At 46.4% G+C, this 72,089-nt stretch overlaps 2 protein-coding genes and 1 pseudogene across 2 annotated transcripts; 2 read left to right on the top strand and 1 right to left on the bottom strand.

Annotated features, from left to right (window-relative positions):
- The first annotated feature begins 20,793 nt into the window (after positions 1-20,793).
- Positions 20,794-21,807, top strand: waif2 (Wnt-activated inhibitory factor 2). Its single transcript, XM_056284323.1, has one exon. It carries the CDS (start codon positions 20,794-20,796, stop codon positions 21,805-21,807), a length of 1,014 nt encoding a protein of 337 aa, XP_056140298.1.
- Positions 21,808-22,363: 556 nt separating this feature from the next.
- On the top strand, positions 22,364-36,030 carry LOC130116412 (olfactory receptor 1A2-like). The gene is given in 5 exon segments (XM_056284324.1): positions 22,364-22,475; positions 32,614-32,681; positions 34,969-35,392; positions 35,395-35,503; positions 35,505-36,030. Coding segments are annotated over 5 exon segments (1,239 nt in total).
- A 29,608-nt stretch (positions 36,031-65,638) lies between these two features.
- On the bottom strand, positions 65,639-67,535 carry LOC130116413 (olfactory receptor 1F1-like; annotated as a pseudogene).
- Positions 67,536-72,089: the final 4,554 nt, after the last annotated feature.

Genomic DNA, 72,089 nt, shown 5'->3' on the forward strand with positions numbered 1-72,089 from the left:
GTGCAACCAGACTGGGGGTCAGAGTTACCAGCAGCACACAATCTGCCCATCAGGCTGACAACTCCTCTCTCCTAATAGTGGTGGGGGAAACATGCATACAGTTTAATAGAGATGGACACAATCGTTATTTTGAGGGCCTTGTAGTCGGATAATCTGGACTCTGATATCCTGGCTGGCATTCCATTCATGGAGAAGAACGATGTCCCTATTCGACCAGCAAAACACCAGGCATGTGTCCGGGAGGACATGTAGCGGTATGGCTCCTGTAAGATGCCCGTGGACGGCATGTTGTTTGACAGGCCCATGTCCTACCAGCCTCCACCAGAACCACAGTGTGGCCTGGTGAATATATAGAGCTTGAGCTTCCTACTGAGCTCCGTAATGTTGATGGTGAACTGGCTGTGTAACCACACATGGGGACACTACATGCAATAGACACTGGCCCCTGCTGGCCTGCTCCATCGTTGTTGGCTCGTGTATCAAGGAAGATTTGTGTTCCCAGTCTCACAAATGAACCCCAATATGTGAGAAAAAATTACATGTATACCACGTTTGCACAACCTTTGTCCCCGAGTCCTGCGACAATTCAAAGATGACCCAAGATCACCGAGATTGACACCCGATCTTCACCAAGATCGACACCCTTCTCCAAAGAAATTAGGCTAGACCCAGAAATATTATGCCATCTGACATAAGGAACAAATTTCAGATACTGCACAAAGACTTTGATGAGGTGTTTGACCCACACTTCAAGGGGTACAATGGTCCATTCCATGCAAAAGGAATATGGGTCCTGTTCAACCAACGTAGCGCAAGGGCAGAGTTCCCCAGTACTCAAGAGGCCAGTTGCAGGAGCTCCAGGCCAATTTAACATGATGGAACAGATGAGCATCTTTAAGCGGCCTGAGAATGCTGATGTGTGTGTGGAGTAAGTCAACCCATCGTTCCTTGTAAAAAAAAAAAACAAATGGGGATTTTCACCTTGTCACTGCCTTTGCAGGCGTGGGCAGGTATAGTAAGCCCCAGCTGTCACTCATGCCAAACGTCAACTCCACCCTGAAGAAGTTAGACCAGTGGAAATACATTGTTGCAACTGATCTCACCAAGGCATTCTACCATTATTCAAAGACTCAATGAAATACTGCGGGTTGGTAACACCTTTCAAGGGTGTTCGTGTATATGCTCGATGCGCCATGGGCATGCCTGGCTCAGAGACTGCCATAGAGGAGCTAACATGCCGGGTCTTTGGTGAACTCCTGTAACAGGGTAAAGTAACCAAAGTTGCAGATGATTTGTACTGTGGGCAATTATGCTTGAAGATCTGCTTAGTGTCTGGAAGGGAGTGTTGCCAGCACTGCGACGTTGCGGACTCAACTTATCAGCTGCAAAGACAGTTGTTGCCCCTCAGCAAACAAACATCCTGGGCTGGTTGTGACATCATAGGACCCTCCAGACCAGTTTCCACTGTGTTTCTGCATTAGCTGCATGCTCACTTCCTAAGAACGTGGCTGGCCTTCGATCACTCATTGAGTCAAAGGATATGATAACGTGTTCAGATGAACTTCTGTTCGCCTTCAACAATGCACGGAAAGCCCTGGCCACTAACCACTCAATCACATTGCCTCAACCAGAGGACCAGCTCTGGATCGTCACTGATGGCACAGTCAAGGAGCCTGGTCTAGGAGCCACACTTTTTTTCACTTGTCAAGATTCAGTGAATGTTGCAGGCTACATTAGCGCTAAACTCTGCAAAAACCAGTCAATTTGTCTACCATGCAAGGTAGAGGCCCTATCTATTGCTGCTGCACTGAAGCACTTTAGCCTGTACATAATCCAGTCCTCAAAGAAAGCCTGTGTGTTAACAGACAGCAAGCCTTGCATACAAGCCTTTGAAAAGCTATGCAGAGGAGAGATCTCAGCTAGCCCCCGTGTGACTACCTTTATGTCTACAGCCAGTAGGTTTCAAGTCTCCATTCGGCATGTGGCTGGTGCAGTGATACTGCCTTCTGATTTTGTCAGTTTCAATTCTCCCGACTGTGACAATACCACCTGCGAGATCTGCACTTTTGTCCGCACCTCTATGGAGTCTGTTGTACGCCAGGTTACGGTTGAGGGCATTCTTCAGGGTTCCCAAAAACTCCCCTTTACCAACAGATAAGCATGGCTGGCCATACAGGCTGAGTGCTCTGACCGCCGAAGGACATGTGCTCACCTCCGCCAAGGCACCTGCCCCTCAAAGAAGCTGACTAACATACGTGATGTTAAACGTTACCTGAATGTAGCCACATTATCCAACAATGGTCTTATGGTGGTGCGTGGCCATACCCCCCTTGCTTCCTCAGCTGACTGTATCATAATTCCCAGGTTGGTCCTGGATGGCTTCCTTGTGTCCCTTCATATAAAACTTGATCACCCTAACCCTACAGCTGGCCAGCTGAGATTGGTTGTGCAACACTATTTCTACACTCTGGACATGGATGCTGCCATCCAACATGTCACTGAGGGTTGTCACCAGTGTGCTGCACTTAAGAAAGTCCCTGCCTTTGTGGTGGACCAGTCAACATGTGATCTGCCAGTCAGCGCCGGTGCATCCTTTGCAGCCAATGTGTTCAAACGTGAGCACCAGCTCATCCTTATGGTCCATAAGTGTATCACCTCTTTCACAGCATCCACTCTCATTGAAGATGAATGGCACCAGACCCTTCGTGATGCTCGGATTCACTTGTGTATTGGGCTTGATGGTCCATGTGCTGTGTTCAGAACTGACCCGGCTCCTGGCTTCGTGGCATTGGGTGGCGACACGGCACTTGCCAGGCATAGGCTTACTGTTGAGGTTGGCAACACTAAGAACATCAACAAAAATCCTGTTGCTGAGAAAGCCATACCGGTGCTCCAGGGTGAAATACTGTGTCTTCAGCCAAATTGCAGAGCTGTCACCCCCCTACTTCTGTCAGTTGCCACTGCCCCCTTCAACAGCTGCATCAGATCCCGCAATTTGTCTACCCGTGAAATGCTATTACAGAGGGACTAGTTCTCCCACAATGACTTGCCTGTCAATGACCGGGACCTCATTATGCAGCAGTATGCACAACGGTTGAGCAATCATCCATATAGCATGAAAGCCAAAACTCCCGCTGGTCATGTTGCATCGTCTTCCATGGTCCATCCTGGCGACCTTGTATATCTCTATAGCGATCAAAATAAGTCTGAGACAGATACCTTGTGAAGGACTTAGTTGCTTTGTAGCGTTCTTGTTTATTCTTCCACGCCATTGTTGGACATTCCCATAATTCCTTCAGGGTCTGTGTGTTCTGCCTTTGCAGCATGTTTCAGTTTCTATTACTGTTGTATCCTATAGTGTCCTTATGTTCTGTGCCCTTTGTAATGTTTGTGCCCATAGCGATGTTTTTCTACACTGTTTTTGAGTTGCCTTATGGTTGTTATGGGTGGGTTTGTTTGTACTGGAAAAAAGGGTGGCGCCAGGAATGTATTGTGTACTTCCAGGTTACTTAGGTTGTTTACGTCTCTCTTGTCACCTTGACATCATTCTGTAAAATCATCTATGCACTTACCGGATCATGTCTGTGGCTTTGTGAGTGTCCTCACTTTATACTGGCACTGCTTGGCAATTTTTCCCCAGACACTTGTTTCCCACCGATACCACCTAACTGATAGTGGGTCAGGTAAAAATTAATTCCACTGTTTTTAACATTGACTTGGCTTAAGAAAAACTGACCTTGAATCTGTGTAATGTAAGCCACCTGCTCTCTATGCCCACCAACCTTGACCATTGGCCAATCTATACAGTGTAGTGCCACTTGCTCACCAGTCACCACTTGCCCAGCCATGTCACCAATATAATAATCAATCATGAGACTTAATTTTCTTGGAAACAATTTCATTCTGATTGGATAATTATCAATAGAATGGTTCAAGCTTTGTGTCATATATCTGTGGAGCCGGACATAAAAAAAAAACGTAGTTTTTTCTCCCATCGCGGAGGGCCCTTTTACTCTTAGGAGCCCCTGGGCACATACCCAGGTTGCCCTTAAGGTAGATCCGGTGTAGCTCCGAGGTGATTGTCACAAACAAGCATTGCCAACACCAGCTTCAGAACAGTAACAGAGTTCAGTTAAGCTCAGCAGGGACATTTAACCTTTTTTAACTTCTCTTTCATTATTTGTGTGCATGAGTGAATAAGGTGAGAATCTTCTCATGTTTCAGCTGTAGAGCAAGTTTATTTTCTTGTAATGTGAGCCAATCATCACTAGGTACTCTATAGACAGAATACCCTAAGAGGCGGTCTTAAAAAAAGGAAAGTGGGTGCTTGTTGAATTGTTCAGGGGAAGCACCGGGTTGGCGCTTGTAGCCATTTCTTTCAGAAGATACCTAATAAAGTTTGGATTGAAATACACAGGTTGCCTGAAGACTGCTTGTGTAAAGTTTACAAACTACATGACAGTTTTGTTGCCTTAGGGCACTTTACAAATTGGTTGCAGCGGTATCTTCACGTGGACTACCATAGGCCCTAGCTTGTGTAGGCAGTGAAGCTAACCAGCTAGCCATGTTTTAGTTTTGTTTTTTTTGGGGTTTTTTTTACCAGCTAGCCACGTGTGTCTTCAGGGAAGCTAGCTAACGACGTAACAGTATTGTAATGATCATGGCTGAATAGACTCGCTGGCCCTTGACCAGCGAGTCTAATGCACTTAAAACATTTCAGACACTATCTGTCAGGGAGGAAATTTTTACTGAGGACAGATCACAGCTCACGGAGTTGCTTCAGTATCTTCAAACAACCAGATGAGACGGTCAGCTAGCTAAGTGGTTAGAGCTGCTAGACCAATAGGGAAACTTCACAGTAATGCAGATGTTGTGTCGCGGCGCCACACACAGTCAGCAAGCGCAGGGTAAGATGACCACGAATGTGGTACAGTAACTCTGACAGCAGCCTCAGATAGGCCACATGAGGTCACTGTGGCACCTTTAGTGAGTGCTAACTCTCAGGCCTCAGCAAACATGGACTTCCTCCTGGAAGCACAGGATAGAGACTCTGTGATTTCCCAGTTGAAGGAATGGAAAAAGCAAAATAGGGTAGAGCCTCCTGCTGAATTATTTCAGGCCATTCAGACACGTGTGGGGTGTATTACAAGTAAGAAATGGAATAATATACCTTGAGAGTCAAAATTATGAGACAGGTGAAACTATATGGAGGGGGGGTGGCAGATGAACTGGTAAATGAGACACTAATCTTTATGCACAAGGACTAAACTGCTGGCCATTTAGGAATAGAAAAACTTGGGCAAAATCAGAGCAAGATTTTACTGGCCGGGCTGGCAGAGAGCCATGAAGAGGATGTGCACATCCTTGATAGGGAGGAATGATGGTTTCAACGGGGAGTCAGAGAGGCCATCTATGTTAAGAGCAGTGGCGGCTGGCCAGTATAGGGTATTGGGGTGTCACCCCCTTCAAACATCAAGAGATGAAAATCTCCTTGAACATGTTAAATATAATTTAGTTGTATAATGCAAATAATTATGAAATAAAAGTGTTTTTCAGTCTGTGAGCACCTGTCAGCAGCCATTAAATATTGGTTCCAAATGGTATTTGGTTGATTTCTGTCTGAATACATATACTTCCTGGGTGAGGGGCATCAGCCAAATGATACCTTATGTAAGCCCTCAAACTTTTGGCAAGCAGGTGACCTAAGGCTGCTGTCTAATTGGTTTCTTCAGATTTTCCAACTGCGCCCCAGACACTTCCACTTTTATTGGCAGCAAATTGGTATTGTTTTAATGGGTTTTTTTTTTATCTAATGTGATTGGACAATTCTCGTGGCTGTCAATCATGTTCACACCCACCACGACCCCTCGTCTCGACTGTCAATCATCCACCGTCTACGAACCCTGATAAAATCTATAGGCAACATTGTCCTCCTTAATAACTCTATGACTGTGTGGATATTAAAGCAGCTGTCAGGTGTGCTGTACCAAGGTAAATTGCACTCCTCCCCCCCAATTTTTTTTTAGCACCAGCCGTCACTGGTTGAGCGGAACGACCATTCATGAACATGGGGGGGGGGACTAAGAGTTCATCTGTCGCCATCTTTCAATGCTGTGATTGCAACTATTCCCCAGCCTTCTCTGTGAATAGTACACATGGCCATCGAAACCCAAGTTAATGGGCACACCCACATTTGATCATGAAACTTGTCATTGGTTTCGGTCGTTATACATCTATCGCCATTTTACAATCCCTCATCCTCTGTGAATAGTACACAGGACCAATGGTCACACCCATATTTGCATATGAAACTGGTCATTGGTTTCAGTCGTCAGGCACTTTGATTTTCTTACCTGGATTATTGAGCATGCATCAAGACACTCTATAATCCTCAATGGGATGGCTTAGTGGAGAGGATGAATAAAACCTTAATCAGCATGCTATCAGTTTTTGTGGACGATAATCAAAGCAACTGGGATGAAATGCTCCCCTGTGTAATGATGGCATACAGAAGCTGTGTCCAGTCCTCCATGGGGTTTAAACCCTACAAGGTGCTATTTGGAATTACCTTACCCGTCAATGTAGTCATGGGAACACAAAAAAAGGACACGCTATATATAATAACTTTTTATTGTCTACCCTGCTTTGTTTTGATTTTATGCCGTCTGATACAGAGCTTCTTCTTTTCTTCTTCTTTTTTAACTGTGTTCTGTAAGATGTCCTTGAGTGCTCGGAAAGGAGCCCACAAATAAAATGTATTATTATCAATATGTGAGTGAATATGTGCAGAACCTACAGGGATATTTAAGCACAGTGAGGGAGGCTGTAAAGAAAAATCACAAAAGGGCCACAGGTAAACGGAGAGAGTGTTTTGATCTGGGTATAACCCCTCAAAGATAAGAGGAAAATGAGTATGTGTGGCTTCGTGATTATCAGAAGGGTGTATCACCTGAACTAAGGGAGGAGTTCAAAGGTACTTTCAGGGTAGTGAGAAAACTGCCAGATGTCCTATATGAAGTAGAACAATGTAATGGCCCTCTGAAGCTGTTGTACACTATATAACAGACTGAAACCATACCTTGGGAATACAGAAAACCTAAAACCAGGGGACAATGACAGGGACCCTGATTTTGTTCTGATTAATGACCCATGGGGATCTAGGCGGGTGGGTCAGGCACCAGGCGGTAACAGCAGTCAAGTCGCTCAAAGGAAGCACACCAGGTTCCCGCTTTGGGGAAAGCCAGTGGTAAATGAGAGACATTTACCACCAGGAGATGAATGTGTGTACCCTGGGGAGCTGGGAACTGGAAACAGACTAACAGTGTGCAGAAAAAGACAATGGGAACACAGACTCTGATGAATCCCCCATCTTACTCGTAAGTCTTTGTTTTGTTTTTTTATATTTCCCCCCTTTTTTTCCTCCCCAATTGTATCCGGCCAATTACCCCTCTATTCCCGAGCCATCCCAGTCGCTACTCCACCCCCTCTGCTGATCCGGGGAGGGCTGGAGACTACCACACGCCTCCTCCGATACATGTGGAGTCACCAGCCGCTTCTTTTCACCTGACAGTGAGGAGTTTCGCCAGGGGGACGTAGCATGTGGAAGGATCCCGCTATTCCCCCCAGTCCCCCCCCCAAAACAGGCGCCCCGACCGACCAGAGGAGGTGCTAGTGCAGCGACCAGGACACATACCCACATCCAGCTTCCCACCCACAGACACGGCCAGTTGTGTCTGTGATGCCCGACCAAACCAGAGGTAACACGGGGATTCGAACCAGCGATCCCCGTGTTGGTAGGCAACGGAATAGACCGCTATGCTATCCAGATGCCTTGTCTTACTCGTAAGTGAAGATATTGGTGACTCTGCCAGGGGCCAGGTGGCTAGGCTACAGAGAACTGTCTGAAGGCCATTTTGGCAAGAAGATTTTATGATGTAACAAGTACTGTAAATGACATGGGTCTGTTGTCCACATATAAAGTTAGGGGTGGTAAAGAGATGTCACTTTGCCTTTCATTTTGTTTTCGCACTACAAGAATGTTGTACCAAAGATTTTTGTTTTTCGGAGTGTTTTATTTAAGTCTTAGAAGGGGGTAGTGTAATGTGAGCTGTTCAGCCAATCACATCACTATGACAAAATACCCTAAGAGGCGGTCTTAAAAGAGAAAGAGAAGTGTGTGCGGGTTGTTGAGTTGTTCAGGGGAAGCAACGGGACAGCACTTGTAGCCATTTCTTTGAGAAGATCCCTAACAAAGTTGGGACTGAAATGCACAGGTTGCATGAAGACTGCTTCTGTTAAGTCTACACACTAAGTGAGAGTTTTTATGGCCTTACATTACATTTCTGTTAACATGCATAACTTTGTTAGGGATAGCCAAGGCAAGGCTGCAGCCAACATCAAGAAACCAAGAAAGGCTGACGTTAACTATGCTCCTCCTAAAGAAAGGCAAAACCACAGGTAGCTTGGAGAACAAGAGAGTTGCTTCATCAGCATGACAACGAAGACATGACAACAAAGTGGTGATAAAAGTGAAAATGGAAAAAAACCCTCTCCCACAGACGACTGAAGATCATGGAGCAGAGGCCCATGATAGGAGAGTTCAAAAACAGATGGCCTGCCCTGTTCTAGCAGTGAATCTTATCTACGTATATACAGTGCATCCGGAAAGTATTCACACCCCTTCACTTTCCCCACATTTTGTTATGTTACAGCCTTATCCCAAAATGGATTAAATTTCTTTTTTTTTTCTCATCAATCTACACCCAATACCCCATAATGACAAAGTGAAAAAGGTTTTGTAGAAATTTTTGCAAATTTATTAAAAATCAAAAAACAGAAATATTGCATGTACATAAGTATTCACACCCTTTGCTATGACACTCAAAATTGAGCTCAGGTTCATCCTGTTTCCACCGATCATCCTTGAGATGTTTCTACATCTTGATTGGAGTCCACCTCTAGTAAATTCAATTGATCGGACATGATTTGGAAAGGCACACACCTGTCTATATAAGGTCCCACTGTTGACAGTGCATGTCAGAGCAGAAACCAAGCCAGGAAGTCAAAATAATTGTCTGTGGACCTCTGAGACAGGATTGTATTGAGGCACAGATCTGGGGAAGGGTAAAAAAAATGTTCTACAGCTTTGAAGGTCCCGAAGAGCACAGTGGTCTCCATCATTCGTAAATGGAAGAAGTTTGGATCCACCAGGACTCTTCCTAGAGCTGGTCGCCCAGCCAAACTATGCAATCAGGGGAGAAAGCCCTTGGTCAGGGAGGTGACCAAGAACCTGATGGTCACTCTGACAGAGCTCCAGCGTTCCTCTGTGGAGATGGGAAAACCTTCCAGAAGGACAACCATCTCTGCAGCACTCCACCAATCAGGCCTTTATGGTAGAGTGGCCAGACGGAAGCCTCTGCTCAGTAACAGGCACATGACAGCCCGCTTGGAGTTTGCCAGAAAGCACCTAAAGGACTCTCAGACCATGAGAAACAAGATTCTCTGGTCTGATGAAACCGAGATTGAACTCTTTGGCCTGAATGCGGAACGTCACGAGGAAACCAGGCACCTCTCATCACCTTGCTAATACCATCCCTACAGTGAAGCATGGTGGTGGCAGCATCATGCTGTGGGGATGTTTTTCAGCGGCAGGAACTGGGAGACTAGTCCGTATCAAGGGAAAGATGAATGGAGCAAAATACAGAGAGATCCTTGATGAAAACCTGCTCCAGAGTGCTCAGGACCTCAGGCTGGGGCGAAGGTTTACCTTTCAACACGACAATGACCCTAAGCACACAGCCAAGACAACGAAGGAGTGGCTTCAGGACAAGTCTGTCAATGTCCTTGAGTGGCCCACCCAGAGCCCAGGCTTGAACCCCATTGAACATCTCTGGAAAGACCTGAAAATAGCTGTGCAGCGACACTCCGCATCTAACCTTCCAGAGCTCGAGAGGATCTGCAGAGAAGAATGGGAGAAATACCCCAAACATAGGTGTGCCAAGCTTGTAGCTTCATACCCAAGAAGACTTGAGGCTGTAATCGCTGCCAAGGGTGCCTCAACCAAGTACTGAGTAAAGGGTGTGAATACTTACGTACATGCAATATTTCAGTTTTTTATTTTTAATAAATTTGCAAAAATTTCTACAAAACCTTTTTCGCTTTGTCATTATGGGGCATTGTGTGTAGATTGATGAGAAAAAAAGGAATTTAATCCATTTTGGAATAAGGCTGTAACATAACAAAATGTGGGGAAAGTGAAGGGGTGTGAATACTTTCCGGATGCACTGTATAAAGCAAGAGTTTATGTTTGTATGTTCGCTTAAAACTCCAGAAATACTCATTGTAGAACGAAAAGAAAGGTATCTTTAGAATCAGCACTTTCCAAGGATTGCACAGTTCGAAAAATATTTCAAAAACCAAATAAAAAAATTGATTTATTTGCGAAATTGAGTTTATTTTGTGGTGATTTGCAGCAGCGGCAGCAGCGGATTTGCGGCGATTAATAAACACATTGGCAAAGAAGCTTGATGAATGGATTGAAAATTATGACATTTGACAATTTTCGTTAATAAGATTTATTTATTCGACATTCGTTTATCACATGAATCATATCATAAATTATCCTGTATTTCATCATCGATTATATCGTAAAGATCAGATCATGTTGGTTGTTTTGGTGAGAACATTTTCCCCGGGCAATGCCAGGTACCTCTGCTAGTATGTAAATGTTTATGTTTTTACGTGTTGACCATTTTTATTATTGTCCATGATGATTAATGGCTGCACAATTGCAATTCGAATTTGCCAATAATCCTGCACCCCTATATGATAGTAATTATAATAAACAGGTAACAAATGGCTGTATTTTGTTTGTTAATAATATTTTTTAGGTGAATGCAGATGCAGTCAAAGTTCATGTCACAGCTTGACCACTTCTCAGACAAGCTGATACAGATCTTCAAGAGCAAAGGAGGAGTGGTGGAGCAAAGGATCAACGACGTCCTGGCTGCTCATTTAAACACATTTGATAAATGGTAAATCACCTGCTTATGTAGCGCTATACAGTGTTTGCATTTCATTCACCCACTCACACACCTACAGCTGTGTAAACCATGCAAGGCAGAGAACTACCAGCTCGTTTGGGGCATTTAGAGTTTAGCTGCCCTGCCCAGCCCAGGGACACCTCGGCAGATACGACCCTCTGGTCTTCAGACAACCTGCTGTCCACCCTGTGCCACCGTCGCACCCACATTTGGCTAAATGATGTCTTGATTTGTCGCCCCTGCTTTAGTGTGACAACATCAGCAGCAGGAGGGAGTGCATCCCGAGAAGCCTTGTCATCTACCTCAATGAAGACCCAGACTCTTTTTTCAAGGAATACCCACTAAGTTTATCACAATATGTTTCTCATGTGGCGTCGAACAGTGTTACCCACTGTTATTTTTCCTATGGCCCACTATTATGGAATCAGAAGAGTCTCGATATTAATGAACGCACGCAGAAAGGTTCGCACATGTATGTTGAGGATTCATATATAAATGACTCTCCGCAAATATATTTTTCAACGCACACAAAACATTTATCGTTGTATATGAATGTATAAAAAAATTCCATATATAAAATAAGCAGGTTCACAAATGTATATCTTCTCTCTCTCTCTCTCTCTTTTTCTCCCCAATTGTACATGGACAATCACCCCGCTCTCTGAGCCATCCTGGTTGCTGCTCCACCCCTTCTGCCTGTAAGAGTTGTTGCAGATCACCGCCAAGCCACCCCAATCAAAGTTCATGTCACAGCTGGACCACTTCTCAGACAAGCTGATACAGACCCCCCCCCCCAACACCTTTTTCTCCCCAATTGTACTTGGCCAATTACCCCACTCTTCTGAGCCATGCTGGTCACTGCTCCACCCTCTCTGCCGATCTGGGGAGGGCTGCAGACTACCACATGCCTCCTCCGATACATGTGGAGTCACCAGCTGCTTCTTTTCACCTGACAGTGAGGAGTTTCACCAGGGGGACGTAGCGCGTGGGAAGATCACACTATTCCCCCCCCCGACCAGGCGTCCCGACTGACCGAACAGAGGAGGTGCTAGTGCAGCAACCAGGACACATACCCACATCCAGCTTTCCACCCGCAGACACGGCCAATTGTGTCTGTAGGGACACCCGGCCCAACCGGAGTAACACGGGGATTCGAACTGGCGATCCCCGTGTTGGTAGGCATGGAATAGACCGCTATGCTACCCAGGCGCCCCGCAAATGTATTTCTGATACACAAATCTATCTTATTTTAAATATCTGTAATAGAAAGCCACAAATATATGTATTTTAAAGTATTTGCAGTTTTCATCAAAAACACATTTGGATGTTGTCGCATTACTATACAGACTGCTGAGCCAGCATTTACAAACTGCTTATCAGTTGTGAACTTGGCTGCATTTGTGTGTGGGTGTGTTTGAGACTCCCCTGCCACGGCTCGATTCACCAATGGATTTTTTTTCCCCCTGTAGCCTACATTCAAATATAACGATAAATATTTTATGCGCATTGACAAATATTTTTGTGGCGAGAGTCACGTCTATTTAAATCACGAAATACATTTGTGAACCCTTCTGTGCGCGTTGACTAATATTGAGACCTGCCAGATTTCATGCACTATTTCCAATGAGAAAATCCTATGGCACGCCAGCATCCCTACCCACGGCTAGATGTCTTGGGCCAAATGTTTCAGGCTACGGGACAGGCCGTGTCTGTTTAGGAGTTGCACCAAAATGTGATTTGGCAGCAACTGGCATCTGATTTTGATGATCTAAGGATGTGTATTTATATATTTTTGTACATAGTTTTCTGTTTTTTTGGGTGTTCAGCATTTTATTTAACCTGAGTGTTGGTGTTGTTGTTCAGGCCTCCGCTGCTGAGGATGCAGAGAGGGACACCGCAATCACAGTCATGGGGATTTACACGATCCGGAGAGATGGGGACGGTGATCGAAGGCATTAAAGTCCTGAACAACATCAGCAGTGTCATCATGGGGTTCATCACACTGTTTGGGCTCATTTACGCCCTTGTGTTGCTGTAAAGCCCCCTGAGGCAAATTTGTAATTTGTGATATTGGGCTTTACAAATAGAATTGACTTGGGGGCACCCCGTTGGCTCACCTGGTAGAGCACGTAACACATTAGGCTGAGTCCTTACCGCAGCAGCCTGGGTTTGAATCCGGCCTGGACCCCTTGCTGCATGTCATCCCCTGCCTTTACTGTCTCTCTCTACTGTCACTGTTAAAATAAGGCTGAAAAAATCATCTTAAAAGAACAAAATAAAATTGACTTGACTTGATCTAAGCTTTCCAGAAAACCTCAAGTACACCTGTGAGTTTTTTGTGCCCATCCAAATTCATTGGATGGGCACAAGCTGAATGCGGCAGCATGGTGGCACAGTGGTTAGCATGGTCACCTCACAGCAAGAAGGTCCTGGGTTCGAGCCCTGGGGTAGTCCAACCTTGGGGGTCCTCCCAGGTCGTCCTCTGTGTGGAATTTGCATGTTCTCCCTGTGTCTGTGTGGGTTTCCTCCGGGTGCTCCGGTTTCCTTCCACAGTCCAAAGACGTGTAGGTCAGGTGAATAGGCCGCACTAAATTGCCCCTAGGTGTGAGTGTGAGTGTGAGTGTGTGTGCGTGTGTGTGTGTGTGTGTGTGTCGGCCCTGTGATGGCCTGGCGGCCTGTCCAGGGTGTCTCCCCGCCTGCCGCCCAATGACTGCTGGGATAGGCTCCAGCATCCCCGCGACCCTGGTAGCAGGATAAGCATTTGGATGGTACATTGTCATGTTTCCTTATCAGATGTTTTGGGAAGTTTTATTTTTTCACTTTCATCTTCCACCCAGTCAACGACCAACAGCTATCGATGACCATGTGGAGGATAAAAGAAAGGAGACGAGACCACTTCTCCTTTTGACCACATAGCCGTGGGGTCGTTTATTTCCTCCAACAAACTCTTCAGTCAACAGTTTATTCTCTAAAACCTCAGCCTCGTGTCTACCCACAATACCCCTTGCTAACCCCCGCCCACTGTCTTAAAGGGACCGTCTCTGGCCCGCATGGTGAATATCTAACCTGCAAGTAGGTCACTACAAACGCCCCCCAGAATTCACTACAAAAAGGAAAAAAAAAATCAGCATGGCGGGGGACGAATAATGCGGCCAAAACAGCTCCTCTTGACAGGTGTAGGGACAGGTGGGCGTCCACGCCGAGGGGGCTGGGCCAGTTGAACCAGCCTGTCCAAGTCCAGGTGAGCCGGTTTGAGGCGGTCCACCGAAACCCACTCCTGCTTTTCACCGACATCCACAACAAAGTTCTTAGCCCCCGCCGCCAGGACACGGAAGGGGCCATCGTAGGAGGGCCGCAGGGGGGTACGGTGGGCTTCCTGTCGGATGAAGACGTATCCAGCTGACTGCAGGTCCTTGGGAATGTAAGACTGAGGGAGGCCGTGCCGCGAAGTTGGGACTGGAGTGAAAACACCGGCAGCATCCTGGAACACAGCCCGTTGGCAGGCAGCAGACCAGGGTGCCGCGCCCCCTGGGAGAAATTCCCCCGGGACCCGCAGTGGCTGGCCGTAAACCAGCTCGGCCGACGAGGACTGGAAGTCTTCCTTAGGGGCAGTCCGCAGGCCAAGCATGACCCATGGGAGCCGGTCAACCCAGCTACTGTCTGTGAGGCTGGCCCAAAGAGCGGCCTTCATAGAACGATGAAACCGCTCACATAAACCGTTGCCCTGCAGGTTGTATGCCGTGGTGCGGTGCAGCTTCACCCCTAGGCTTTCAGCGACTGCAGTCCAGAGCTCAGATGTGAACTGCGGGCCCCGGTCAGAAGTGAGGTCAGATGGCGTGCCAAACCGGGCTACCCAGGACCCGATGAACGCCCGGTCCAGCTCAGCAGACGTGGTGGTTGACAACGGAATAGCCTCTGGCGACCTAGTGGCCCTGTCCACCATGGTAAGGAGATGAGTGAAACAGCGGGAGGAGAGAAGGGGTCCTACTAGGTCCACATTTACATGGTCGAACGCCTCCCAGGCACTGGGAACAGCGCAAGGGGTGCCTTGGTGTGGAGGTGAACCTTGGAGCGCCGACATGCCACGCAGGTGCCTGCCCAGTCCTTGACGTCCTTCCTGAGGCCATGCCACACGAACTTGGCCCCCATCAACTTCGTTGACGCCTTCACGCCTGGGTGTAAAAGGCCATGGATGGCGTCAAAAACCCATCACATGGTGCTGACCCGTAGAGATGTCACAGAGAAGTGTGGCCCCGGCGTTGTCGAACACCACATCCTTCAACTGCAGCCTGGTGTCAGCAGTCTGGTAAGGCCTGCACTTCTGCGTCAGGCTGCGTAGTCGAGTCCCAGGTGGACGGCCCGCAACATCGCCCAGGAGAGGCAGTCGGTGACGAAGTTGTCCTTGCCGGCGACGTGCCGGATGTCAGTGGTGAACTCTGAGATGTAAGAGAGCTGGCACTGCTGGCGCCCAGACCATGGCTCAGTGGCTTTGGCCATGGCGAATGTCAGCGGCTTGTGGTCCATAAACACAGAGAACCGGCGGCCTTCCAGCGGGAACTGGAAGCAGCGGATGGTGAGAAACAGGCCAAGAAGCTCCCGGTCGAAGGTACTGTATTTCCTCTCACTGCTGTGCAGCTGGCGGCTGAAAAAAGCAAGCAGCTGCCAGGCTCCGCCCACCCACTGCTCATACACTGCCCCAACGGTGTAATCTGAGGCATCCGTGGTGAGTGCTACTGGGACAGTTGGTGATGGGTGCGCCAACAAGGCGGCATCAGCCAGCGCAGCCTTAGCGTCCTCGAACGGCCGGTTTCTCTCTTCCAACCAGTCCACTGGGCCCTTGGGGTCCTTACCCTTCAGAGCCTCATACAGGGGACACATGAGATGAGCCGCCCGGGGAATGAACCGGTTGTAAAAGTTCACCATGCCCAAGAACTCCTGCAGGGACTTCACCGTGTTCGGGCGTGGGAACCTGGTGACAGCGTCCACCTTGTCAGGGAGGGGGGTTGCTCTGTCCTTTGTAACCTGGTGCCCGAGGAAATCAATGGCTGGCAGGCCTAACTGGCACTTTGCTGGGTTGACGATGAGCCCATGCTGGCTGAGCCGTTCGAACAGCTGCCGGAGGTGGACCAGGTGCTCCGCTGCAGACGTACTGGACACAAGAATGTCTTCCAGGTAAACAAACAGGAACGGCATACCTGGCAGCACAGAGTCCATGAGCCGCTGAAAGGTCTGTGCAGCCCCCTTGAGACCAAACGGCATCCTCAGGAACTCGAACAGGCCGAACGGCGTGATTACTGCCATCTTCGGCACATCCTGAAGGCGGACCGGCACCTGGTGGTATCCGCGCACGAGATCCACCTTGGAGAAGATGACCGCCCCTGCCAAGTGCATGGAGAAGTCCTGGATGTGCGGGACAGGGTAGCGGTCTGGGGTCGTGGCATTGTTGAGGCGGCGGTAATCACCACATGGGCGCCAGCCACCATTAGCCTTCGTGACCATATGCAGGGGGGAGGCCCATGGACTGTCGGAGCGGCGCACGATGCCGAGGCGCTCCATGTTGGCAAACCCCTCCTTGGCGATGGCGAGCTTGGCTGGGTCAAGGCGCCGTGCAAGGGCGTAGACTGGGGGACCCGTGGTGGTGACGTAGTGTTCCACTCCATGCTTGGTGACTGCTGATGAGAAGATGGGCGTTGTGAGGTCCGGAAACTCAGCGAGCAGACGCTGAAATTCACCCCCGGTGGCAATCATGTTGGACAAGCCGATGGGACCCGCCTCCCCCAGTGTACATGGGTAGGAGCAGAAGGAGACGGCATCAATCAAGCGGCGGTTTTTAATGTCTACCAACAGTCCATAAGCGCACAGGAGATCCGCACCCAGGAGGGCAATGACACCTTCACCATTATAAAGTCCCAGCCGAACCGCCGACCTCAAAAAACCACCTCCACATACCTCGTGCCATAGGTGCGTACGGGGGTGCGTTAGCAGCATCCATAGGGGTGCCGAATCCGTCCACTGGTGTCGCAGGCAGGATGCTCCGCTGCGTGCCCGAATCAACTAGCAACTGCCGGCTGGAGGTGGTGTCCTGAATAAACAGCAGCCTGCCTTCCTGGCCAACGCTCAGGGCTACTACTGAGCACCGGCCCTGGCTTTTCCCTCCCTGCTGAAAGTGTATGGTGCACGGCATTGCTTAGCTTTGGTTCCAAACCTAGTATGGTAGAAGCACAGTCCCCCTGAGTCCTGCTGGTGATGAGAAACTGCTGCCACGGCAGCCTCAACCGGCGGTGGTGGAAGAGCGTGAGCAAGCAGCAGAACGGCCGCACACTGCTGTCGGCTGGCGAGAAAAATCTTGTCAGCCTCCGCAGCCAACTCCCAAAAGTTGCTGGTGGTGGACAACTTGGAGCTGGCCAAGGCAGCATGGATGTGCAAGGGGAGCTGACGGAGGAACAGCTGGTCGAAAAGGAAGGCGGGGTCGCATGAACCCAGGATACTCAGCATCTTGTCCATTAGCTCCGATGACTTGCCGTCTCCCAGGCCTTGCAGCGAAAACAACCAGTCCGCCCACTCCACCTCTGCTAGCTCAAAAGCCAGCAGCAAGTGTCTCTTAATTGTGCCTTACTTATCCAGGAGGCCCAATATCTGTGATGCCGTAGATGTTCCGAGTGCCGCCACAACGTAGTAGTAATTGGTCTCATCCACGGTGATGTTCCTAATAGCGAACTGGGCTTCGATGTGAGCAAACCATGCTGCAGCAGCCGTTTGCCAGGAGTCGGATAGTTTGAGCAAGACGGTGTTAGCCACTGCCGCTGCACTGGGAGCTTCGTTCTCCATGGCTCACATCGGGGTCACCAATGAGGAGGATGAAAGAAAGGAGACGAGACAACTTCTCCTTTTGACCACATAGCCATGGGGTCCTTTATTTCCTCCAACAAACTTTTCAGTGAACAGTTCATTCTCTAAAAACCTCAGCCTCGTGTCTACCCACAATACCCCTTGCTAACCCCCGCCCGCTGTCTTAAAGGGACCGTCTCTGGCCCGCATGGTGAATATCTAACCTGCAAGTAGGTCACTACAACCTCATGGATGTTTTCCTTGTTCTGACATTTACCAAGAATTGTCTAGGCTGCACAGAGGCAGGCCGGGGGCTGTAATTTACTGAACCTTTACGTATGACTGCAGGCTGCTGTTTAAATATAATGATGAATATGATGTGCAGCCATGGGGAGTGGAGCGACCTACTGCAATTGCTCCTCCTGAATGAACTAATGGTTGATGGGGGTTTAAGATCGGATTTTCATGGGCTCGGACGGGCGTTTACACATAGAAAGTTTGCCCACTTCACCTCCCCATCCCAACTCCTTGTGTGACTCTACCTCCACCCTTCTCACCCTTATCTCTGGTGTCATGAACGGACCATGCTGAACTCATCGCTGAGCATTTTCAATAAAAACACCTCAACCAGGTTTGGTCTCATGTGTTTCTTAATGGGGGATCAAATGAAAGAGTTTTACCTTTTTTCATTTCCAATTAATTGGACAAAAGTATAGCAATTTCACATAGTTAATATATTTTAGTTTAGCCGCCTGATAAAAATGAGTTGGACTAATTCAGATCATATTGCTTACGTTAGATTATATTGATTAATTAGATTATATTGCTTATTGCTTATTTATGTTTTGCTTATTTATGGCTTCTGGCCATACCACCCTGATAATGCCCAATCTCGGAAGCTAAGCAGGATCGGGCCTGGTTAGTACTTGGATGGGAGAATGCCTGGGAATACGAGGTGATGTAAGCTTGGGTGGCATGGTGACGCAGTGGTTAGCACGGTTGCCTCACAGCAAGAAGGTCCTGGGTTTGAACCCCGGGGTTGTCCAACCTTGAGGGTCATCCCGGGTTGTCCTCTGGGTGGAGTTTGCATGTTCACGCCCTGTCTGCGTGGGTTTCCTCCGGGTGCTCTGGTTTCCTCCCAGAGTCCAAAAGACATGTAGGTCACATGAGTTGGCCATACTAAACTGTCCCTAGGTATGAATGTGTCAGCCCTGTGATGGACTAACGGCCTGTCCAGGGTGTCTCCCCGCCTGCCGCTCAATAATTGATGGGATAGGCTCCAGCATCCCGCGACCCCAATTAGGATAAGCGGCTTGGATAATGGATGGATGGATGGATTATATTGCATATATGTACTTAGTTTGAGTTGGGGCAAGGATGGAAATCCTGCCCACAATTTGAGTTCATCCAATGAGGTATTTTTTTGCGTGTTCTGATCAATAGTCAAGTGGATCAGTTTAACAACACGGCTATGCAACTTGGCCCACTTGGAGATAAAATTAGCCCTTTGTTGTTAATGTTAACTTCTATTAATCAATTGGTTTATGTGTCCGTCTCATATTTGTCCATTAAAAGTGTTCTCTCTCTGTCTTTCTCTCGCTCTCTCTCCCTCCCTCCCTCCCTCACTCACTCTCTCTCATTCTCTCTCTCCCTCTCTCTTGCTCTCCCTCCCTCACTCCCTCAGTCCATCTATTTCTGTCTCTCTCTCTCTCGCTCGCTGTCTCTCTCTCTCTCTGTGTCGCTATGTGAATCGGTGCTGTGATGGGAGATGAAGTCTTTATTGGACAGGTTAATGAGAAGGAGTGACTTTGTTTATATTGTTAAAAAGATGCCATGTTAAAGTCCGTTTCTTGTTAAATAATACTTGTTTTAAAATTCAGAAAATTCTCTCTCTCTCTCCCTCTCTCACTCACTCACTCACTCACTCCATCTCTCTCTCTCGCCCTCTCGCTCCCTCCCTCCCTCCCTCACGCTATCTCTCTCCCCCCTCCTCTCTCTCTGCCCCTCCTCTCTCTCTCTCGCTCCCTCCCTCACTCACCCACTCTCTCTCTCCCTCCCTCCGTCACTCACTCTCTCGCTCGCTGTCTCCCTCTCTCTCTCTCTCTCTGTAGATATGTGAATCGGTGCTGTGATTGGAAAGTAAGTCTTTATTGGACAGATTAATGAGGAGTGACTTCGTTTATATTGTTAAAAAGATGCCATGTTAAAGTCAGTTTCTTGTTAAATAAAACTTGTTTTAAAATTCAGAAAATTCTCTCTCGCGCGCGCGCTCTCTCCCTCCCTCCCTCACTCGCTCTCTCTCTCTCTCTCGCTCGCTCTCTGTGTCGATATGTGAATCGGTGCTGTGATGGAAAATTAAATATTTATTGGCCAGGTTAATGAGGAGTGACTTCGTTTATATTGTTAAAAAGATGCCATGTTAAAGTCGGTTTCTTTGTTAAATAAGACTTGTTTTAAAATTCAGAAAATTCTCTCTCTCTTTCGCTCTCTCTCTCCCTCTCTCTCTCTCTCTCTCTCTCGCTCTCTCTCGCGCGCCCTGTGACAGGCGTCAAAAAAAAAAATATCAGCAGAGAGCGCGAGTCAGCAGCCGTCCAGCCGCCGTGCTCCCGAGCCGCAGCCTCCCAGAACTCCGGGCCACGGGCGGCTCTTTCTCCTCCGCTCCGATGCCGACAGCACGCCGCGGAGACCCACCTGCCGCCGCCGGGGAGCGGCGAAGAGACGCGGCGTGAGGGGACGTCGTTAGGAAGAGTTTCTCTACGCTGGCGGCCCGTGCTTGCAAATGACCAAAAGCGCTGTTCTCGACTCGCGCCGCGGAGGACTGTGACCGGTCACCTTCGGATCAGACATGTCGACTTCTTCGGATAAAATGGGAGGGGGGACATGGAGATTTTGCGTCTTCTACAGTCCCACATGCCTCGCCGTTATGAGCCGGCGGCGTTTCTACCTGGCGGCCGCGGTGTGTTTGTTTTTCTCGCCCGTCAGACCGGATGAGGATTGCCCGCCCTCCTGCATGTGCGCCAGAGACTCGGGGACCGTCACCTGTCGTGACGGGGGGGAGAGCGAGGTGCCGGCCGGCATACCGGACTGGACGTCCACTCTGATACTCAGGGGCAACAACATCTCAACTTTACCGCCGGCTGTGTTCTCGGCCAACGGGACGGAGCTGGGGCTGACCACCCTCTCGCTGTCCTACAACGGAATACAAGCCATCGAGCCGTACGCCTTCCTCGGACTGCCCCGCTTGCATCTGCTGGATCTGAGCCACAACCGCCTGGTGTCGGTCTCGCCCAGGGCTTTCCACGGTCTGCTGCAGCTGCGCTCGCTCTACCTGAACTGCTCCCTGGCGCCCGCGGGAGCCGCGCAACTTTCCGACGCGCTTGGCGCCCAAAGTTTGTACAGCCTCCACCGACTGGAGCTGGCGGGCAACCGGCTCACGTCGATACCCCTGCTGGCGCTCGACAGCTACAACCTGCACACTTTGGTGCTGACGAATAACTCCATAGAGACCGTCGGGGAAGAGAACGTCTCCGGTTTGTACCTGCAGAGCCGCATGCGCGTTTACCTGTCTCTGAACCCTTTCCGGTGTACCTGTGAACTGGAGGCCTTTTATTACTGGCTCAAGAACTCCAGCCAGTGCCCGGACGCCAGCCGGCTCCTGTGCAGCGAGCCCGAGTCCAAGAGAGGCGTGCCCTTGGAGAAGCTTCGAGGAGAGGACCTGGACTGTACGAACGAGAACCTGGAGGCGGTTTCCTACGTCTTCCTGGGAATAGTCTTGGCCCTCATCGGGGTGGTGTTTCTCATGGTGTTGTACCTCAACCGGGAGGGCATCAAGCGATGGCTCAACAACATCCGAGAGGCGTGCCGTGACCAGATGGAGGTGTATCACTACCGCTACGAGCAGGACTCGGACCCCAGACTGGCCAACGTGGCTGTTTAGGTCGCTCGAAGTCATCACATTAAGGACAACGTTGCTGTTAATACGGAAAAGAGGAGATTGGGGGTGGAGGGGGTTGAGGGGGAGAGCCCCCCCTTAAAAGTGTTCCCTTCTTGTCAGGGAGCCTAGGGAGAGTTTCTTACAGCTTCCCTGACTCTACCCATCATAAATAGTTTTGTTTTTTTTTGAAAGATCAGTTTTATTATTTCAGCATGTGGCCTACTGTATAAACCGACAACGACTCCAGTCACCTTGCTCCGTCCGGCAGGGTGCGTTACGGCAAACGCCAAGCCATTTAAAAATAGCAAGCTTACTTGTCGAGTAGTCAACCAACGATCCGTTTGCCGGACGGATACTTCAACACTAACCGTGTCGTACATACTGTATGTAAATACAATCTCACATGAGGGATGCTTTGTCTTGTATCATAACCCATTAACCTGTGAACACAATATAGCCTACACACCTAGTTTAGCGTAATTTACCTAATCCAATGAATGTGTGATGAACATAGATATGTGGAGGTCCAAATGTGTGTCCTCAAATGCAAGGCGGTGAGATGGCGATGCCTTCGGATATGATGCAGATCTGCCTAGTGGAGGACACAACAGGGTATGTCTTTAAGCAGGACCTGTTTTGGTTACCGCCCATTGACAAGAGTTCATATTTCAGTGAGTGAGCCGGGCAGCGCGAGAGTGGACCAGAAAGCACCGAGGCCAGGCCGGACGACCGAGGTGTTCTTACAGTGCCATGTTCGTGTAAGCGGGCGCCTCTAAAGAGAGCCGTCCTACCCCCCGTCGCCCATCGCGGTAGAGGGATTGTGTATCGATGCTTGTCCAGTGATCAAAAGCCCATGACCGTAACAGCCCCGATCAATAACACATGGGTGTCTTGTGAACTTGTTAACTTACCATTTGACACCAGCTTCCTGCGGGGGCCAGCGAGGAGCGAAAAAAGGGGACAGGCCTAATTTAACAATGCATGTGATTGTTTTAGCTTTAGAAAACAAAATGAAAATAAAGGTCAAACGAAAACGATGAGCGGTGTTCTCTTTGTCGTTACCTCTTCTCTTTTTTTTTTGGTCACTGCCGGGACATTTTCACTTCATACAGGCCCGCCCCAGGGTCCGTCTTGAAGGATGGGGAAGGTTTTCTGCTTTTTTTGTTGGTGACTCAACCAATGTGAGTGAAAAAGGCACAAACAGACACAACCTTTTTTTTTCGACGTCCGTCCCTGGGTCCTTTAAGATCACGGCGGCTGTTGTAGATGCCTGTTACAGATGTTGATATCCAGATGTGTGCGTAACCTGCTGAACGGTGCGTCTGAACCGCTGTACGAGACGTATCAACGTTACCTCATCGTCGGCCACTGGCCTCAATGGCAGAGACCCCAAAGCCGTTCCCTCTCATAAAAGAGCGCCGGGGACTCGGCGGGTGGCAGAGGACTGCTTGCAGATAGGATTATGGCAGAACGGCAAGGCGGCACTAATCTCATCAGCGCTGTGACTAAAAAGCCATAGAGAATGAAGATCAGCATAAAAAATCACCATTGGTCTTGCCCAAAGCTCATCTCATCTCCAAGGATTATTTTAATTAGAGGACTAGGACCAACGGAGCGTGTTCACAAGGTCGAACAGGCCGCGCCGGAGCGAGGGGAAGGGCAGGGGTGGATGACGGCGGGAGGTGGAAGGAAGTGAAGACATTCGCAGGCATTCGAGGCATTCCCAAGAGAGATTGGCCAAGAAAGGCCAGCGGCCAGAACCGGCGCCATATGGATATCAGCCTCATTTGCTCTGCAAACATAGCTGAGTTGGGTATGACTGCCCCCCCTCCCCACCACCACCACCTCATCCACCCCACCAGCTGCAATCAAACCACGAGTCCACAAATCAAACAGGCTATTCTGGCCACCGGGACACCAGGGCAAAAATTAATCCAAGTGTCACATCTGGATATAATTTGCAGTGGCTCAGCAGCATCATCGAAAAACTGAAAGAGGAACACAAAAAGACATTTCTTTCAGTTTGGCTTTTTTGACAGACAAGAGTATGAAAAACCAGTAGCTGGACTACAGACTCAGAGAAATAATAAGCATTTTCACACAGCTAGATAGACAGATAGATAGATAGATAGATAGATAGATAGATAGATAGATAGATAGATAGATAGATAGATAGATAGACAGACAGACAGACAGACAGACAGACAGACAGACAGACAGACAGACAGACAGACAGACAGACAGACAGACAGACAGACAGACAGACAGACAGACAGACAGAGAGAGAGAGAGAGAGAGACAGACAGACAGACAGACAGACAGACAGACAGACAGACAGACAGACAGACAGACAGACAGACAGATAGATAGATAGATAGACAGACAGACAGATAGATAGGGATCTGTCTTTACATATAAATGACATTAAAAAGTGAGACAATGTCATTTACTTTGACATTTGTGCATGTTGCACATCCAGTGTGTATGCTATACACGATCATACGACTTCAAATGATGTTGTGTAGGCTTTCAGAATGGGTTTGGACAGATATGGACTTGCTAAAACATCCAGTGCTTAACAAACAATAAACTAACAGTAAACATGTCGACTCCCCTGAATGACGCGGTGACCTCCTGGCTAAATCTGTGAGCATAAAGAGGGAGTTTTAACCTGCCTCTCATCCCCCCCCCCGCCCCGAGTTCTCATACTGACCACGGAGGACAAGCGATGCATGGCACACATGCAGTTTCTGGAGACTTGCCGGTGCGAGTCTCGGAGGGAAGTGGTGGTACGCCTGTTCACCTTTGCGAGGGATCGGAACGTGTTTCACTCTTACTGTCCTGTGAGGGGTGTCGTGACGAAATGCTATTTTTGTTGAAAACAGTAGAAGTGTGGCCCACATTTGAGAAACGTGCACCTCGTGGGTGTCGGGATAATGGCACTGGAATGTGCCATGAATATTATGTAAATGGGCGGAAAGTATAAGCGGTCATAGCTTACTGCTCCAGGAGGCGAAAATGTTCAGACAAGGGAAAATGCACGTGCGCAAAATGTCAAGCCTCTGCGTAGCTGCACTGCTGTGCATCTGGGGGATTTTTTTTATTTTTGGCCTACAGGAGGCGTCACGTTGGGCCAATCAGCATTACTTTACAAATGCCAGATCACGGTTCGGTGGAAGGATGCGCCGTAATCACCCTAAATTTCATCAGACTCAGACCGGTAGTCTCTGGGATACCTTAAGCCATCATCCTGATCTGTGGTGACAAAACATGTGAACGAAAAAAGCTCACGTACACTGTCTGTGTGTGCGAGTGTATGCATGTCTGTGTGTGTGTGTGTGTGTGGGGGGGGGGTTGCATATGAGTGCATGTATTTGCATAGATGATGTAGTATATGTGAGGCACAGTGAAAAGACGAAAAGAAAAGCAATTTAAAATGCCATCTGCAGAAAAGCCAACAGCTCAACCAGCTGCGATAAGTGGCTGGCTAGGACAGTAAGATACGGAGTGTAGATATTGCATGTGATGGGCAATTTGGGCAATTGTAAATCCTGCCCCACTGAAATTCATCTTGAAGCCCTCCTGTGCTCTGCGCAGATGCTTCTACTTCTGTGTGTGTCTGTGTGCATCCTAAGAAAAGGAAGAGCTATGCTATCGAGGCAAATGGGAGAGAAAATGCAAGAACGTGTGTGCGTTTGCAACACACATAAACACATTTATAGTTGAAAGCTATTGTTTTCTTGTGAAGCCGAATGATTAAAGTGAGATTAAACATTAGCCTGAGAGCATCAAGACGACAACAACGCAGGAACCACGTGTTTCCCTTCTGGCCTGGAATCAAATTTCCCCGAGTTATTCTCTCCAGAGCACACACAGCTCTGAAAATGAATCATAATTCCTTTAGTAAAAGACGCCATGCTCTAATCTCTCTGATTGTGATACTCTATCGACCCGCTTAGCTCTTACTCACTATTTCTGGAAGAATTAGGAGAATTTGTCTCAGGTCTTGATACTCACTCTGATGACATTCTAATTCTTGGTGATTTCAATATTCACCTGAATACAGCTGCTGCCTTTCTGGCACTAGTTGTTACTTTGGGGTTTGCTCAGCTTGCACAAGAGTCGACTCATTGCAGTGGTAATACCCTTAATTTGGTTTTATCTCAAGGGGTGGCTGTTTCTGATCTGACTGTCTTGCCAACCACACCTGCTGTGTCATACCATTTCCTCATTAAATTTGAAGGATTATTGGCCTGTCCTGTTAATGTCGGCACAGATGTAACGGCCACTCGCCACATTGGTCCGTCCACTGTAGCTGCATTTGGCCAGCAGCTGCCTGAAGTCTTGGCTCCTTTCACTGTAGAGACAGACTCTGTTGAAAATTTCACTAGTGACTTAAATGTGGCCCTCTCTAAGTCTCCTGGATTCAGTTGCACCTCTCACTACTAGAGCTAGGCGACTAAAGAGGCCTACACCCTGGTTTAATGATGAGACACGTGCACTTAACCAGGCCTGCAGGAGACTGGAACGTAAATGACAAAAATCAAAATTGGAAGTTTTTTACCTATCGTGGCATGAGTGTTTATTGAAATACAAGCATACTTTAGCTGCTGTGAAAGCAGCATATCCCTCTCGCTTAATCATTATTAATAAACATAACCCCACATTTCTCTTTGACACTGCAGCTAAATTTACTAAAAAGCAGCCGTCTATTAGCTGCTCACCATTCACGGCCCATGAGTTTCAAGACTTGTTCTGCAAAAGATGATGTGATCATAAACAAAGTTGGTTCATCAACTCCAGCTACTCCTGCAGATCCTGTCTTGCCAAGTTTATATCTATACAATGGTCACTGATGGTCCCTGTTATTGCAGCTTTTGAGACTCTCTCTCTTTATACTTTCACTAAGCTCATGTCAGCTTCTAAACCAACTACTTTCTTACTTGACCCTTTACCAGCAAAACCTTTTAGAGACCTCTGGCCTTTTTGGGACCTAAATGCTAGACATTGTTGTTAATTTACCACTTACCACTTATCACCTATCACATTAATTTATCACTTACTACTGGCACTGTTCCCAGCAGTTTTAAGACAGGTGTGGTCAAACCTCTACTTAAGTAACTATACCTCGGTCCAGGGTCTCTTAATAACTATCGACCAGTCTCTAATCTTCCATTCTTTTCTAAAGTACGAGAGAGAGCTGTGTCTCAACAATTTTTGACCCATATGGAAGAAAACTATCTATATGAACCTTTTCAATCTGCTTTCAGGGCCTGTCACTCCACTGAAACTGCTCTGACCAAAGTGGTGAATGATCTTCCTCTAGCTATGGACTCTGATTCCACCTCTGTGCTTCTACTACCGGACCTCAATGCAGCCTTTGACACCACTGATGACTGTATACTATTAGACAGAATAAATTGTAATTTTGGTGTCTCTGGCTTAGCTCTCTCTTGGATTAAGTCCTACCTATCTAGAAGAACACGTGTCTGCTATAATAATATTACATCGAAATTCTCTGACATTAAATATGGTGTACCTCAGGGCTCGGTTATTGGCCTTCTACTTTTCTCTGTTTATATTTCACCTCTTGGCCAAATCATAAGCAGTCATGGAATACATTTCAATTGCTATGCAGATGATACTCAGATGTATGTGCTCATAAAGGCTGATGATTAGACTCAAATGACTAATTTAGAAGCCTGCTTGGCTGCTGTGAAAAATTGGATGTCACTAAATTTCCTGCTTTTAAATTCAGATAAAACCAAGATGCTGGTCATTGGCCTTGCTAGACACAGACATGAATTTGATCAAGTAACATTAACAATTGACAACACTGTGATTTCACAAAGTGTGGCAGCAGCCAAAAATCTTGGTGTTATATTTGATCCCAGCCTTTCCTTTGATAAGCAAATTAAAGAAATCCCCAAGACTGCCTTTGCTCACTTACATAACATGGCTAAAATTAGGTCTTTCTTGTCGATGACTGATGCAGAGACTCTAATACATGCATTTGTTCCATCCAGACTTGATTAGTGAAATGCTCTGTTTTCTGGGGTCTCATTTATAAACCAATGCGTCGTAGGATCCTAAATGAAAGTGTACGTGCGCATAAAACCCAAAAATTGCATGCGTCAAAAAAAATTGATTTTTTTTTTGTACACGTACAGGTACAAACAAGGTACAGCAACAAACATACAGGTGCAAGCAAAGGTCCAGCAACGTACAGGTGTGCACATTCTCCCATCACGTTTGTTTTTATAGATCACAAATTTTGCGTGGGAAGTAGCGCACACCTCTTTCAAATCAAATCAAAATCAAATCAATTTTATTTGTATAGCCCAATATCACAAATTACAAATTTACCTCAGTGGGCTTAACAGCAACACAACATCCTGTCCTTAGACTCTCACATTGGATAAGGAACAACTCCCTAAAAAAAACCTTTAACAGGGAGAAAAAATAGGAAGAAACCTCAGGGAGAGCAACAGAGGAGGGCTCTCTCTCCCAAGACGGACAGCGTGCAATGGATGTTGTGTTCAATTAATTTACATAATACAACATTGAAAGAGGATAACAGAATTATAATGGACATAAAATTTATGAAGAACATGATGCACAGGATGCCAAGCAGTGTCCAGATGCCAACGGAACAGTCCAGGACCCAAGCCACGCGACCAGAATCATCAGTTAAAATAAAAAAAGAATAAAAACTTATGTGAGGGGAGGAAGGGCAGGCAGCATCCAAATGGCGACCACCATCACCACGGAGACCTGGGAGGAGAACCGACTGCACGTGCATGCAAGAGAGACTCACATGACACCATTCAAACACAGAAAAAGAGAAAGGAGAAGACATCATTCAGAGAGAGAAAAGACATGTTAGAGATGAGAAAAGTTTGCAATAGTCATTAGTCATAATCCATTAAGTCATCAACTAGTCATAATCTATACTATGTAATCTATACTCGATTATCTCATCGGCAGAACAGTGGTTGGTAAATTCGTTGAGACAGAAAACCAACCCGCCATCCAGTACAGGTTGTGAAGCACTCAACTTAAAGGCAACTAATTGTAAGCTAAGGCAAAAAGATGAGTTTTACGTTTGGATTTAAAGGACTCAACAGACTCAGGCTCCGTTCTGTGTGTACGCAGTGGTTATAAATGAGACCTCAGGTCTACCACATGCTAGTACTAAAAGTCTTTTGATGGTTCAAAATGCTGTAGCTAGAATCCTAACTAAAACTAGAAAATTTGACCATATTACACCAATTCTTACCTCCCTTCATTGGCTTCCTATCCGTGTTACGAGTCGGCTTCAATGTGCTTCTGCTGACTTATAAAATCCTAAATGGGCTTGCCCCATCACACCTGTCTGATCTTCTTAAACCGTACATTCTATCTCAAACTCTCTGGTCTCAAAGTACAGGCCTCCTGTGTGTACCCAAAGTTCAAAAGAAGTCAACTGGTAGCAGGGCCTTTTCCTATCAGGCCCCGTTCTTGTGGAATAACCCGCCTGCTGCCGTCAGACAATCACAGTCTGTTGAATCTTTCAATCCAAACTTAAAACTCATCTTTTTGCCTTAACCTACAATTAGTTGCCTTTATGTTGAGGGCTTTGAAACCTGTACTGCATAGCTGGTTGGTTTCTGTCTCAATGAATTTACCAAGCACTGTTCTGCCAACGAGATTATAGAGTATAGATTATTGACTATTGCAAACTGTTCTCTCTCTCTCTCACGTGTCTTTTCTCTGTCTCTGAATGATGTTTTCTCCTTTCTCTCCTCCTGTGTATGTGTATGTGAATGGTGTGATGTGAGTCTCCCCTGTATGCCCATGTAGTCTGTCCTCCTCCCAGGTCTCCATGGCGACGGTGGTCGCCACCTGGACACTGCTTGGTACCCTCCTCATCACCTTTTTATTTATTTATTTATTTAATCTTATAAATCCATATAATTGTTTTTATCCTGTTTCAACGTTATATCCTTGTCTCACTCCAGTTTTTGACTAGTGTTTTTTCTTGTCTCTTCTCCGGTGTGTATGAATGGTGTGATGTGAGCCTCCCCTGTGTGCATGTGTATGTAGTCTGTCCTCCTGTCAGGTCTACATGGTGATGGTGGTCACGTGGCTCAGGTCCTGGGGCTGTTCCAGTGGCGTCTGGACACTGCTTGGCATCCTCCTCATCATATTCTTCATATATTTTATAATTCCATTATAATTCTGTTTATCCTCTTTCAGTGCTGTATTCTATAAATTGTGTAAACACAACATCCATTGCACGTTGTCTGTCTTGGGAGAGAGATCCCTCCTTTGTTACTCTCCCTGAGGTTTCTTCCTAGTTTTTCTCCCTGATAAGGGTTTTTTTTTTTAGGGAGTTGTTCCTTATCTGATGAGAGGGTCTAAGGACAGGATGTTGTGTTGCTATAAACCCCATTGAGGCACATTTGTAATTTGTGACTCTACCAACTACATATTATTTAGACTGGACAAAAGATCCATAACGCTCCGTGGGCTTATTCTCATTTTATCCGATTTCTTCACATTTTCCTCACACCCTCCCCTTACTTTCTTTGATTGTTGTAATCTCAATCCTCTTCTTCCCTCTATTTGTTGCTTGTTCAGTCACATGCTTTTTCATCCTCTTTTTTGAAGGCAGGAATCGAGTTGTTAAAACAAATCAAATAAACTATTTCCATACCTGGGGCAGGTATGGAAATTAATAATTTGTTTGTTTCTTTCACGTATCTTGAAATTCAGGTCCGCATTTCTTCGAGTCCTCTTCACCTACCTTCCCAAACACACGTCCTCGTTCCTATTTTCCCTCTGTCATTACCCCTTGTTCGCCTTACAAATATTTCAAAGACTTTGCCTCCTTAAATAATTTCTTTCTTTCCCTCCCATCCCTCCCCCCTGCTCTCTCTCTCTGTCTATCCCCCTGCCCCTCTCTCCCCTTCATCCAGGTAAATGAATTTTATCCAGTTGAATGACTTTCTAAGGACGCAGGGGCAAGGTTTAAGCTGAGCCCAGCAAAAAATAAAAAAAATAAAGAGGTTAAAAAAAAGAAAGATAAAGAATGGAGGGACACCGAAAAAGATTCATTAGTTTTCTGTAGTCCGGGCACCAAGTGTTCCTGCTTTATGCAAAGCTTTGAGTCCTCTTAATCCCTCAATAATGTCTGTCTCTCTGGCAGGCAGGCATAAGGCAGACTTCTGCTGAGGGTTGAAGTGCAAAGTATCCTGTTTGGCAACATACTAACACTGCCACATTGCAGGTACTATACGGCAACTAGTTGTATTGTAAAAGGCTAAAACTCAAATACAGCCCCCCTTCTGGATAATGTAACTATTTGTTTCCATTTGCAGGAATATTTTCAGCTTCATAAGTGAAGTGGGAACCTATAGAGATATGAATTGTCCTGTTGACCAATTGCAAAATTGTTTCCTCTCCCTCTACTTGTCCTTCTCAATTTTGTTATTTTTTCTTTCTTCTTTCTTTCTTTCTTGGGTTTGCTTGTTGTTTCATTTGCTTGTTTACTGGCATTCAAACGATTCTTGAATGTGTCATTTTTTAAATCTCCTCTTACATTTAAAGACCCGCATGAATATGCAAAATGATTGACAGCAAGAAGAGACCAATGGAGACACCAGCTTGCTAATAGCGCTCCTGATTGGCTGATACAGAGTGGGTACAGAGAACATTTTCCGTCTCCGTTTACAGCGCCTAGGACGGCCAGAGACTTGTTCTCTCTCTCTCTCTCTCTCTCTCTCTCTCTCTCTCTCTCTCTCTCTCTCTCTCTCTCTCTCAGTACATCTATTTACTTGATAGCTGTCAAATATATAATATGTTCTAAATCAAAACCACTGATAGCCATTTTAATAACATGGCACTCGTGATTAACAACCCAAAAACCATCTGGATTTCAAAAGAGACCTGAATGAGTGCAAACGTGGTCCAATCCAGAATGCTAGCTGATGCTGAAGAGACCTGTGAGACAGAGGGAGCATGGCCCTCACAGGACCACCAAACTGTGGATTATTTCCATCCGGCACAATGAGGCTTGACCAGCCTAATGTCAGAGTAACATTGTTGCTGTTATACATCAGGCACCACTGGCATCTCGGATTTGTTTCACTGTAATTAGAGGTAAAACAGGCTTCGTTATTTCCAAGATCATACCAAGGGTTTCGAAGAGGAGGGGTTGGCGGAAGCTCGTTGATGCTGTACTAAAGGCAAGAAGCGAATGAGCTTTTTCGGGGGACGTAATTTCAGTGGATCTCTGATGAACCCATGCGAGATTTCCCTCTATATTAAATGTGAGACAGTAATCCTTCTTATTGGAAGCAATTAAGATTAATTATAGGCTAAAGTTTGAATGCTGATATGTTTCTTTTTTTGTTTTTGTTTGTTTTTGACAAGGTCATTAACCAGCACTCTCTAGTGATGACATTGCAAACTTGGCTCATTAGAAAGCCTCCCAGGACTGAATGAAACAGAGGAGACTCCTTTTGTCTGTGGGGGGGGGGGGGGTCACAGTGCCCTGTTTAATAACAGCTCTCTAGGGGATTGCTATGCATTAGACAAATCCTTAACTCTACTCATCCAGCAGTAAAACAAAATCACAAGACAAGACAATGAGATGATAATAAAACGATGACTGGAATTTCTGTAGGCGTCCTAGCTTTCCTATAATCCTTAAGTAAATCAATACCTCCCCGTGGGAGGTCGGGGCTACAGTGCAATGAAATGAACCCTGGGTACCAACTTGTTTAAATCTGATGATGTGAGTCTCTGTCTACCCTTTGGTCGCAGGAAATCCCGTGGGTCATGACCAGGACTACCTCAGGTTTCCCACCAGACTGACTACAAACCCGGACCGGGTTTGTTATTCAGCCCAGACCAACAAAGTTGAATGGTCGATAGGCCTTTGGCCGATCGAAAGGTCTCTGTCTTTTACAAGCTTCTCAGGTCTAATTAAGTCCTCAGTCAATTAATTAGGGGAGACACTTAAAAGTTAGATGAAATGAGCTAATGAGGAGTGCAACGCCTGTGTGTGTGTGTGTGTGTGTGTGTGTGTGTGTGTGTGTGTGTGTGTGTGTTTAGAGAGGGGGGCAGAAGGGGGTTGGGGCTTTGACTTTTCAAAGTAACTCTGACTTTTCCTCCTTGCTGAGGGGTCAAGCAATAATTCTTCTGATTTCACACTTTAATTTCAATTAGGAGCTCTGGAGCAAGGGCACAGGTGCTCATTTTGGAGTGCATAATTCTGAGTGACAGAATTAATAAATATCCTTCCTAGTCAAAGGACGACACCTAGCTAAAATGTGAGGTGTGGGGGTCAGACAAGGCTAATGGCTAATGCACCTAGAGTTAATGCACTTAAACCCTCTGCATCAAAACAATTAACAAAATAAGATTGTAGAACTTGAAGATTAGAACTACACCAAAGCTCTTTTGTGCTCTTCCTGTTTCTCTGCTGTCTATTGTGAGTTTCACCTATGGCTGGATTAAGCCACCAGGAGGCCCTGTGGCAAAAATTTACTGTGGGCCCCTTACAACTCAATGACTGTCCACTCTATACATTTTGCATGTTCAAAGAGTGGATATAGGGCCATCTTGAGGCGCCTATCGTTTCAGTTGATATTGTGTTTAAAACATGCATGCTACCACACTCCTCTTCTTCTTCATCTTCTTCTTTCGGCTTGTTCCCTGATTCCCTGGGGTCGCCACCACGGATTTGATAGTTTCCACCGGTACCATGTGAGGGCACAGCATAGATGGTGGTCGTTGTTAACCCGGGCCTTGACCAGTCCAGTATGGTCTTGTCAATCCGCATACTGATTTGGCAAAATTTTACATCGATGCCCTTCCTGACACAACCACAAACCCTACAGACCCTATGTATGCTACCACACCATTTTGCATTAATTCAAATTGTGAAAAACCAATTTACATATATGGTGAGCCTGGAGCCTCTGGGGCCATCAGAAGGTCCGAGGCCTTCAGGCAGTTGCCAACTTTGCCTATTGGCTAGTCAGGCTACTATTTAAAGAAGGCATAAGAGGCCTTTGCAAGTCACTGTGCAGAACCTTAACTTAATCTCATCCTCTGAAAGGCAATTCGAGGGGGTGAGAGGTCCAACAACATCTGAAACATTATGTAGAGGAATAATTAGATGTTTGGGCAATTGCACTGTGCTCCCTGGTGAGTGAATAATTGGGCGGTGCTTTCTTTCAAAACACTTTTTTTTTTTCTTTTTCCTAATTAGGAACTCGTAACCTCAGGAGATCAATATTGGGTATATATTAGCCCACACTTTACAATTGCCGGAGATGTAGCCTTTGCGTTGGTGCTGTTGGAAACAGCATCCTTGTGAATCAATTCGCAACACAGCATCTAGTTGCTGAGCCATGTTCAGCTGTTTAACATAGCTGAGACTTGATGTTGTTAATAGCTACAATTAATGATTTATATAATGATCCAGAAGGGCTGGTATTCTAACATACTACCTATTAGTTGCTTCAACTGCTATTGTGCAAGCAATTAATTAGAGTTCAGGTTTGGGTTATGGTTAACAGGACAAATCAGAACACAGGCCAATACATCGCATATCTTCTCCTGGATCGCCACCTTGTCAGGGTGGAGAAGCTTGCATGTACCAATGATCCCAAGAGCTATGCCGTCGAGAACTTGGCTCCTGGTAGGGTCCCCCAAGGCAGACAGGTCAAGGGGGAGGTTCCAGACGAAGCGCGATCCAACAAAGACCTCAACAGCGGAACTGGCAGAAGCTGTATCCTGGTCTCAACGGCAGTGAAGGCGGATGAAGGCTGCAACAGAGGATGGTCCCCAATCGTCTCGGTTCTCCATGCCATTGGACTCTGGCCATCCCCTGCCGAGGACCATGTGGTGGCTGCTGGCACATCAGCCTCTCTACGTAAAAAGCTGTCACGTGCAGGCGTCTTCCCATTATGTGGCTCCAGGATCGGACTCTACACCCACCTGAGGACCCAGAGGGACCCAGAGGGATGACGGTCATACTCGACCCTGAGTGACCGCTGATGATGATATAAAACGTTCTCAAACCAAGTGTTGTGTTTGACGTTGGCTACATCGCAGATTGTCACTTATAAGTGCAATTCATGTGCAACCTTCTTTTTGATCTCTTCATAGATTTTTTCATGCATTGTGGGACAGACGGCTCTTACCAGGAAGTGTTCAGGTCAGCAGTGCCCTCTTGCTTGGCCCATTGTCAACGCTTCCCTTTTAATTCACCCACCAGGCTCCTACATCACAGGATTTGAGACGCCACCCTTCATCAATCTCTACTTCATCTTCCTGGACTGTGTTTATGTGGTTACGGTGCTGTTCAGTATGTTTGCAATCTGCATTATTGCCGTCAACCGCTGTTTACTCACTCCTACGTTTTTGGCTATTGGCAACCTTGCAGTGATTGACTTGATAATTAACACAAGTCTTATTCCCAGCATGCTAAAGACATTTCTCGTTAGGGACAATTTTGTGCTGTTCAACTCATGATTGATAATAATGTTTGTCTATCATGCTTTTTTGCCACTAGATTCATACACACTTGCCTATGGCTGTTTCTATGCTTCCTGCTGCACCAGCATACGCCCAACATGATGCAGAGCATGTCCTGCATAGTGGGAATGACTTGGTCTTACTGTCTGACAACATCAGCGTATAGTGACCAGGCTGTACTTCTGCAACTCTGTTGAACGGCTGAGCTATTTCTGTGACTGTGCATCCATGTTCAGACTGACATGTAATGATTACTCAATGCACGTGACCTTGTCCTTTGTTTTCAATCTGGTGAATGTCCTTGGCCCTTTGGTTGTCGTTATTCTGTCATACTCTATTATTATGTGGACCGATTTCAGGATGAAATCAGTGGGGAGCCTTGTGAAAGTTCTGGAAACTTGCATCAAGCATTTAATATTTGTGGCTATGTTTTACATTTCTATCCTCGCCATTTCCATGCTGGGCCTCTACTCACAATTGGAGGACCAGGACATGTGTGTACTGAGCTTATTACTGTCCTCCTGCCTTCCACCCTGCTTCAGCTACATCATAAACCCCCTGAAAACCAAGGAGCTCAGAGCCTGGACCCTGGTCATGTTCAGCAAAGACCAAGTGAATGCCTCATGGCTGCTATTGACAACAAGTCAATGTAAAAATAAAGCTGGGATTTCCAAAAATGATAGCGGAGGATAGTTTATAGCAAGGTGGGAGAGTGCACTGGAGAGGAAGATACCCCGGGCAGATATCTAGCAAGCAGAACCGCATCAGATATACCAGGGGTCAGGAACCTTTTTGACTGGGAGAGCCATAAAAGCCAAATTTTTCTAAATATATTTCATTGAGAGCCATATAGTATTTTTAACGTATAATAAATCAAATATGTCTTACTTTTAATGCGACTTCTGGTGCTGCATGGTTTTGCTGATGGCCTTGTAGTCTGGTTCATACGTGGTGAGGTTGAGCTTCATGCAGGCGTTGAGGCTTCCATCAGTTAAACGTGAGCGTAGGTTGGTCTTAATGTTCCTCATATGCGAGAATGACTGCTCACATGCATATATAGAGCCAAACATGATCAATACGGCAATACTCACACGCTGCATTGTGTGGTATGTCACAGGAAGCTCGTTCCAAGTTTTAAGAATCAGCTGGTCTTCAGGTTGAAGATTTTTCATTTCTGTCCACTTGTGTTCCCTTGCCAGCTCTGCTTGCTGTTGTGCAAGACTTTCCAACTCTCCATTAAGTGACTTGAACTTACTCATCCACATGTCTGATGCCTTCAGGTCAGCAACTTCCAGCTCAAAGTCTCCGATAGAGACCCCAGGGATGCATGTCAGGTCGATTTTGTCCACTGCACACTCATGTGGATGAGTGATGAACTTGAAAAGACCAGTGCGCGCACGAAATTCTCCAAAACGTGCTTTGAATGACTGCAGGAGATTGGACGTAAAGCCAGCTAGCTGCTGGAGATCCAGATGTTGAGTGGAGTCACTTGCTAAGCATGCATCTCTAAATTGTTGCAGTCTTTCAAAGTGCAGAAGACGACCTGTTTCAATGTCCCTGAGAAAGACTACCAGCTTGCTTTCAATGCAAACACTGCTTGTTGAAGGGATGAGATTGTATTTCTAATGCCTTGCATTTTCACATTGAGCTGGTTCAGAAGGCCAGTTATGTCCACGAGATAGTGAAACTGCAGGAGCCAGTCAGTGTTGTCCAGCTCAGGATGCTTGACGCCTTTAATTTCAAGAAAAGTCCGGATTTCACTCAGGCAAGCTGCAAAACGGCTGAGCACCTTCCCCCTTGACAACCAACGCACGTTGCTGTGTAAAAGCAGACCGGGATAATGATTCCCAACTTCTTCTAACAGAGTTTTAAACTGGCGATCATTTAAAACTCGGGCAACAATAAAGTTGACCACTCGAATGACCAACGACATCACCTCACCAAGCTCCTGGCCACACGTCTGAGCGCAAAGCGCCTCCTGGTGCAGGATGCAATGAAAACTTAGGATGGCTCTCTTTTCATGTTCACGGAGAAGCGCTACAAATCCTTCTTCCTCAACATACAGGGTGCACCGTCAGTACAGACAGAAATAAGTTTATCCATCGGTAGTTTTTTTTTCTTTAGCAAACTCCATGAAAGACGTGAATAAATCCTCTCCTCTTGTTGTCCCTTTCATTGGCAAAACAGCCAAGCTTTCCTCACGCAGTGTGTCACCTGCAGCATACCTGGCAATTATACTGCACTGAGATAGATGGCTAACGTCTGTTGACTCATCTAACGCAAGAGAAACTTATGTCCCGGCGTTTATGTCCTTAATTTGTGTTTCCTCGACTTGATTTGCCATCATGATGCTACGATCGTGCACAGTTCTTGCTGACAGGGGCATGTCTTTTATTCGTTTGATTATCTTGTCTTTATTTGGGAAGTCATCAAACAGTTCATTGGCCACATCAAGCATGAATGTTTTGGCATACTCGCCATCTGTGAATGGCTTTCCATTCCTTACTATTGCCAAAGCCCCCGCAAAGCTAGCGGAATTCCCGTCCCCTTGCTTGGTCCACACACGTAGTTGCTGCTGACTCGTCTGCACTCTCCGCTGTAGCTCCTCGCATGCCCTTTTCCTGCCGTCCCCCGCTGGAGATTTCCATGCAAATGAAGCATGGTGCGTATCGAAGTGCTGCTTTATATTTGACCGTTTCATCGATGAAATTTTATCATTGCATATTAGACATACCGCAGATCCTGCTCTCTCCACAAACGCAAATTCCTCTGTGCACGCAGCCTGGAATGCACGGTAATCATCGTCTTTTTTTCTTTTCGCCATCTTTTCCGTTACAAGGGTTGAAGCGGATAAACTAGTTGGCTATCTGATAAAATTGATTTCTTCACTTTACAATGACCCGGACATGCTTGCGAGCCATTGGTTCCCGACCCGACCCACGGGTGACCCGTGACCCGTGAAATTTATCTTCAAAACTAATTTCTGTTTACTTTAAAATGACACAGTATTATTAAGAAATATCACAAGTATTTTAAAATCAGTTCCAAACTGATTTTTTAAAAAAAAAAATTTTTTCAACTCAAAATTGTCTGGGAGCCATATGCCGTCACCGGAAGAGCCATATATGGCTCGCGAGCCATAGGTTCCCGACCGCTGAGATATACGTTCATGGTACAAGCCATGTATGATGTTCTGCCTAGCCCAGCAAATCTCCATCCTGAGGCAAGATTGATTCTCCATCATGTCCTCTGTGCCCTGGAAAAGGTTCACTCGAGCACATCCTCAGCAGCTGCCCATCAGCCCTGGGGGAGGGCTGTTACGGCTGGTGACATGACCAGGTGCTGAATACAGTCGCAGAGGCCATCTCCAAAGCTGTGGCCAACAACAAGCAAGCCTGCGGACACAGGAAGACTGCCTTTGTCAGGGCTGGTGAGCAGCCTCCGTCCCAGCCCAGATCAGCAGCCAGTCCCCTCACCTCCGCGTCACACTGGGAGCTGCTAGTCGACCTGGTGGGTGGGGGCAGCTCAGGTTTCCAGACCATGTTGTGACAACTTCGTTGAGGCCAGACATGGTGCTATCATCAGCCTCTTCAAAGCAGGTGCTCCATATAGAGTTGACGGTTCCCTGGGAGGACCGGATGGAGGAGGCAAGTCACGGTCACTTGACTCAACAGTAATGAGGAATGAAGCAGCCTATTTGTTACATGAAAGCAAGGCCTCATCAATAAAATAAAATATACACTACCGTTCAAAAGTTTGGGATCACCCAAACAATTTTGTGTTTTCCATGAAAAGTCACACTTATTCACCACCATATGTTGTGAAATGAATAGAAAATAGAGTCAAGACATTGACAAGGTTAGAAATAATGATTTGTATTTGAAATAAGATTTTTTTTACATCAAACTTTGCTTTCGTCAAAGAATCCTCCATTTGCAGCAATTACAGCATTGCAGACCTTTGGCATTCTAGCTGTTAATTTGTTGAGGTAATCTGGAGAAATTGCACCCCACGCTTCCAGAAGCAGCTCCCACAAGATGGATTGGTTGGATGGGCACTTCTTTGAGCAGATTGAGTTTCTGGAGCATCACATTTGTGGGGTCAACTAAACGCTCAAAATGGCCAGAAAAAGAGAACTTTCATCTGAAACTCGACAGTCTATTCTTGTTCTTAGAAATGAAGGCTATTCCATGCGAGAAATTGCTAAGAAATTGAAGATTTCCTACACCGGTGTGTACTACTCCCTTCAGAGGACAGCACAAACAGGCTCTAACCAGAGTAGAAAAAGAAGTGGGAGGCCGCGTTGCACAACTGAGCAAGAAGATAAGTACATTAGAGTCTCTAGTTTGAGAAACAGACGCCTCACAGGTCCCCAACTGGCATCTTCATTAAATAGTACCTGTTAGAGCCTGTTTGTGCTGTCCTCTGAAGGGAGTAGTACACACCGGTGTAGGAAATCTTCAATTTCTTAGCAATTTCTCGCATGGAATAGCCTTCATTTCTAAGAACAAGAATAGACTGTCGAGTTTCAGATGAAAGTTCTCTTTTTCTGGCCATTTTGAGCGTTTAATTGACCCCACAAATGTGATGCTCCAGAAACTCAATCTGCTCAAAGAAGTGCCCATCCAACCAATCCATCTTGTGGGAGCTGCTTCTGGAAGCGTGGGGTGCAATTTCTCCAGATTACCTCAACAAATTAACAGCTAGAATGCCAAAGGTCTGCAATGCTGTAATTGCTGCAAATGGAGGATTCTTTGACGAAAGCAAAGTTTGATGTAAAAAAAATCTTATTTCAAATACAAATCATTATTTCTAACCTTGTCAATGTCTTGACTCTATTTTCTATTCATTTCACAACATATGGTGGTGAATAAGTGTGACTTTTCATGGAAAACACAAAATTGTTTGGGTGATCCCAAACTTTTGAACGGTAGTGTACATTATTACTTTTCTAGTAGCAATACTTTTTATTTACACTGGTGACTGCTGCTTGATCATTATCAGTTAAGTTTACATTTTAATTTAATCACACATTACTGTTGCTTCTGCTTTTTCCATTTTTTTAATTATGTTTATGATGAGCCCACTGCAGGTTCATTTGTACCAACCGTTTAATCTAGTTCCCCCTATGCAACATTTATTACCAGACGAACTGTGAGCACCACGGGAGACAAAACAACTGTCTTATGAACTGTGACCATAAAGTACCATAAATATAAAAAAAATCCATCCTTGTAGTAAAGCTTCTTTAACTGCTAAGAATAATGGAAGACCTCATTAATTTCTGCAGCTATTTTCTCTTTCTTGCTTATCCCTTCCAAAGAGGTCAACACACCGGGCCAACTACAAAGCCACACACACACACACACACACAGAGCTCATAGTGATTCAGCTCCTTGCTCGAGGACACTTCATCAGTCCCTTGCTTGCTGACACGAGGGTTTGACCCCCTTGTCATCCGGTCCAAGGACGTTCTTGCTCTATTTACTCAGACCGCTCCGCCTCCCCGATGTGACGCGTCGGTTGGCTTTTATATATATATACATCTCTCCTTGGGCTGGTTCCTCTTCATCTGTGTACATACATGCGTAAAAACCAAAATAAACACGGCCTGCACGCTCGTGATGTTCTCGAGATGTTGGTCCACAGAGGGAGAACAGAATTAGGCAAAAAAGGCTTTTAAATATGCCGCGCCTTCGTCCTGGAGTAATGCACAGAAGGACCTGAAACTGTCAGAGCTGATTCCAGTGTCAATTATAGAGGATCGAGAAAACAGTGCTCTTGGTCAATGAGACCGCTCCTAAATGTTTCACTGAAATTGTTCAAGAACTTTGTGCTTTATGCATCATAACTGCATTTTTTGGATATTGTGTTCATTCATTTGTAGTGTGTGACAGTTTGTATTGTTTGTGTGTTGCGTTGTAACAATGTTTATGCTGCTATCTTGGCCAGGTCACTTTTGAAAAAGATAGTTTAATCTCAATGAGACTTTCGCCTGGTTAAATAAAGGCTATAGATATATATAACTCCCAGACCTCTCTCTCTGGTAGAGGCCTGGGAGTTATATATATATCTATATATATAACTTAAGGAAGACACACATCACCCAGAAAAGGGTGAGAGGCAAATTTTATATATTTTGGCAGCGAACCGTGGGGTCTGGCAGTGGGCCTTCAACGGCGCAATGATAGTGTAATCAGCCAAATTTTGGGGGTATTTTTTTAATATGTGAACAGCTCCAACACACACACACACACACACACACACACACCGCCAGTAACTCGGTGCCTCAAGAGCCACCAAAATCAAATCCATTGGATATCAAATAGCCTTTGTCTCTCTCCATACCTGGAAAACAATGACAAGTCCCATGACATGGCCTCCGCTTCTGGCCTACAACACCACCACGGACGGCGCTAGCATGCAGCATCACAAAACCTCTTCTTTACAAACTGACCAGACCAAGTCAAAGCAATTCATGAGCAAAGAATAGAAATAACAATAAAATCAACCTTCACATGCATAATATGCCATGAGCGAAGTCGCAACACAATCATATGCAAAATATGCCAAACCTTACGCCATAATATTGAGTATAGTAGACCTAACATTACATGAGCAAAGTGTGGCATTAACCAGCTATGAAGTGCCATCACAATATGTAAACTGAATAAGCCAGCTTTGATTTGGAGTAAAATAGAATTAGGCAGCTGACCTTATTAGGCTACTTGAATATAAAGTCCAACCGTGGGTCCTTCTTTGTGAAGTGGGTAATGGCAGCATCATGTTTGTCCTTGGATTTAAGTCCCATCAGAAGGCCTTTTTCTATGGACATCAGTACCAAAGCTCCCAGTCGATCCTATCCCCTTGCGGTGTGCGTCTTGATGAGCTTTAGGGCCGAGAAAGACCGCTGAACTGAAGTTGTGGATATGGGGATGGTCAACACCAGACAGGTGAGGTGATGTAGTATGGGCGAGACGAGGGCGGGAGTTGGCCTTCCATTTCCAATCACTTGCTGCTTTTCCCCAAAAGCACGTCTTGAGAAGGGTAACGCTAACAAGCTAGCTACAATGTCAGTCTCGTCTCCTCCTGCAGCCACGCTCATGGCCGGATTAACCCAGCAGAGGGCCCCGGGGCACGCACATCCATTGCCCCCCGCCCCGTCAGGTAGGCTACGCAAACAATACTAAACACTGTTAAATGTAAAACTAATGCAAATACCCAACATGGTAGTCGACGCTATGCCAATGTGCATGGGATTTGGATGGCGACCACAAAGTACAACACAATGTTGAATCGCAAAACAAACAGGTGAGAATAGCAGCTGACAGCATCGCAACGTATTGCGAAGCCTTCTTCCCCCTTACAATGGCTTACCAACAGGAAATAAATGTTTGTTTCAGAGCAAATAATTTAGTGAAATATGGGCATATTTTAGTAAAACTATCTGTTTAATTATTTTTCAGTATGGGCATTCTAGCTAGCACATTTGTTTAACTATACACAATGAATTTGATCATAAGCATCGAGTTTGCGCTATGTCAGACTTTGTACATTGGGGCCCTGCATCAGTAGAGACTGTAGCTTGGGGCCCCGCATCAATAGAGACTTTGTAGCTTGGAGCTGCATCAATAGAGATTATATAGCTTGGGGCCCCTGCATCAATAGAGACTAGATTGGGCCCTGCATCGCGATGCAGGGTTGGAACACGTCCCTTGTAAGGTATGACTGGGGATCCCTACTATACGGGAACACAATACTCCTGACCTTTTGGGGCCCCTCGTGGTCCAGGGCCCCGTGGCACTTGTCCGGCATGCCCAGTCCGTATTCCAGCCTTGGTCATGCCGCATAAACTTCGCCGCACTCGTCTGATACACAGACTAACGTTAGTGATGTGCGGTTTGATTGGTTTAAGTGAACTAATGGATTTGGATCGCCAATGTGGAAGAATCGGTCAATCACAACTAATGACTCCTCAGGAACCGCACATCATTCTTTTATATGAATGAGCCCGCGCCTGGACAGGTCTGGACTTCTAGAAGTCCTAGGGTGACGTTTTTTTTGTCCCACCCACTACAACAGCAAACTATGATTGGCTGATTCACCTGTCACTTTCTTAACAAACAGACAAGCACAGGACTTCTAGCAGTCCTAACCAGTGAGGGAGCCAGCCAGCTAACCCTTTCTCTTGTCAAGAGACAACAGCAACAAAATCTGATTGGATAACTCGATTTTCATGGTTTCGGGGCAGTACCCCTTTCATTACTGAAGCAAACTTGATAGAAACTAGGGCTAAAATTAGAATTAGAAGAGAGAATTGTTATTAAATGAAAGATTTTAAATATAGCATTTAAAATGCTGCTATGTTGGGCCTTCTCTGAAGTCCTAGAAGTCCCTAAGGGTTCCCCTCCGATATATATATGCATACATATATATATAGAGAGAGAGAGAGAGAGAGAGAGAGAGAGAGAGAATATATATATATATATATATATATATATAGAGAGAGAGAGAGAGAGAGAGAGAGAGAGAGAGAGAGAGAGAGAGAGAGAGAGATAAGTCGGTCTAACAGAGAGAACATTCAAAAAGAGGTCTAATGCACACATGTAGCTTTAGAAACAACCGTTTAAAAAATGTAACATCTTTAAGCTGTTATATTTGGTCATTGGTGGACAGTAACATTAATTATTCAACCACCTGGAAAATCCTCTCAAAGAACAAAACATATTCAACCAGTAGTAAAATGTGCAATCTACACTCACTGGCCACTTTATTAGGTACACCTTGTTAGTACCGGGTTGGACCCCCTTTTGCCTTCAGAACTGCCTTAATCCTTCGTGGCATAGATTCAAGAAGGTACTGGAAACATTCCTCAGAGAGTTTGGTCCATACTGACATGATAGCATCACGCAGTTGCTGCAGATTTGTCAGCTGCACATCCATGATGCGAATCTCCCGGTCCACCACATCCCAAAGGTGCTCTATTGGATTGAGATCTGTTGACTGTGGAGGCCATTTGAGTACAGTGAACTCATTGTCATGTTCAAGAAACCAGTCTGAGATGATTCGAGCTTTATGACATGGCGCGTTATCCTGCTGGAAGTAGCCATCAGAAGATGGGAACACTGTGGTCATAAAGGGATGGACATGGGCAGCAACAATACTCAGGTAGGCTGTGGCGTTGACACAATGCTCAATTGGTACTAAGGGGCCCAAAGTGTGCCAAGAAAATATCCCCCACACCATTACACCACCACCACCAGCCTGAACCGTTGATACAAAGCAGGATGGATCCATGCTTTCATGTTGTTGACGCCAAATTCTGACCCTACCATCCGAATGTCGCAGCAGAAATCGAGACTCATCAGACCAGGCAACGTTTTTCCAATCTTCTATTGTCCAATTTTGGTGAGCCTGTGCGAATTGTAGCCTCAGTTTCCTGTTCTTAGCTGACAGGAGTGGCACCCGGTGTGGTCTTCTGCTGCTGTAGCCCATCTGCCTCAAGGTTCGACGTGTTGTGCGTTCAGAGATGCTCTTCTGCATACCTCAGTTGTAATGAGTGGTTATTTGAGTTACTGTTGCCTTTCTGTCAGCTCGAACCAGTCTGGCCATTCTCCTCTGACCTCTGGCATCAACAAGGCATTTTCGCCCACAGAACTGCCGCTCACTGGATATTTTCTCTTTTTCGGACCATTCTCTGTAAACCCTAGAGATGGTTGTGCATGAAAATCCCAGTAGATCAGCAGTTTCTGAAATACTCAGACCAGCCCGTCTGGCACCAACAACCATGCCACGTTCAAAGTCACTTAAATCACCTTTCTTCCCCATTCTGATGCTCGGTTTGAACTGCAGCAGATCGTCTTGACCATGTCTACATGCCTAAATGCATTGAGTTGCTGCCATGTGATTGGCTGATCAGAAATTTGCGTTAACGAGCAGTTGGACAGGTGTGCCTAATAAAGTGGCCGGTGAGTGTATGTCCATCCATCCATCCATCCATTATCCAAATTTGCAAACCAGAAATGTCCACATTGAATAAAAGGAATGATTTGGCCAGCAGTTGCAGACATAAGCACCTATTTTGTAATATTAAATAAATCATGACAATAGACAAATACCCCCACCCCCTACCCCACTGGACCATTATGTGTTTTTGAATTTTTGAATGTAGGCGCCTCTCCCTTCCCCATTGGACGTTGTGCACGTGATGTGCATGACGAGGCAGTAAATGGTATGTTCTTTCCCGAGTAGCTTTATTAACAGCTGATGATTGCTTATGACATGAAACAGGCTTGTACTGCCTCATGGAGAATTTACTTGACTCACTAGATTATTTTTGCTCCTTATTTGTTGAGTACTTTCCCTACCATTGAGTGTTTCTTTTAACAAAATTATATATACATACACTATATATATACATACACTATATATATATATATATATATATATATATATATATATATATATATATATATATATATAATTTAAAGCAAAAAAGCACATTCAGTCACAGATTCTACCACTTGGCAAATCACGAAATCGCCTCAGCCAGTCTTTTGTACCAACAGCCATCAGGCTCCACAACAAGGCCCACCCCCATGTCCCAACCTTGTCCCCCCCCCTCCTACACAAGGACTGACTAGGACCGACTCCTTGACATCCATAGACATAGATCGCCACTGAGCCCTCTGACTTATCAAGGCTGACTTGACCTAGTGACCCACCTAACCGTACGGTACCTTGCATACTGCACATGGTGTACTGTTTTACAGTGTGCAAGTTTCTATTTATTTATGGAACTGATGATAGAGCATACTGCTGGTGGAGTGTATATGCTGTCTATTCTATGCCATGTGAATATATTATATATACGTATATATACGTATATATACGTATATATACACGTATATATATATATATATATATATACATACAATACCCCTTAATGACAAAGTGAAAAAGGTTTTGTAGAAATTTTTGCAAATTTATTAAAAACAAAAAAATGAAATATTGCATGTACATAAGTATTCACACCCTTTGCTATGACACTCAAAATTGAGCTCAGGTTCATCCCGTTTCTACTGATCATCCTTGAGATGTTTCTACATTTTGATTGGAGTCCACCTGTAGTAATTTCAATTGATCGGACATGATTTGGAAAGGCACACACCTGTCTATATAAGGTCCCGCTGTTGACAGTGCATGTCAGAGCAGAAACCAAGCCATGAAGTCAAAGGAATTGTCTGTGGACCTTCGAGACAGGATTGTATCGAGGCACAGATGTGGGACAGGGTACAAAAAAAATTCTACAGCTTTGAAGGTCCCGAAGAGCACAGTGGTCTCCATCATTCGTAAATGGAAGAAGTTTGGATCCACCAGGACTCTACCTAGAGCTGGCCGCCCAGCCAAACTGAGCAATCGAGGGAGACGGGCCTTGGTCAGCGAGGTGACCAAGAACCCGATGGTCACTCTGAAACAGCTCCAGCGTGCCTCTGTGGAGATGGGAGAACCTTCCAGAAGGACAACCATCTCTGCAGCACTCCACCAATCAGGCCTTTATAGTAGAGTGGCCAGACGGAAGCCTCTGCTCAGTAAAAGGCACATGACAGCCCACTTGGAGTTTGCCAGAAAGCACCTAAAGGACTCTCAGACCATGAGAAACAAGATTTGCTGGTCTGATGAAACCAAGAATGAACTCTTTGGCCTGAATGCCAAAGAGTGCCTGGAGGAAACCAGGCACCTCTCATCACCTTGCTAACACCATCCCTACAGGGAAGCATGGTGGTGGCAGTCAGGATCAAGGGAAAGATGAATGGAGCAAAGTACAGAGAGATCCTTGATGAAAACCTGCTCCAGAGTGCTCAGGACCTAAGACTGGGGCGAAGGTTTACCTTTCAACACAACAATGACCCTAAGCACACAGCCAAGACAACGAAAGAGTGGCTTCGGGACAATGTGAATGTCCTGTGAATGTCCTTGAGTGGCTCAGCCAGAGCCCAGACTTGAACCCTATTGAACATCTCTGGAAAGACCTGAAAATAGCTGTGCAGCGACGCTCCCCATCTAACCTTACAGCGCTCGAGAGGATCTGCAGAGAAGAATGGGAGAAATACCCCAAACATACACTACCGTTCAAAAGTTTGGGATCACATTGAAATGTCCATATTTTTGAAGGAAAAGCACTGTACTGTTCAATGAAGATAACTTTAAACTAGTCTTAACTTTAAAGAAATACACTCTATACATTGCTAATGTGGTAAATGACTATTCTAGCTGCAAATGTCTGGTTTTTGGTGCAATATCTACATAGGTGTATAGAGGCCCATTTCAAGCAACTATCACTCCAGTGTTCTAATGGTACAATGTGTTTGCTCATTGGCTCAGAAGGCTAATTGATGATTAGAAAACCCTTGTGCAATCATGTTCACACATCTGAAAACAGTTTAGCTCGTTACAGAAGCTACAAAACTGACCTTCCTTTGAGCAGATTGAGTTTCTGGAGCATCACATTTGTGGGGTCAATTACACGCTCAAAATGGCCAGAAAAAGAGAACTTTCATCTGAAACTCGACAGTCTATTCTTGTTCTTAGAAATGAAGGCTATTCCATGCGAGAAATTGCTAAGAAATTGAAGATTTCCTACACCGGTGTGTACTACTCCCTTCAGAGGACAGCACAAACAGGCTCTAACCAGAGTAGAAAAAGAAGTGGGAGGCCGCGTTGCACAACTGAGCAAGAAGATAAGTACATTAGAGTCTCTAGTTTGAGAAACAGACGCCTCACAGGTCCCCAACTGGCATCTTCATTAAATAGTACCCGCAAAACACCAGTGTCAACATCTACAGTGAAGAGGCGGCTGCGGGATTCTGGGCTTCAGGGCAGAGTGGCAAAGAAAAAGCCATATCTGAGACTGACCAATAAAAGAAAAAGATTAAGATGGGCAAAAGAACACAGACATTGGACAGAGGAAGACTGGAAAAAAGTGTTGTGGACGGATGAATCCAAGTTTGAGGTGTTTGGATCACAAAGAAGAACGTTTGTGAGACGCAGAACAAATGAAAAGATGCTGGAAGAATGCCTGACGCCATCTGTTAAGCATGGTGGAGGTAATGTGATGGTCTGGGGTTGCTTTGGTGCTGGTAAGGTGGGAGATTTGTACAGGGTAAAAGGGATTCTGAATAAGGAAGGCTATCACTCCATTTTGCAACGCCATGCCATACCCAGTGGACAGCGCTTGATTGGAGCCAATTTCATCCTACAACAGGACAATGACCCTAAACACACCTCCAAATTGTGCAAGAACTATTTAGAGCAGAAGCAGGCAGCTGGTATTCTATCGGTAATGGAGTGGCCAGCGCAGTCACCAGATCTGAACCCCATTGAGCTGTTGTGGGAGCAGCTTGACCGTATGGTACGCAAGAAGTGCCCATCCAACCAATCCAACTTGTGGGAGCTGCTTCTGGAAGCGTGGGGTGCAATTTCTCCAGATTACCTCAACAAATTAACAGCTAGAATGCCAAAGGTCTGCAATGCTGTAATTGCTGCAAATGGAGGATTCTTTGACGAAAGCAAAGTTTGATGTAAAAAAAATCTTATTTCAAATACAAATCATTATTTCTAACCTTGTCAATGTCTTGACTCTATTTTCTATTCATTTCACAACATATGGCGGTGAATAAGTGTGACTTTTCATGGAAAACACAAAATTGTTTGGGTGATCCCAAACTTTTGAACGGTAGTGTAGGTGTGCCAAGCTTGTAGCTTCGTACACAAGAAGACTTGAGGCTGTAATCGCTGCCAAGGGGGACTCAACCAAGTACTGAGTAAAGGGTGAGAATACTTATGTACATGCAATATTTCAGTTTTTTATTCATAATAGATTTGCAAAAATTTCTACAAAACTTTTTTTGCTTTGTCATTATGGAGTATTGTATGTAGATTGATAAGAAAAAAAAAGGAATTTAATCCATTTTGGAATAAGGCTGTAACATAACAAAATGTGGGGAAAGTGAAGGGGTGCGAGTACTTTCCGGATGCACTTATATATGTATATATATATATATATATATATATACAGTGGGGAAAATGAATATTTGACCCCTTGCTGATTTTGTAGGTTTGCCCACTTACAAAGAATGCAACAGTCTATAATTTTAATCATATGTACATTTTAACAGTGAGAGACGGAATCCAAAAGAAAATTCCAGAAAATCACATTATATGAATTTATAAAAATTAATAACCTCCTGATTTAGAAAAATAATTATCTGATCCCCCACCAAATTGCAAGTATTCTGGCTCCCACAAACCAGTTAGTTTTTCTTTAAGATGCACCCCCAATCCCAACTAATTACCCACATAAAATACACCTGCATCACCTTGTTACCTGTATAAAAGACACCTGTCCACACCCAATCAATCAGATTTCAACATCTCCACCATGGGCAAGACCAAAGAGCTGTCTAAGGACACCAGGGACAAGAGTGTAGACCTGCATAAGGCTGGGATGGGCTACAAGAGAATTGGAAAGCATCTTCGAGAGAAAGTAACAACTGTCAGTGCAGTTATCAGGAAATGGAAGGAACACTACACCACCGCCAACCTCCCTCGGTCTGGGGCTCCACGCAAGATCTCGCCTCGTGGGGTGTCCCTGATCATGCGAACGGTGAGGAATCATCCCAGAACCACAAGGGGGAACTGGTTAATGACCTGAAGGCAGCTGGGACCACAGTTACAAAGCAAACGGTTAATAACACACTACGCCGTCATGGATTAAAATCCTGCAGCGCATGCAAGGTCCCACTGCTCAAGAAGGCATATGTACAGGCCTGTCTGAAGTTCGCCAATGAACACTTGGACGACTCAGAAGAGGCCTGGAAGAAGGTGATGTGGTCGGATGAGACCAAAATAGAACTTTTCGGGCTCAACTCAACTCGCCGTGTTTGGAGGGTGGAGAACACGGAGTACAACCCAAAGAACACCATCCCCACCGTCAAGCATGGGGGTGGCAACATCATTCTTTGGGGGTGCTTTTCAGCCAAGGGGACAGGACAACTCCATCGCATTGAGGGGAGGATGGACGGGGCCATGTACCGCGGAATTCTGGACCAATACCTCCTTCCCTCAGTGAGAGCGCTGAAGATGGGTCGTGGATGGGTGTTCCAACGCGACAACGACCCAAAGCACACCGCCAAAACAACCAAAGAGTGGCTGAAGAAGAAGCACATCAAGGTTCTGGAATGGCCTAGCCAGTCTCCAGACCTGAATCCAATCAAAAATCTTTGGGGCGAGCTTAAAATTCGGGTTGCCAGGCGACAGCCTCGAAACCTGAACAATTTGGAGGCTGTTTGCAGGGAGGAGTGGGCCAACATCCCTGCCGAAATGTGCACAAACCTTGTCAGAAATTATAAAAACCGTTTGACATCTGTGCTGGCCAATAATTGGCTTTTCTACTAAATATTAACATAATGTTCGTCCAGGGGTTCAAATATTTATTTTGGACCAAAAATATGTAAATAAATTCATAAAACTCATACAATGTCTTATTCCACTTTTTTTGGTCATATTCTGTCTCTCACTGTTAAAGTGAACCTACGCTTAAAATTATAGACTGTTGCACTCTTTGTAAGTGGGCAAACTTACAAAATCAGCAGGGGCTCAAATAATTATTTTCCCCACTGTATATATATATATATATAGATATGAATATATATAGATATAGATATATATGCAGATGCTGATCTCATATCTATGATGTTGTTTAGTATTTTTAATATTAATGTTAGGTTTAGTATTGTCCTGATCCCGAGGTGACTGACCTCTACTACCTATCTATCTATCTATCTATCTATCTATCTATCTATCTATCTATCTATCTATCTATCTATCTATCTATCTCTGTTACTCTACCCTGTTAATGTATTTTTTTAACCTCTTTGCTGCTATCTACACCTGAATTTTCCTTCGGGGATGAATAAATCTTATCTTATCAAACAAATAAAAAAACCTAGCACTCATCCTGGCTGAGGCCTACATCCTTAGGCCATGATGAGGTTTGATCAGTGGATGACGTCTCAACGTGGTTGTGAGCAGTGTGATGACACAGGATGCCCTGTTTAAAGGACATGTAAGGTCTTAACCCTGTGACTTTCCTTTCAGTTGTGTTTTCTGCCTGCTGATCGTATGACAGAGTCATCATGTGTCATCATGTGTCATCATGCCATGGGAAACGTTTCTTCAGAGAAGGACACACAAAACAGCCATACTGTTGTTCGGCCATGTTGATATAAACTCTATGATCCTCTTCCATCCCATCATTTTGCTCTCTTTTCAGTGCTGCGAGAAATAAGTTTCAAATTGTTCTTAAAAAGAGCTTTAAAAAAGTGTACAAGGTGGCGTCTGGGTAATGTAGTGATCTATTCTGTTGCCTACCAACACGAGGATCTCTGGTTCGAATCCCCGTTTTACCTCCAGCTTGGTCAGGTGTCCCTACAGACACAATTGGCCGTGTCTGCAGGTGGGAAGCCGGATGAGGGTATGGGTCCTGGTCGCTGCACTAGTGCCTCCTCTGGTCGGCCGGGGAGGGGGAACTGGGGGGAATAGTGTGATCCTCCCACGTGCTACGTCCCTCTGGTGAAACTCTTCACTGCCAGGTGAAAAGAAGCGGCTAGTGACTCCACATGTATCAGAGGAGGCATGTGGTAGTCTGCAGCCCTCCCCGGATCGGCAGTGGGGGTAGAGCAGCAACCGGGATGACTCAGAGAAATATGGTAATTGGCCGGGTACAATTGGGGAGAAAAAAACCAACAAAAATTTTTAAAAAGTGTACAAGGTGTTGCATGAGGTAACCAATGAGCTCCTGTCTGTCTGCCAATAATGCATTTTTGTATTGTTTTATTTTTCTAACACATTTCTGTCACGGTTGTTTCAAATTCAGAACTGGACTTCGCCCAAAATATGATGGCATAGCGCCGATGACCTCATTCTGAAATATGTGAGTACTGCAACACAAATTGCTTTGTGGGTCTCCCAGTGAATGATGGCAGGTTATTAGCTGGATGCAAAGCACACAGTTACTGTAGGACCACATCGCATGAATCAATTCTGAATCATAATCGTGATTGAAAAATATATGTTAGACACCCACCGTGTAAATTATTCACACTTTCTACATGGTAATGTCTTCCTGATTTTCAGCCATTTGTTAATTTCCTATTCCCATGAATCACCAAACAGTCTACCACAGCACTGCTAATTAGCTGTCAGCAAGGCTGGTCTGGTTGAGCAGTCTGCTCGTGAGATGGGCAGCCACTCATTCAAACCTGCAACAACGAGGAAAAAAAGCAGTTTCAGCAATCTAAATATTTCATGCTGTCCTTCAGTTGAGAGAGAGAGGAGCTCATATCTGACCTGTCGCCACATTGGGCTGTTGCCTCAGAGTCAATACCAGCTGCCCTGTCTGTCTGTCCATCTGTCTGTCTGTCTGTCTGTCTGTCTGTCTGTCTGTCTGTCTGTCTGTCTGTCTGTCTGTCTGTCCATCTGTCTGTCTTTCTGTCTGTCCATCTGTCTGTCTGTCCATCTGTCTGTCTGTCTGTCTGTCTGTCTGTCTGTCTGTCCATCTGTCTGTCTTTCTGTCTGTCGATCTGTCTGTCTGTCCATCTGTCTGTCTGTCTGTATGTCTGTTTGTCCATCTGTCTGTCTTTCTGTCTGTCCATCTTTCTGTCTGTCTGTCCATCTGTCTTTCTTTCTGTTTGCCTGTCCATCTGTCTGTCTTTCTGTTTGCCTGTCCATCTCTCTGTCGCTCTGTCCATCTGTCTGTCTCTCTGTCTGCCTGTCCATCTCTCTGTCGCTTTGTCTGTCTGTCTGTTTGTCCATCTCTCTGTCTGTCTGCCTGCCCATCTCTCTGTCTGTCTGTCTGTCTGCCCATCTCTCTGTCTGTCTGTCTGTCTGTCTGTCTGTCTGTCTGTCTGTCTGTCTGTCTGTCCATCTCTCTGTCTGTCTGCTCTTTCCCCGTCTACCTTGTGAAGTGCACTTTCCCCCAACCTTTACAGTATGGTGCTGAGCTTACGTGACCCTTTATACACATAGCCAAATGCTAAAGCACCCAGCAGGTGCTGTTCCCTTTCAGAGTCCTCGCTCTGAGCTGTCACTAAACTCACATTAAGAAGTAAATCTTCCTCTCAGATCTTATTTACTTTTGTATTTGTTCAGAAAACTCTCTGAAGCGACCATAAAGCAGCTGTTTTTCAGACACACAACCTGAGCTAACTGTCCTCTCTGCTATTAAACTGAGGTCAGCGTATAATAACAATAATAATAATAATAATAAAATCAAAGCCACTTAATTTCGTCATTGTACAGGTTCTCTGCATGTAACCCATCCTATTGTATAGGAGCAGTGGGCAGCTGCAGCACCCGGGGACCAACTCCAGTTCTTCTTTCCATTGCCTTGCTCAGGGGCACAGGCAGGAGTATTAACCCTAACATACATGTCTTTTTGATGGTGCGGGGAAACCGGAGCACCCGGAGGAAGCCCACGCAGGCACAGGGAGAACATGAAAACTCCACACAGAAAGGACCTGGGACAGCCTGGGGTTCGAACCCAGGACCTTCAGGCTGTGAGGCAACAGCGCTAACCACTGGGCCACTGTACCACCCAGATGAAAGGTTGCATACCAACATGGGGATCGCCAGTTCGAATCCCTGTGTTACCTCTGGCTTTGTCGGGCGTCCCTACAGACACAATTGGCCGTGTCTGCAGGTGGGAAGCCAGGTATCCTGGTTGCTGCACTAGCACCTCCTCTGGTCGGTCCGGGCGCCTGTTCAGGGGGGAGTGGGAACTGGGGAGGATAATGTGATCATCCCACACGCTACGTCCCCCTGGTGAAACTCCTCACTGTCAGGTGAAAAGAAGCGGCTGGCGACTCCACATTTATCGGAGGAGGCATGTGGTAGTCTGCAGTCCTCCCTGGATCGGCAGAGGGGCTGGAACAGCGACCAGGACGGCTCGGAAGAGTGGGGTAATTGGCCGGACACAATTAGGGGGGAAAGGCAGGGGGGCGAACAACCAGTGGACTTTAGAAGCCAGCAAGACTGAACAGGTTCAGCTTACATCCAAATTTGCCTCAGTATGTTGACTCGGCTGTCAGTACGTGTCAGAGAAGTTACATTAAGTTGGCCAAATTCATCACAACGATGTTTTGTGTTGAGAAAAACAAATTAGTATACAGAACGGAGCAGCTGCCTGGATGTGGGTGGATGAGAGCAGGTTATTTAATCAAGATAAGACCTCTTATCAGATGTGTTTTAAGGGAATTGGGTCCACAGTTTGTGTAGGTCCTGTTAAGTTGGAAGTGCACCTACAAGCTGGCTTACATTTAGCAAGGGACAGTTCAGCTTGCTGCCTGAGGGGGTGCAAGCGAGGCGGAGTTATAAGACAACCTGTCTGCTTATCTATCCCCCTGGAGATAAATCCCCCAGTTGTGAACCAGTAGGAGTTACCAGTACGTTCCCGGGCACCGCCATTATCAGCAATCACAAACAGGAACTAAATAACACGTAGGCCTGCTGCCTAATGAAGAACGCCGGAATGTCGTTACGTTAGAGCCAAGCGTGGATATCTATTGAGACGCCGGCTCGTTTTCATTATGGAAATGAGGTCATGGATGAATGTTTTACCCTCAGCCTCATTAATGTCAGGGATGAAAGGTTCTGCTCGCATCTCCCAGTAGAAGCTGGTGCAGCTGATGCTGATTAGAAGACCAGCTCCGGCACGTCCTCACCTGAGCGGGTCATCTGCTGATAGATGCCCTGCACGAGGCAGGCAGCCGTAACACAATATGGCGAGGAAAAAGAGTACACTACTGACCTTGCCCACCCCAGCAAACAACCGCATCCAAAACCTAGATGCTTAAATCAAGACGCCATCTGTCATTACTAGAGTGGGGGTATTCTTTACAACAACATGCATAGCTGCAACGTCTGTACAACCCTGTGTAGCCCAGACTTAACATGTGACCCTTATCACCCTACACCCCTTATCACCCTACACCTGGGGCGCCCAACTCCAGGCCTCGAGGGCCGCAGTGTCTGCAGGTATTTGTTGCAATCATGCACTATGCCACCTGATTTAACTAATTCCTTTCCCTCCTTGGTCCAAGAGGTGAGCTAATTAGCTAAATCAGGTGGTGTAGTGCATGGTTGGAACAAATACCCGCAGACACTGCGGCCCTCGAGGCCTGGAGTTGGGCACCCCGTCCTTTCATCCTTATAGACATGACACGTTCCTGCACACCATGGCATCTTCTTTTTTTTGGGGGGGAGGGGGGTCCCATTTTTCTCCCTAGTTGTACATGGCCAATTACCCCACTCTTCCGAGCCGTCCTGGTCACTGCTCCACCCCCTCTGCCAATCCGGGGAGGGCTGCAGACTACCACATGCCTCCTCCGAAACATGTGGAGTCGCCAGCCGCCTCTTTTCACCTGACAGTGAGGAGTTTCACCGGGGGGACGTAGCGCGTGGGAGGATCACACTATTCCCCCAGTCCCCCCCCCCGAACAGACGAACCAGAGGAGGCACCAGTGCAGCGACCAGGACACATCCCCATATCCGGCTTGGCATAGTCTGTAAATCGTCTGTAAATAGCTCGGCAGTATCGCCACCAGGGGGAAAAAATGGTGTCCTGTGGTTTACTGTGGTTCTTGATTGAGGGGATTCTGACTCTGGTGTGGACGGGGAATTCATCAGCTCATTCAGAAAATGACATTGCATTAACAGTGGTGAATTAATGGGGCATCTGACCCCATTGTCTCCTAACGGTCCCACCGACTGGTCCAGAAAATGCATTTATGGCATCGTTCAGGCACACTGTGTCCTTCATGAGACACAACGCGAGATTGATGTCGGGCACCGTGCGAGATTTATTAATCACTCAGTTCATCAAAAGTCTGACACCCAATCATTCAGACTTCCTTCCTTTGAAGGTTAGCCAACTGTCTTTAGTAAGCCCTTTAGGGCTTACAACAAACGCTGCAAACTTTCGCTCACAGCAAAGGATGCACCCCCCCCTCCCCCAAGTATGAGCATAGCCAGGCTTTTCTCTTTCTTCTCAACTGCAAACAAATACCACATCTATAATATTACCTACGTGCATGTTGTATAACAGCACTGCTAAATGTGTATGTAGGTAGGTAAACATAACTATACCCATAGGCATGAGTATATGTTCTTGATGTGTGCTGTTATTTCCTCTCTTTGCAGGTGTACAGAGCATTATATTATATTATATTATATTACCTGGGAAACATCAGGAGGTCCAGTGTGCATCCATGCTCTGCTCACAGACTGTCTGGCCCAGGGGTGGAGGTTCAGAGCGCAGCCTCCTCCACAAAGCTCTCCAATACTGCCTTCTGGTGGACCTGTGACTGTAGTACAGCAGCATGTTAGCCATCACCAGTCTGTTTATGTAGGCTGACAACAGAGCCCTCTTCAAAGTATAATGCAGCTGAACAAATTCTTTCCAAATCTAAAACCATGGAAATGACTCGTAAACTGGAGCACTATGCTCCTTTTTGTCCTCTCCCCCCTGAAACATGCATAAATCTGTTGCTTTACAGTCAGGTGGCTCACTGTACACGTAACAACTGGTACAAGTGACGCAACAATTTCACCAGAACACCTAACTAGGTGCTTAGATTTCATGGAGATGGTGAAATATAAAAATAATGGTGAGGATAGGACTACTAGAAACCTGTTTATTCCATTTTGCTGTATGAACTTCCAGTTCGGGTCACTCATCACCACTCATTTCTAGACTTTTGTACATTTAGCTACTTTTTAAATCCATGAAAGCTTTGGTAACAATGAATAGAAATATAACAATGGCGGCCCAAATTGTGGCTTTCTCAGGGTTGTAACACGTCAACCATTTGAGAATTATTTCATAAAAACAAAAAGCATTGCAACATTCGCGAGAGACAAATATGCAGATTGATCCCGAAAGCTTCAAATACAGGTACAGATTATAAGGAAATAACATGTTTTGATGAAGAACCTCAATGTATTCGACACACCTAACAAAGTCATGTCCTCTAAAGTCCTCGAAATATATCAGACACGGCCAAGGGCAGGGATTTGACAACAAAAGCTGCTGCTCAGTCATTGCTAACTAATTATTATTATTATTATTATTATTATCTTTAATAGTCAATGTGAAGCATTTTGGGTGTGTAGAAAAGCGTTATATAAATGTAATTATCATTATTATTATTGGCAATTTTATAAAATATTCTAAGTAAATAAGTCAATGTGGGGTCATGACGCAGTTGTCACATAATGATGAAATAATAAAAATTATATATACAGTACACACACACACACACACACACACACACACACATATATATATATATATATACACATATATAATACAGTATACATATCAAATCACAAGAAAACAGGGTCTGCTCATGGTGCTGAACAGTATAGGACGCTGGTAGGTTGCATAGCGAAGCTAGGTGGTGTTAGGATGGAGGAAGATGGCTGTGTAATGCAGCTTTGCCTCAGGCCCCAGACACCGTCTACAGCCTGCAGAGCTGGAGGATGAAGGGGGATGGAGGATGAAGAGTACAGTGACCGTCTAGTGGAAAGTTTTTTTACACGGGACACTTGAGAGGACCCAAAATACCTTTCAAATAAAAAACCTTGTGAACTACTTTAAAACAAGGGAACGTCCACCTTACAACTATATGCCATATTTCCACGGCCGCTGCAGAACGGCCTGCTGTCCGACACACACGACAGGCGTCATTTCAGCCATTATAAATAAACGATGATGCTGCCACATTTTTCTTCTGCCGGTTTATGACTAAGACAGGAATTTGAATTCATAAAGGTAAAAGCTTTCCGTGCCTGACAAAAACCAGAGCTGTGTACGTCAGCTTACGCAACACACCTTGGTTAACTGGGGGGGGGGGGGGGGGTGGCCACGAAACATGAGAGAGAAAAGCACTGCTGTTTCTCCAGGTTCAGACGGATGTCTTTAATTATGGAGCACCTGCCAAGACCGTGGTACACCTCATCCATTAGCACAGGAGCAACAGGTCTTTCTCCCGCCCGCCCGCCCGCCCGGCCAACACACACACACGCCAACGGCCGTCACACAATTCATCAAGCACATTTCCAACGTCAACGTGAAGGACACGTCCTGTGTGTTTAGCAAATCCTCAGTGAAGGAAAACGGTAAATGGTTCAACGGTAAGCATGCAGTGATGGATGGGGGAGGATAACAGCCGTCAGTCGACTCGAAACACATGGTGGAGGCGTTATAGCCAGCACTGAATACATGATGTGGCACCTAACTGTGGAAAAAAGTTCATCTGGCTCATCAAGTTCAGTAAAACACATGATAGATAGATAGATAGATAGATAGATAGATAGATAGATAGATAGATAGATAGATAGATAGATAGACAGACAGACAGACAGACAGACAGACAGACAGACAGACAGACAGACAGACAGACAGACAGACAGACAGACAGACAGACAGACAGACAGACAGACAGACAGACAGATAGATGAGGATTACAGTACTTGACGTTTTCCATTTCCAAATGTGACTTACAGAGACTACACACATTTTCATTTTTTTACTTTGACAACCAACCAAGCAGCCACTTCTTCAATTTACTATAGAGCTGACTGATGATAGCAATAAATACACTTCCCATTTAACTACAACGACAATCCCAAAAGTTAAAAGTTAAGTTAAATGTTTATTTGGGAAGGGACAATTTGCATTAATCAACATTCGAAACAAATGTAAATGTGCCCAAGTTAGCTAAGAGGCTAGTTTCCATCGGCAGTCCCTCTGCCTGATGTTGTTAGGCATCCTCTACTACTGCTACTACTACTACTATTACTTTCGGCTGCTCCTGTTAGGGGTCGCCACAGCGGGTCATCCGTTTCCATCTCTTCCTGTCCTCTGCATCTTCCTCTGTCACACCAGCCACCTGCATGTCCTCCCTCACCACATCCATAAACCTCCTCTTTGGCCTTCCTCTTTTCCTCTTCCCTGGCAAATCCATATTCAGCATCCTTCTCCCAATATACCCAGCATCTCTCCTCCACACATGTCCAAGCCATCTCAATCTTGCCTCTCTTGCTTTGGTTAGTTAGGCATCCTAGGATAATGAAATGGCTTATTAGGAACTAACAATGTCAACATTGATGCTATTCACACACACCTTTAACATGTTGTTTAATTTTTGTACTATTTTATTACCCTAGGTTGTTAGGCATCCTAGGATAATAAAATAGTACAAAAAAATAGAATAAAAGAACAAACATACAACTTAGTTAATATACAAGAACAACAAGAGCAAACAAACAAGAACATATATACAGAATATACAAATAATGTAGAAAAAGCTAAAGATAATATAGAAAATAATGTATATAAAAAAGCAGACATACAACACAGTTAATGCACAATACAGTTAAACAACATGTGAAATGTGCGTGTGAATAGCATCAATGTTGACATTGTTAGTTCCTAATAAGCCATTTCTTGACATTACACTTAAATGAATAATAGGATGGGGACTCTCTAATTGATTCTGGTACTGAATTCCATTGATGTGATACTCTAAAGGAGAAGACAGCCTGACTAAATGTGGTTCTCCTGAGTGGGATTGCGCAATCCCCTCCAGCTGCACCTCTAATAGCTCTGTTTGTGGTAGATTTGAAGTTGATGAAGCTGGACAGAGGAGGAGGAGCTAAACCATGCATGATCTTATAAACTAGGCAGGAATTTTTGTATTTGATGAGGTTTTCCCAACTAAGTAGATTATACTTTTTTAGAATATGGCAATGATGAAAACTGAATGGCTTCTTGTCTAAGGTTTTTGAGTGCTTGTTTGTATAATATTCCAGTGGTTTTAATCCTGTAGAGTGTGTGTTAGACCAGCTTATCAGACAATAGGTGATGTAGGAAACAACTATTGAGTGGGTGTATATCTTTGCTGCCTCAGTTGATAGGAAGTCTCTGGTAAACCTGAAATTTGCCAAACTAAAGTTTACTTTATTGCAGACCCTTTTTATGTGGGTTTTGAAGCCGAGGTTTGAATCAATGTATACTCCTAAGTATTTGTATTCTGAGACAACATGTAGTGTCTCTCCCTGGATGAGACTATCTTGCTCTACATTTATGCTGATGCCTTTTGAGAAAAACATACAAACTGTTTTCAACACATTTAATTGCAGACAACACTGGTTAAGCCAGGATGTGACTATCAGCATAACATTTGTTAACTTGATTGCTACTGCTTCTGTAGTTTTACCATGAGAAAAAATAACTATCATCAGCATACATTAAGATGTTGTGGCGGACACTAGGGGCTATGCCTCTCACCCAGCAGGACTGTGAGCTGGGGGCGTGGTTTACGTTCCCGGGCTCGCCGGTGCAGGGTTGTTCCTGCTGCAGTTGGTTTTTGGAGTTGAGGAATAAACATCAAACTCGCCTTGGTCTCCTGTGTTTTTCCTCATTCCTGCTACATTGGTGACCCCGAATTGAACATGTTTGGAGCAGAAGAGGAGTGTGAATCCCCTTCGGCCATGCCGCCCCAACTCTCACAGCCGGCCGTTCTCGCCGCGGCTGTGAAACTCCCAGAGTTCTGGCAGAGCGACCCAGCCTCGTGGTTCCAGCATGTCGAGGCGCTGTTCCACCTGCGTGGAATCTCCGCGGACGACTCCAGATACTATTTGGTCGTCGCTGCGCTGGACCAGCAGTCCACACGCCGGGCCATGCAGCTGTTGCGCGCCCCTCCGCAACACGGTAAATACGTCGCCCTCAAACATCTTCTGCTCCGGAGGTACAGCCTATCTACCGCAGAGAGGGCAGATAGAATCCTTTCCCTATCCGGTTTGGGCGACGGGACGGCTGTGGATCTCATGGACAATATGCTGTCGCTGATAGGCTCGGACGAAGGTGGATTCCTTTTCCCGCACATTTTCCTGCGCCAGCTTCCGTCTCCTGTGCGCGCGGCTTTGGCTAACTCCCCGTGTCTGGCCGCTGGTGACTGCCGAGGTTTGGCTGAGGAGGCCGATCGGGTCCTGCTGGCTACCAGACGGTTCTCTGTGCAGAGTGTGGCATCGGAGCCTCTGCAGCCGACGTCGGAGGACGCGGACCCGGCAGTGGTGGCTGAAGTGATTGCCCGGAGACGGCGCGGGAGAGGCCTGTTTCTTCCACCAGCAGTTCGGCGGCAAGGCGAGGCAATGCGTCCCTCCGTGCACGTTTGAGGCAGCGGGAAACTCCAGGGCCAGCGCTCAGTAGCAGCTGTGGGTGCTGGCGGACGTAGTGAGCTGCTCTTCATTAAGGACACGATGTCAGGAAGACGGTTTCTGGTGGACTCAGGCTCGCAAAAGAGCCTACTCCCTCCTGCTAAGACAGACAGGTCGGCCGAAGGCGGCGGCCCACAGTTAAGTGCAGCTAACGGTTCGTCCATTGCGATGTTTGGCACAAGGTTGCTGACTGTTTGCTTCCACGGGCGCCATTTTGAGTGGGACTTTGTAGTGGTCGCCATTACTGTGCCTATTATCAGCACGGATTTTCTGTGTGCTAATGGTCTGCTGGTTGATGTTGCAAACCGCCGTTTAAATGATGCTGTGTCTTTCGCCACTGTTCCGTGCGAGACAGGGGGAGCCGGGCCGTTAACACACGCTAACTTTTTAGCATTAGGGGATGTTTTTCAGCATTTGCTGGCGGATTTTCCATCGGTGACTACGCCTGCCTTTTCCACCACGGTTACTAAACACGGAGTAGAACATTTCATTCCCACTCTGGGACCGCCAGTTTTTGCACGCGCGCAGCGCCTCGACGCGGTAAAATTGGCTATAGCTAAGGAGGAGTTCGCCATCATGGAGCGTCTGGGTATAGTGAGGCGTTCCAACAGCCCATGGGCCTCGCCGCTTCACATGGTGCCCAAGGCGGATGGGTCGTGGCGGCCTTGCGGCGATTTTCGCTACCTGAACAACATCACCGCCAATGACCGCTATCCCATCCCACACATACAGGACTTTTCCATACGCCTGGCAGGTACCACTATTTTCTCTAAGGTGGACCTGGTGCGCGGCTATCATCAGGTTCCCGTGCGCGCAGAGGACGTGCCCAAGACTGCAGTGATCACCCCGTTTGGGCTTTTTTAGTTCGCGCGCATGCCTTTTGGCTTGAAGGGGGCAGCGCAAACCTTTCAGAGGCTGATGGACTCGGTGTTGCATGACCTTGCTTTCGTGTTCGTTTATCTCGACGACATATTAGTGGCCAGTCCGTCAGCTGAAGAGCACCTGGCGCACCTGAAACAGGTTTTCCGTCGTCTGGACGAACACGGCCTGATAGTCAACCCGGCCAAGTGTCAGTTTGGACTGCCGGTGATTGACTTCTTGGGTTACCGCATTTCGCTGCAAGGCGCGGTCCCGTTGCCTTCTAAGGTGCAAGCGGTGGAGGAATTTCCCCGCCCAGTCTCTGTTAAGGCATTGCAGGAATTCTTGGGCATGGTGAATTTCTATAACCGTTTCCTCCCTCGCGCTGCCCACCTCCTTCAGCCACTTTACGAAGCCCTGCGGCTTAAGAAGGCTAACGACCCTGTCGACTGGACTCCCGAACAGGTCCAGGCCTTTGACGGAGCTAAGTGCACCCTGGCTAACGCTGCCCTCCTCGCCCATCTCACACCTACGGCGTCCATAGCTTTAACAACCGATGCGTCTGACATAGCCGTGGGGGCTGTGGTTGAACAGCGTGTGGTGAATGCATGGCAGCCACTCCCATTTTTTAGCCGCAAACTACGGGATAGCGAGCGCAAGTACAGCGTTTTTGACCGGGAGTTGCTGGCACTGCACCTTGCAACCCGGCATTTCCGCTTCCTGCTGGAGGGTTGCCCATTCACGGCTTATGTGGATCATAAGCCGCTGACTTTTGCCATGTCCAAGGTGACTGAGTCGTGGTCTGCTCGTCAACAGCGCCACCTAGCGGCGATCTCCGAGTTCACAACGGACATTCAGCATGTGGCCGGGAAGTCCAACCCTGTTGCTGATTGTCTGTCGCGTGTGCTTGTGTGTCCTGTGCACCTCGGTGTGGATTTCTCCGCTATGGCTGCCGACCAGCCCAGCGACCCGGACGTCCTTGCCCTTAGGTCAACGCGTACCGGTCTCAAGCTAGAGGACGCTGTGATGCCGGAAGGCAGTCCTGCCCTCCTCTGCGATGTCTCCACCGGCCGTCCCCGCCCCGTTGTTCCAGTGGCCTGGCGCCGTTGAGTTTTCGATTCGATTCACTCCCTCTCGCACCCTGGAGTTCGGGCGTCGGTGAAGTTGGTCGGTTCCAAGTTCGTCTGGCCTGGCCTCCACAAGGACGTCAAGGGGTGGGCAGCTGCATGTGTAGCGTGCCAGCGTGCTAAGGTCCACCAGCACACTAAATCGCCCCTCGAACCGTTTCCGATCCCGGCCAGACGTTTCGACCACATGCATGTGGACCTGGTGGGCCCTCTACCTTCTTCACAGGGTTTTACGCACCTGCTCACAATGGTAGATCAGACCACCAGGTGGCCAGAGGCTGTCCCTCTATCCTCCACAACATCCTCGGATGTTGCACGCGCTTTTCTTTCCTCCTGGGTCGCCCGTTTCGGCACTCTGTCAGATATCACCTCAGACAGGGGCCCCCAGTTCGTGTCAGAGCTCTGGTCGGCACTTGCGCGATCCTTGGGTGAGCAGGTACACCGCACTACCGCGTATCACCCTCAGGCTAACGGGTTGTGTGAACGTTTTCACCGGTCGCTCAAGGCAGCGCTGTGCGCTGCGCTCTCGGATAATAACTGGGTGGATCGTTTACCTTGTGGGTTATGCTGGGGTTGTGTTCGGCTCCTAAGGAGGACCTCGACGCGTCACCCGCTGAGCTGGTGCTCAGTCAGCCGCTCCGCGTCCCTGGGGAATTTTTGCCTGGGAGTTCCGCTCCTCGACCCCGTCCGGCCGTTTATTCTTTTTTGTCCGACAGCACTCGGGTTCCAGGCCCCATTCACCACTGTTTTCCACGGTCGTTCGTGCCTGCGGAGCTCATGTCGGCTCGTTTTGTTTTTGTACGGCATGATGCTCACCGCTCACCCCTCCAACCCCCATACGATGGCCCATTTCGGGTTCTTGAGACGGGTCCTAAGGGTTTTGTGCTAGATATGGGTGGGCGTAGGGAGCGTGTCACGCTTGATAGGCTTAAACCGGTGTACAGGGTGGCAGGCGAAGTTGTGTTTCCGGCCCAGGTTCCCCGTCGGGGTCGTCCTCCTTCCAGGACCCCAGCAGTGTCTTCACGGGTTCAGCGTTCTGCTTCTCAGCCGGCTTTGGACTGTGTTTCACCTACTGTTTCGGCTGAGGGACGGCGCAGCCGTTATGGCAGGCTGCTTAAGCCTCCAGTGAGACAATAATTTTCTTTCCAGGAGTCCCTTCTGGGTGTTCGGGGGGGGGGCTGTGTGGCGGACACTAGGGGCTATGCCTCTCACCCAGCAGGACTGTGAGCTGGGGGCGTGGTTTACGTTCCCAGGCTCGCCGGTGCAGGGTTGTTCCTGCTGCAGTTGGTTTTTAGAGTTGAGGAATAAACATCAAACTCGCCTTGGTCTCCTGTGTTTTTCCTCATTCCTGCCACAATGTCACATTTTCCACACAAAGAAGATAGATCATTAATGTACATGCTGAATAGGATTGGACCTAGTATAGAGCCCTGTGGGACACCACTGGATAGATCTAGAGAATTAGATGTATAATTATCGATTTTGACAAGCTGGGAGTGAGATGAGAGATAGGATCTGATAAGGTTGGCAGATTCTGTGGAAAGATTGAAATTGAGTAGTTTATGGAGTAGGCTCTGGGGCTATTTTTTCCACCTTAAGTTCACCATGGAAAGAAGAAAAAAAGATTTGCATTATTTACATGCAAAAATTGAGCAACTGGAAATATTTTGTTCATGTTTTGTTCACTCACTGGCAATATACCAGTCACATTAACCCAGGCCACCTTTGGCTTTTCATAGTGCTAAAATCTGCTTTGAAAGACCCCATATAACTTACCATCCCCTCAATTATTAATATTAGCAATGTATAGCTTGTTATTCAAAACGAGTCATTTGGACCTGAATGGAACACAGTCTGTTGTTAAAGTAAACCACTAACAAGTAGATTTCTTTTCAGTTACGATTAGCTCTCCCATCATCACGAAGAAACCATCGGCCATCATTCGCGGATTTTGACTTTCCGGACTAGGGCAGGACTCAGGTCTTGATCTCTCTGGTCTTCAGGGAGTAGACAACCAGCTTGATGGATGGCGGGATGCATGACGACAGCAACAGGCTGAGCACACGCTGGTCCGAATTGATCAGTCTCTGATAGAAGCCAATGGTGAAAATGGTAAAAATGGGAATGTAAAATATGGCGACCAGGATGAAATGCTCGACGCAGGTGGCCGGAGCCGTCACACGGCTCTCTAGCAATTTCACTCTGAACACGGGTCACCAGGATGCTGGTGTACAACAGGATGATGAACAGGAAGGGGCCGAGGAGGATCCCCGAGCTGAGAGCAGAGGACATGGTCCAGTGCAGCCTGGCATCATTGCAGGCAAGTCTGAAAAAGGGCACAGAATCGCAGAAATAACTTAACACACATTGAAGGAGTTACAAAAGGTGAGCCTGGTTATATTGGACATGAAAATGCAATCGTCCCTAGACAGTAAGACCAAATCAGTCTGATCAGACAGGACATGCTTTGCAGTGTGTTGACGGAGTGCTGATGCAACGGAAAGCAAATCGCTATCAGCCTGTCATAGGCGAGTATGGCGAGCACGAAGGATCCAAGCGACACAAGACTGTAATATATTGTAGCGAATTCAGGGGGCAGCCGGGAAGCGAACCCGGGTCTGCACTAACCAGTCAACTAAAGGGTCCAACCCGTTAGCAAAGGGCTAGTGAGTCTAGTAATCTGTGGTCATTACACTAACCCCTCCTTCGGGAAGCACATCCCCGTGGTTCAGCATAACAGCTCCCTCACACCTCTGGGTGCACGCGCTTCTGACGGCCTCATGGTCTCACCATCCCACTTCTGAAACCAATGTAGTGAATTCAGGGGGTAGCTGGGAATCTGCCACAGCCGGGATGCGAACCCGGGTCGCAGGCACCACAGGCGACTGCGCTAACCAGTCAAAAGGGCCCTATCCGTTAGCCAAGGGCTAGCGAGCCTAGTCATCCGTGGTCATTACACTACCCCCCTCCTTCGGGAAGTGCATCCCCGCGCTTCAGCACACCAACTCCCTCACGCCTCTGGGCGCATGCGAGTCCGATGGCCTCATGGTCTCACCATCCCGCTTCTGACGTCAATGTAGCGAATTCAGGAGGCAGCTGAGAATCCGCCACAGTCGGGAAGTGAACCCGGGTCGCCCGCACCATGAGTGACTGTGTTAATTAACCACTCAACTAAAGGGTCCGACCCATTAGCCAAGGGCTAGCGAGTCTAGTCATCCGTGGTCATTACAATATTGGGTAGGCAACCATGCTGCTGATTGACTGACGGTAGCATTGTGAACTAGATTACTGTGTTCAATAACGATCTTGTTGGGGGAAGCCATTGTTCGGCAACCATGGGGAGGAGCAGAATAAAGGAGCACTCCTGGGGTCGCGCGGTGTATGGGACACAGGAGCTGCCATTCTAAAGTGTATCCTTGCCTCTTGCATCTCTTTTCCCGTCAGTCCCGTTCGGTTCTGACAGCATGTTTAAAATTAAACAGCACTCTCAGGGTTGTGTGGTGTATGAGACACAAGAGTTGCAAATAAGAGATTTCTATCAATCCATTCTACCACGCTGGCTCGCCACAATATAAACATCTGCCCTTAGCACAAATCTAACGGCACCAAGTTGTGCTTAACCAAAAATATCTTTTCCATGCTGGGGATTGTGCAGTAGTTGAGGATGATGTCAATTACCGCGAGGTCAGTGATGGCCAAAATGTTTGGGGTGCGTAAACAGCGGTTGAACGTAATGATGGAGATCACCAAAGAGTTGAAAAGTATGGTAGCCATGTAAACAAATGCCAGGAAAATAATGTGCAGGTCAACAAAGAGCAGCGTTTGGAATCTGATGATGGGGAAAGAGTCGTTCACAGGCCAGATGGAGGCCATATCGCCCAACCCTTTTTTTCCTTCCGGCAGGACGTACAGGCAGGGCCGTCTTAACGCATGGGCAGTTGCCTGGGGGCCCCGCGAGTATAGGGGCCCCATGCTAATCTATGTATGTTGTGACTTGGTGTCAATAAATAAATAAATAAATAATATACTATAGTAAACTGTAAATATTTGTTATTGAAAAATGCATATTTAGCATGTGTTTTACTAAAGATAATGAACAATATTGTTAATTTTTATGATAACAAATGGACATTGGCATTCGCCTTTGATTTAGTATCACTGTCACCTCTGCAACCACATGTGCATGTATGTGTACGTATCTCACGAGCTACATAACAAGTGGTTGCGTAGGTAGGGGCCCCAGTGCACTGCTTTGCCCAGGGGCCTATAATGCGGTTAAGACAGCCCTGCATACGGGCCGCTGCTAGGAAATGCTAAAGCCGACAGAAATAAGACTGCCCGATTTACTCTTGTCTCCTTCTTCTTCTTTTGCTTTCAGCTAACACCAAAGCACACTTGGTCTACAACAGCCTGGATGACCCTTTCCCCAAAGTGACTGACTGAAATAAAACGACAACAGTGAGAGAGTGAACAAAAGGGTCCACCTTGTGTGTCGAGGATAGTTTTGGCTGATCGTTTCATTCAACAGAACACCTGCTTCGCCAACCTAATATATCGTTTCTCTATCAGCCTCAACAGATGACATGAGAATGATGCAAATGTGTATGGAGGTGGCCATATTAGATCCTACTTTTTCAATGTCCACTTATTCATTCCGTTGCCTACCGGTCGCCGGTTCGAATCCGCGTGTTACCTCCGGCTTGGTGGGGCATCCCTACAGACACTATTGGCCGTGTCTGCAGGTGGGAAGCTGGATGTGGGAATGTGTCCTGGTACCTGCACTAGCGCCTCCTCTGGTCGGTCGGGGCAAGGAGGAACTGGGGTGAATAGCGCGATCCTCCCACACGCACTACGTCCCCCTGGTGAAACTCCTCACTGTCAGGTGAAAAGAAGCGGCTGGCGACTCCACATGTATTAGAGGAGGCATGTGGTAGTCTGCAGCCCTCCCCAGATCAGCAGAGGGGGTGGAGCAGAAACCGGGATGGCTCGGAGGAGTAGGATAATTGCCCAAGTACAATTGAGAGGAAAAAAGCTGGGAAAATCCACAAAAAAAAAAATATATATATATGAGATCTGGAGAGATCAAACTACTCCCGTTCTTATCTAAAGATTTCGGAGTGTTTCTGTCATTTGATTATTGTTGTTCTTTTTCTTTCCATAGGAAGGGTACCTTGCTTATTCATAATATGACCTTTGACCAGATACATGACTGCAACTTAAGATGTGGACTAACTTTATGTATCTCAGAAACCCTCATCCTATCAGCTGTAGTAAATGCAATACAACAGATGTCGGACCAGGTGGTGGTCCGCCTCGGAACAGGCCGGGCAGAGCGGTCAGCAGCCTATTTGAATAAATAAACTCCCAAACTTCCACTCTGCACCAGATTCTGCAGACTGTGAGACGCATCCCAACACGTTTCCCCCTCCAAAGCAAGTCTTTGCACAACCTAATTGTTTAAAGTAGTTTTTGGGAATGTAAACAGGACAAACGTGAATGAAATGTCATTTTTATGAATATTATAGTGGTTGTCTTCAATCAGATTTGCACTCCTCCTTCCACTCCAGTTTTAATTAATGAGGTGGGAGATTAATTAGTCTGAACATTAAATGGTTGGTTTGTTTACAGACAAGGTCATTACCCAGCATTCCCTGGTGATGATATCACAAGTGAAGCTCATTACAGGGACTCCCGGGTGCTTTGGGGTCACCATGCCCCGTTTGGCGATAAATGGGCCCGCTGGATTTACAGTGCATTAGATGTGGCATCCTGTTTTGTTGTTCATTTGTTTTATTTATCCCGCGCTCATTAAAAATAAGTGTCGAAGCTCTAAAGAGGGTCTCACAGGGAGTGGGGTTCACAAGACTCGGGTTCAATGCATCTCAGACAGAGATGTAGCTGTGAACTAATGACGATCAGCCTATCGGGTCTCATTTTGTTACCTGTTGCCCAACTTTCAAACAACATTGAGCCCATTCAGCGACAGATGGTCTTGTTTTTCTTGCAAACTGATGACTATTGGATTCCTTATTTCAACCAATGTATTGGAAATATTATTGAAGAAACGATTATGAATTACTTTGTTAGTTTATCGCAGAGATTGATATTTATTTTTCACCTACATTCTTCAATAATAAACCACCAAGGATGATGGATGGAAAGATATGGCGAGACGATAGTTATCTCCATCTTGTCTCAGTTCTTTACCAGTCAGGCCCTATCACTCAGTGTTTCATGAGATGTAAATATCATCTCATCAGCCGCTTCTCCGGGGTTGAGTCGCGGTGGCAGCAAGCTAAGTAGGGCACTTAAGACGTCCCTCTCTCCAGGGACGCCCACCAGCTCCTCCCGGGGGATCCCAAAGTGTTCCCAGGCCAGATTGGACATGTACTCCCTCCAGCGAGTTCTGGGTCTACCCCGGGGTCTCCTCCCAGTTGACATGCCTGGAAAACCTCCAAAGGAAGGCACCCAGGAGGCGTCCTAATCAGATGCCCGAACCACCTCAACTGGCTCCTTTCGACACAAAGGAGCAGCGGCTCTACTCCGAGCTCCATCTGGATGTCCGAGCTCCTCACCCTATCTCTAAGGCTGAGCCCACACACCCTACGGAGGAAACTCATTCCAGCCACTTTTATCCGCGATCTCACCCTTTCGGTTGCTGCCCAAAGCTCATGACCATAGGTGAGGGTTGGAACGAAGATTGACTGGTAAATTGAGAGCTTTGCCTTCCGGCTCAGCTCCCTCTTCACCACAACGGTCTGGTACAATGTCCACATTACTGCTGATGCTGCACCAGTCCGCCTGTCAATCTCCTACCCATCCTACCCTCACTCGTGAACAAGACCCCGAGATACTTGAACTCCTTCACTTGAGGCAACAGCTCATCCCCAGGGTGGGGGAGCACTCCACCATTTTCCGGTAGAGAACCATGGCCTCAGACTTGAAGGTGATGACTCTCATCCCGGCCATTTCACACTCAGCTGCAAACCGCCCCAGTGCGCACTGGAGGTCACATTCTGATGAAGCCAACAAAACCACATCATCTGCGAAGAGCAGATGTAAATATGCACAAACAAAACTATGTACATAAAAACAAACAAACAAACATAGTCCCATTTGCCCCAACCACCACACAGGAACCATCTCAGTAAAATGACAAGAAATATTCAATTCACACACTGCAACATCTTGCATCTTTTTATGATATTCAAAGTCTAAAGATATCCTTCCTCTCAAAGTGCTTTAAACAATTCCACGTTACAACCCCCCCCCCCCGGCCTTACCCCTGCTTTTGGAGTGACATTCTCTGAGATGTCTGGTTATAGCAATCCGGTGGGGCCGAGCCCCTCGATTTGATATATTTCGCGCATCTGTAGCTCGAAAACAGACTCAAACATCTCAAACAATGTCAACTTTGCATTAAAAACGACATAATTGGCCGAATAACACTTAATGACAGCATTCATAAATATTCATAGACTCCATGTTCATGACCGATGTCATGTCAAGGTTATGATGGTGTCATGTCAGTCTTATGCATACCCCTCACATTAAGTGTTATCCTGCCCTGCACTGATATCAGATGAGCGGGGAAGTGCAAAAAATTGCTGCTGGATCCTTTTTCAAGCTTCATACACAAGACACGGAAATAATTGTATGGTCACTCACAAATCGTCGTTTACATGAAGTTCTACTGACATGGCGAATAGCGATTTTTCTGAAATGCTTGTTATAACGGTCCAATAAGATGTTCCAATGGATTTTTAAAAATGTTGCATAATCATTTGTGAAGCTATACACATTTATGGGCTTCTTTCCCCGCACCAGTAGCCATGTTCCATGTCAGTTACACTGCCTCAGTTCGCAAAGCATTCTGGGAATTTTCTTCGCCCACTCAGATTGGACGTCTACATCTGAAAATGCTCCATTTGGAGGGCCATTTGGACCCCCCAGATCCCCAAAAGAAACAGGGCACCCCACCCTACGCAGCCACACACAAAACGGAGCGGTAGAACCAAGGGTTGGGATTGGGCCTACCTGTTAAACATGCATTAACTTAACTCTTTTTTTTTCGTGCTGAGGAAAAACTGCCACTTTGGCCTGTTTCAGTATCTCAGGAGTAAATCTGCAAGTCACAAACATTTGCATGTGTGTGTGTGTGTGTGTGTGTGTGTGGGGGGGGGGGGTGTGGGTGTATGTGTGGGTGTGTGTGTGGGTGTGTGTGTGGTGAACAAAGCTCATGAGATTCAATCATATGCTGACAGAAATGATATGCACAACTTCTACAACTCTATAAAGACCATATATGGACCTAAGAACTGCTCTATCGCACTCTTAAAATCAGCAGACAGACTGAAAACCCTGAAAGACCAAAAGTGAATCTGGCAAGGTGGGCTGAACATTTTGAAGCCCTACTTAACCAGCACT

This window comes from Lampris incognitus, chromosome 8, assembly GCF_029633865.1.
Source record: "Lampris incognitus isolate fLamInc1 chromosome 8, fLamInc1.hap2, whole genome shotgun sequence".
In the NCBI taxonomy this organism is placed as follows: domain Eukaryota; kingdom Metazoa; phylum Chordata; class Actinopteri; order Lampriformes; family Lampridae; genus Lampris; species Lampris incognitus.

Excerpts from the sequence above, each read along its gene's own strand:
- waif2 (XM_056284323.1), top strand. The coding sequence starts at position 20,794 with ATGAGCCGGCGGCGTTTCTACCTGGCGGCCGCGGTGTGTTTGTTTTTC.